Source organism: Rhododendron vialii, chromosome 2a (assembly GCF_030253575.1).
Source record: "Rhododendron vialii isolate Sample 1 chromosome 2a, ASM3025357v1".
Taxonomy (NCBI): Eukaryota; Viridiplantae; Streptophyta; class Magnoliopsida; order Ericales; family Ericaceae; genus Rhododendron; species Rhododendron vialii.
In genome coordinates this window covers 35,257,107-35,324,829 of record NC_080558.1, presented here as the reverse complement: position 1 = coordinate 35,324,829, position 67,723 = coordinate 35,257,107, and the positions used below count along the sequence as shown (strand labels likewise).

Sequence of the window (67,723 nt, the reverse complement as noted above, 5' to 3'; positions counted from 1 at the left end):
ATTGTTCGGTGTTTGGGGTGAACACATCGGTTGTTCCCTGTAAAACATAAGTGACCTTTATCTATATGTGTCTTATCTATCTTAAGCCTTATTAGGGGCCACGTGTATTACTAATTTTTGACTAATGATTTAGAAAACAGCTGGATATAGCTATGTTCCACTTCATGCGAAATATTTCCACACTAAACACACATACAATAGTTTCAATATATATGGTGATGTCATCCAGGATATTTAATTTTGAGAGCGACATATGTCTAGTAGTGGCTTAAATTATTTTTCAATGTCATGATTTGGCTGATTTTATCGTTTCTATAATTATGATGGTATTGAAAATATCTTTAATTTTGTTGTTGAATTAAATAAGTGGTTCATGCACATCATTGACGAATGTATAATTTTATGTACATATTGGAAAAATAAAAAGGGTCTTAATAGTGGCAATCCGAACACAACACGATTTTAAGCAGGTCGGGTTAATGTCAAGGTACTCAACACGCTTATGTTAACAGGTGTTTTGACACGAATTCGAAAAGACACGAAATCCAAAATGACACTACACAAACAAGACACGATGCCCTCCCCTACCAGAAACCTCGTAAAGGCCCAAGGTGGTAAGATAAAAAAAAAATATCTTCTTCTGCCAGCTCTTGAAATTTAAACCGGTGAAATACTCCAAATTTTTCACGTGATTAATCAAAATCAAAGGAACTGACGTGGGGAACGATGCATTCATTGGCATCGTAACGGGATTTGGAACACCTTGTCCATTGGGTTTTTTTTAATTTTATAATCACATTCCTTTTATAAAGCACAAATAACTCTAAGGGGCATACCCCTGAAATAACAAAACTCCTACGGCACCTGAAGCAAAATCTCATAGAACCACTAGAGAAAATAAAGGAACAATACCAAAAACACCAAAAGGACTTCCTATTTTTTTTTACTGATTCTGCCTTTACAAAACAGGAAGAGCAAAAATCCTATTTGAGAGGCCCCAACTGCAACACAACTCCATTTTCCTTTGGGATTGTTTGACACTCGTCCTCGAGTGCACTAAGTCTCGAATAGAAGTTACAATCTTGAGTATAACCTGATAAAGAGGAGAAAACTTGTGCTGAAAAATCCGTTGATTACGTTCTATCCACAAGTTTTAGACACAAGCAGCTAGAACACTCTTCAAAAGTCAGCACTTAAAACCAGACTCTAGCATTCTGAATATACCAAGCAATCATATCAGGTAAGGAAGTCCATTGGGGTTCTTGTTGCCCCATTCAGATTTTTAGAAAAACAGTATGCTGGGCGGGCGGTACGGCATTGACAACTTCGGCTTCAACCGGAATGCTTTTGGGTTTAACAGCCCAGTTCGAACTGCTCAACTCGAGACCAAGGGGAGACCAATCCTCAACAAGCCCAAGTTGAAGGCCGATTGTCTAAAGCTTTAATGTTTTGTTTGGATTGGAACTTGAATTTTTTTTTGAAAAATAATAGGGGTAATAAGTTAAGAGAGATAGAGAGAAAAATATTGAAAGTAGGAAGAATTTAGAGAGAATTTTTAAAAAAATTCTTTTTAAGTTGCAAAGAGAACAAAACAGTACGTGTGATAGATGGGTCAGAGCCCACATATCCTAAGTTCTCCCCATTGGGAAATTTGGATACCCCGTACGGCCCTAAATTGTTATACAAAATTGAGAATAATATACCCACCAAACTTTCTTTTCTCAAGCAATGTCCCGCTGCGCTGATGTATGAAGGGTGACCAAAAAAAAAACACATAATCCACTTTGAAAGTAGCCCATGTTTCACTCAATTTGTAAAAATTTGGTTCAATCTTTTCATGCTTAGTCCAAGTAAACATAGATAACCTTACAACTTACAAACATCTTCACTCACAGCCTACGCATTTTGCAACCGTCACAAAACTTTCTACACATTCTACTCTCATTGCATAACAGAACCTTAAACAGCATACAACATACAACATACGCATTCTCTTCAACGTTAATGATCAGAAGATATTTAGATTCTACTGCTCACAAATCAGTCCTATGAGAGTTCAACAATCTTTGGTTGCTTTTTTGGTATCCCGTTTCTGGAAGGATTGGTAGAATCGAGGAATCGACCTTTTAGTTTTCGTAGGTGAGCAAGGCAAGTGGTCACCATCACCACCATCGTCATCATCGGTGTCATCATCAGTGCTCTCATCATCACTACTATCATCACTGCTACTGAGAGTTGACAAAGAAATCACTGGTTGATAACCCCGAATTGCAGACTCGGCAGCAGCAAGAGCCTCAGGTGTATGGAGATCGGCAATGCCCAACATCAAATCCTAAATCCGATTAATACAACACAAAGCCGAGTTATATTTGCTGCCACTTAGTAAACAAAGGAGAAAATTTTCAATTACCATTTCAATGTACTCAGATTCGTTCCCGGTAAGTACTTCAATATCGTAGTTGTTAGCATTGTCCTGCATTTCCATGAAGTGCACGTTCTATTAGAATGAAAGAAAGAATTGGTAAATTTTCAAGAGGCAATTTGGGTAAGTTAACAATAGTGATATGCATGCCTTTGCCTCGACCTCTAGCCTTTTATTTGCTTCCGAAAAGACTCCTAGAAAGTCCTTTGCTTTTCCAAGAACTGTCACAAAGACCATAGATGAAGAGTCGGTTTTTAAACAATATTCATCTTGTCTAGCTGTAAATATATTGCATCACAGTAGAAGCCATTGTGCACACTTTCAGAGTTCTTATCACTTAGTGATTGGTAGTCTTTACATCTACTAGGAATCACTATTCTCTTTTTCACATGACTAGTAGTCTAAACACCTACTAACCGTCACGTGTTTCAGTATTTTTACTTCACATGACTAGTAGTCTAAACACCTACTAACCGTCGTGTGTTTTTCTCGTGGTCAGTTGTCATACCCAAGTAGGATGTAGGAACCACATCTTTATTTTCATCTCATCAAGCAAACATGCTTCTTTTGGTTCTAATGACGTAATATTCAGCAAATGAAGATCTGCAGAAAGTGGTAAAACTGTGAGAAAGTTAATTTTCAGATTAGCTAGCTCAGCTGCATTCTACCATATTTGGAGGAAAAGAAACAGGAGAACCTTTCAAAATAAGAGCTTGGAGGCGGTAGGTGTGATAGGAAAGGTGATCTAAGACACCAGAGCCTGCATGCATGTCTGCCGGGAGGAATGCTGCTGGTTTAGATGATAACCGGTTATTGGATAGAGAATGGGAGGTTTCTCATAGGATTTCTATCCCTTAAGTGTCTGTTTTTCGTTGTCTGGGTGATTAGCTCAATGTAGCTGCTCTAGTGGCTTAGTTTCTAGTTGGGTGAGGTCTCCCACTTGTTGCTTCTGGGGTTGTTTTTTGTTCCTTTGTGGGATGGCTTTGTTTTGTTTGTTGGTCGGCTCTGTTGAGCTTGCTGTATCTGTCTGTATTTCAGGGGCATACCCTACATGGCTACATCCTCTCTCTTGTGGTTCGTTTGGTTCTTAATGAATAAATTTACCCGGAAAACAAAAAAAGAAGATATGCAGAAACCAACATAGAAATTGCTAGGCGAAACAAAGAGATATGGATTGAGATTTTTACTAGGCGAGAGCTTCTCTCTCTAGGCGATTTGGGCGAGATTTTTTCCTCACAAATTCTTCTTCGTTGATTCTCCTCTGTTGCTTCTCCTTCACAAATTCTTCGTTCTCCCTGGTCCCCGATGGCTGGGGTACTGGTGGGGAATTTTCCTGATTTGCTTGAGTCTAACCCTCTGTCTTGTGCTAGGGTTCTGGCGTCTTCACCTTCTAGGGTTCGATCACAAGGTTCTACCATCGATTTGCTGGAAAAGGCTTCAGTTCCAATGGACTCCTCGGATGGATCTGCTTTTAGGCAGATTAAGGAACTGAATGCGGAATTGATCAATCTCAAACGGCTTTTGGAAGAGAAGGATAAGGTTCTACAACAAGCTGGTGTTTCTCCAAAAGGTATTTCTGATCCTTCTTCCTTTGTTGTTCCTCCATTTCATGGAAAGATAAGGTGGTTGCGGGTGAGACTGTTGTTCCTCGTATGGCTTTGCAATATTTTGCCCCTTCGGTAGTGAATGAGAAACTTGTTGTGAATCCTCCAGAGGAGGTTGTGCTTTTAGGCTCTGAGAAGTGGAAGGATTGTGTAGTAGGGTATTTCATTGATCGTAAGCTGCCTTTTCGAGCTGTTAAGTCAATTGCTGAGAAGATTTGGGCTAAATTTGGACTTATTGATGTTTTATCCAATGACGAGGGTTTCTTTTTCTTCCAATTTGATAAGGTTGGGGCTTATAGGGCATTAATTGAAGCTGGTCCGTGTCACTTTGGGGATAGGTTGTTGGTTCTTAAGCAATGGCATCCCCATATGTGTCTTGAGAAGGAGCAACTTCAAAATCCCAATCTGGGCTCAGTTTTATAATGTTCTGTTGGATTTATGGACTGCTACGGGTTTGAGCTATGTGGCTAGTGCGGTAGGTAAGCCTCTCTATGCAGATCGTACGACAGAGACATGCCAGAGGCTTAACTATGCTAAAATTTGTGTTGAAATTGACGTACATTCTGAGTTACCTGATAGTTTTGATATTGTTTTAGCTAATGGGGACAGGTTCTCTATTAAGGTCTGGTATCCTTGGAGGCCTTTGAAATGTGACAAGTGCAAAGTCTTTGGCCATAGAACTTGTCAAGATGTTTCTTCTGATGTTCCTAAGCTTGGTACTAAACAACAGGTTTGGGTGGTTAAAGAAGGTCAGAATCCTATTCAGAATGGTGAGCAGGTGCAGGTTGCTTCTACCCCCTCTGGAGTAGTTATTGAAGCTGTTTTGGAGCCAATTGATTCTGTTATTTCTCAGGAAGATCATGTGTTAGCCTCTGGTCAACTTGTCGGGAGTTCTGGGGTATGTTTGGATAATTTCACATGCCAGGGTCTGCTCAAAGGGTTATTTGCGTAGGCAACACCTCCGATCCTAATAAGTTTGCAGTGTTACAGCTCCCTTCAGATGAAGTCCTAGCTGAAGGGGTGGCTCTTCTTCCTTCTGAAGCTGAATTTCATGACGGTTTGATCCAAGGTGTGGAGTTTGTTATTATTCCTCCCGCTAAATAGAGCAGGGGTAGGAATAAGGGTGGAGGGCGTAAGTGAGTTCTTTTCTTTAATGATTAAAGTAGGTTCTTGGAATATAAGAGGATTGAATGATCCTCTGAAACAAAAAGAAGTCAAATCTGTCATCTTAGCTAATAAGTTTAGTCTGTTTGGTGTGGTTGAAACTAAAGTTAGATATGAAAACATCCAGTCCACCATGGCTGTTTGCTTTCCTCATAGTTGGAAAGCTGTTCATAATTACACTACTGGCCCTGTTGCAAGGATTTTTTTGGGTTGGGATAGTGCTGTGTTTTCTGTTTCTCTTGTTTTTACTTCTGATCAGCTTATAGTCGTAGAGGTGGATTTTATTCAAGACGAGGAATTTTCTGCTGTCTGTGGTCTATGGTCATAATAGAATTGGGGATAGAAGATCTCTTTGGGAGGATATGAGGTATGTTTATCAGTTGGATATTTCTAAACCCTGGATTCAGTTGGGAGACTTTAATGTGGTTAGGGCTTCTACTGAACGGCTCATTGGTTTTGATAATTCTGCAACTGCTGACTTTAACGATTGTTTACTCCATATTGCTCAGGACGACATGCCCTCCAAAGGTTTTTGGTTTACCTGGACTAATAAGCGGAGAGGGGATGGTAGCAATAAGAGTAAACTAGATAGAGTGCTCGCTAACCTTGCTTGGATGGATATGTTCCCTAATACTGAAACTTGTTTTCTTGCTCCTGGGGTTTCAAACCATTGCCTTATCTCTGTGGCTATGGTTTCTCCCAATGGCAGAAGGAAGCCTTTTAAAATTTTCAACTTCTGGTTACAACATCCTGATTTCGGTCAGATTCTGAATAATTCTTGGTGTGATCCTGTGGAAGGGGGGCCTATGTTTGCTCTCTCCTCTAAGCTCAGAAGATTAAAGAGTGTTTTGAGACAGCTGAACCTGAAGTGTTACTCTAACATCAGTAAAAAGGTTCTGGAAGTTAAGGCTGAGTTATGTACTGTGCAGGAAAGATTGTTTGCCTCCCCTACTGATGACATCTTATGCACATAGGAAAAAGAATTAGTTTCCAAGTATATGGAGTTAAGATATGCAGAAGAGTCTTTTGTTAAGCAATGTTCCAGGGTCAAATGGTTAGCTTTAGGAGATAACAATACTAGATTTTTCCACCAAAAAGTTTGTGCTCACAGAGCCAGGAACACCATCTTGAGTTTACAAAATGGTGAAGGCCTACTACTAGAAGATCCTGTGGCTATTAGATCTGAAATTTTGGGTTACTATGAATGGTTGCTTGGTACCCCTTTTAGCAATAGAGTTGATGCTAAGCTCCAGCTTCAACATGCTATCCCTTCTAAAGTTTCTGATCCTCAAAAAGCAGTGTTGATTGCTCCTGTTTCTGAGGCTGAGATCAAGAAGGCTTTGTGGTCTATTAATGGGGATAAGTCCCTAGGCCCGGATGGTTATAACTCCCTCTTTTTTCAGAAGAACTGGCAAGTGGTGGGTGCTGATTTGATTACAGCTGTTCAGTCTTTTTTTGTGACTGGTATCATGCCCCAAGCTTGGAATGCTACAGCCATTTCTCTTATTCCTAAGGTCAATTCTCCTACCTCTATTAAAGATTATAGGCCTATTTCTTGCTGTAATGTAGTGTATAAATGCATTACCAAGGTGTTGGCTAACAGATTACAACCTCTCCTTCCTAGTATTATCAATCAATCTCAGTCTGCTTTCGTCAAGAACAGATTTATAGTTGATAATATCCTGCTAATGCAAGAACTGGTTAGGGGTTATCATAGAGATGTTGGTGAGCCGAGAAGTGCTATTAAGATTGATTTGATGAAGGTTTACGATTCAGTGGACTGGTCTTTCCTCTTTGACATTATGCAGCTAATGGGCTTTCCTTTTGCATTCATTAAATGGGTCAAAAGTTGTGTTTGTTCAGCTAGATATTCTGTTGTCATCAATGGGTCTTTGGAAGGTTATTTTCAGGGCAAGAGAGGTTTGAGACAAGGTGATCCTCTGTCTCCCTATCTTTTCCTCTTTGTTATGGAGGCATTTACAGCTTTTCTTTGTTCTAGAGTGGATATGGGTCCTTTCAGTTTTCATCCTAAATGCAGAAGTATAGGCCTGACTCACTTGGTGTTTGCTGATGATCTGTTCATCCTGTGTGGTGCCTCTCAGGACTCTTTTAGTCTTATTAATCAATTGTTGACAGATTTTCATTCTTTTTCTGGTCTCAAACCTAACATGCAAAAGAGCTCTATTTTTTATGCTGGGGTTTCTGAGACTGTTAAGCTTACTTTTAGTAATTTTGCCCATTCCAAAAGCTCATCTCCCTGTAAAGTACCTTGGTGTTCCTGTTATATCTACTTGTTTAAAGGCTGCTGACTGTTTGATTCTTAAGGAGAAAATTTTGAAATGGATTCAGGGTTGGTCAAATAGGCCGGTTTCATATGGAGGTAGAGCATAGCTGATTCAGTCAGTGCTCTTTTCTGTGCAAGTCTACTGGAGCTCCATCTTTGTTATTCCTAGCAAAACCATCAAAGAAATTGAGAGTACTTTGATGGCTTTCCTTTGGTCAGGTTCAGAGATGAAATCCTCTGCTACTAAAGTCCAATGGAACCATGTTTGCAGCCCTAAGGAGGAGGGTGGTCTTGGTTTTAGGAGGATAAAGGAATGGAATAAAGCCACAATACTTCGACACCTTTGGGCCATTTGTAATAAAGCTGACACTCTCTGGGTTAAATGGATTCATACTTATATTATAAAAGGACAATGTTTTTGGTCCATGGACATCCCAAGTGATGCCTCTTGGACAATGAGAAAGGTGTTGAACCTCCGGAGCTTGGTCAATCCCTCATTAAATACCAATTATTACAGCTATCACGTTGAACGATAGATAAACCCAAACAATTGATACATAACCTGCACCAGTCAACAATATCTGAATCTGTGTAAAGCAAAACAAGCATGTACTGAAACCATGAGTAATCGAGTATTGCCAATGTTCTAAGGGAGCCTTCCCCTTTACCATTCCATTCTCAAACTCGGATACAAACTACTTTCAGGCAATGAACTACTGAAGCTCAAAACTTTTCCTAAGAGCATCAAACTCCAAGATTACAAACTTCTTGTCTCTTCAGCGTACAATCTAATGTTGTAACTGTATACCCTGATCATGGAACTTAAATGTTTGTCAACTCAGAGATAAATTGAACAGTAATGCTTATTACAAAAGGCACACAATAAGACTTCAGATGCCAATTCTTGCGGAAGACCTAGAATTCGCAACTTCAATGCATGAAAGGAATATGGTTTGTGTTAACTTTCTTCATCGACCAGAACGGTAGAGTCATTGCCAACACCGACGTCAATCAAGGTTGCCATATCATCATCAAGCACTGATGGTAATGGGGAACCCTGCAATTGCCAAAAAAACTCATTACCTCTCTAGTATTAGTTATTGCTCCTGTTAAGTTTATCTAGATTGGCCCAGTAAAGCATTCTCGTAACCACATTAATATTTGAACTCTTCGTTTGTAAGTAATGCTTAGCAAGTATTTACTCGGCTGGGTTAGTTCAAGAACTAGAAAATTTGTCAAATAAGCTATCCGACAGCATAGTGAAACCTTAGTGTCACAAAGCGGAGCAGATATGCGGAGCAGGGCTGCAGGAGTGGGGATTGGGTTCCAGCAAGCGAAAGGTTATCGAAGAATTATAAGGTTGAGAGCTTCTATAAAAGCCTATATGTGCATATACATATACATGCATTTAAAGGGTGTGAACCGTAGTATGAATTTACGTCGCATTTTGACTTTCCCAAACTACCGCTTTAACTGCCAAGAAAAGGAAAAAAACTGTAACCCTAATTTTCTTCTGCTCCCTTTTATATTCTTACATCCTAGATTTCATTAGAGATTAAATCTCGATTGAATCATCTTTCCCTCTTTTGCATAACACGATTTGCACATGCGATGCGTGTGCCTGGGTGTCGAGCATATATAAGCAAGGTTGTCAAGTTGTGAACAAATCGAGAATGAAATGGCCTTTTTCCAAATTGTGAATAGACTCGAATCATGAATCACTCCTCCAATTCATTCACATACAAAATTACATTTATGGATTGGGTGACGAAAATTTAGTATAAATGAAAAACCATTAAATCAATAAAAAGCTTGTTTAAATTAAAGAACTGATAATCATGTACCTTGCTCCTATTGCAACTTGCAAGAGATGAAGATTCGTGAATCCTACTTATTGTCTTTGTTGTGAAGAAGAGTTAAAAGCACGAAACAAATCCTTTGATGGTGTTTAGGGAGGTTGTATACCTACTTTTTCTTCGCTGTTTCAATTCACTCTCAAAATAAAATCTCTCCTTCTATATACTTGACAAGAGAGAAACTCATTTTTGAGACTTAAGGGTTTTTTGATAACCCAATTCAGCAATTAAAACTGAATGTATGAAGTGATATGTAATTATGTAGGTTTGATGACACTATTTCACATAAATTGAATTTTTAAGAGCCTCTTAGAAGTGAAGGCTAAAAAACTCATAGAAATTACCTAGCCTGTTACTTAATTCTGCCAAATTTATCAATAATTGTATACCACCCATGTCCTCCACCTCCCTCGCCATCACCTTCCACCACCGCTATGACTACTGCCACCACCACTTCATCGGTGTCGCGGCTGTCGCCACTACCACCAGTGTCACCACCACCACCACTTCACCGCCGTCACCACTATCACCACCGCTGCAATAACTACTACTACTACTACTGCCGATAAATAAATAAACTAACTACTACTAATACCACCACTACATCAACTACCACAACCACCACTCTGCCATCGCTACGTGACGACCACCACCACCACTCCACTATTTCCCCTACCCTACCACTACACCATCACAACTGCATTGCCACCATCTTGCCTTTGACAATTTTTTGACAATGAATAAATACATCTTGCCAAAAAAAAATGGTGCAATGCCTTATTGGTGGAATGCCAAAATGACTTGAGCCACTGCCCTTTTTTTTGGCAATGACTAATGGAATTTTGCCCCCCCAAAAAAAAATGGCATTATTGGTGCAATGCCGTTTTTTGCAAAAATTCCCTATGTATCCATTTTTCAACTAACATTCTCTATCTTCCATTTTCCATCTACCATTCATTGTTCTCCATTCGACACTATCATCTTTTCACATCTATCATTCTCCACTAACCACTCCTCATCTTCGTCTTTATAAATAAAGAACAAAAAAATTGATAATGTACAACACACATTTCTTTTCTTCTCAATACACTATCATTATGCTCTTCTGGTCCACATTGAACAAGTTTAAATTATCTATTCTCGTTGAAGAAATTTCCAAATCTTCAACGGAAGAAAACATGATACAACGATGGTCAAATAATGGCACTAGATATCACAACAAGATGCAACAAAATGACCAACAAACTAAGCACAATCGTTCCACTAGTGGACAGCAGACGACACTACCATCAAAATAGAGTTTGTAGCAACAAGCAATTAACCAAGGATTACTTTGCTGGCCCCCTATTTCCATTGCCAAAAGTTTTGATCCATCTTGTGCAACTACCAAAAAATGGCTGAAAATGACAAAAACTGGTGTCGTAATGGCCCTCCATTTGTGCTGCCAAAATGAAACAGTTCGTGAGATGGTAGGTGTAAAACCTATAGAGAAGTTGAGAGAAAATAGGCTAAGGTGGTTTGGGCATGTCTACCGTAAACCTGGAGATGCAGTAGTTAAGAGAGCGGATATGATAACTTTGGGTAGTAACGCTATAGGGAGAGGAAAACCTAAATTGACATTAGATGCTGTCGTGCGCAAAGATATAAGTCTAATAGGTTTGAGTGAACAAGTGGCCCTTGATAGAGCTCAATGGAGAAAAAGTATTCATGTAGCCGACCCCAATTGATTGGGACTCAAGGCTCGGTTTGGTTTGGTTATTTGTGGCTTCAGCCATTTCCTCCCAAAAATGGCAGCAAGAATAGCTTAGCCATTGGTGCCACATAACCCAACAACCAATTCCTTCCCTCCCTCTTTGTTCCCGAAAAAACCAGGTGCATGTGTGTGAGAGAGAAAGAGTACTTGTTGATCTGAGCATTGGAAGTACCGCAGAGTACCCAATCTTTGCGGTTGCCAGAGCCACTATGCCGGGGAGGAGAAACTAGAGAGAGAGAGAGAGAGAGATTTGGGGTTTCAGATTCTGCTCGATTAAGGGCTATGGAACCCCATTTTTTTTGTCTCCTATGCTGGTGATCTTAGATCTAGTCATGGAGAGAGACACAGAGAGAGAGAGAGAGAGAGAGAGAGAGAGAGAGAGAGAGAGAGAGAGAGAGTGGTGAATATTGGGTAGGAATGGGTAGGAAAATGATTTTACAATGAATTGTAATTGGATCCAAAGGTAGGAAATTGGCTTTGGTGTGTATTGACAATTGGCCCAACGGTAGAAATTCGCATTACCAATTTGCAATGGCAGGAATTTTTCAACAGCAAGAATGTCCTAGCTTAAGACTCCATCTCCTATAAATTGCACACTTGATTGGCACACTACCGATTTATTTCACTTTCAAAACTTCTGGCAAAATCATACAAGGGGAAAAACTCACTTCTGATTTAGACTTTTGTCAAAAAAATTGCAAGGATTAACCTTGCGTCAAGATATTGAGAAACAAAGGGCGATTCATTGGAAACCTCTACGAAAGACGTCGGCTGGCCAAGTGGCATTGTCAGCAAAGTATCATTGATTAATTGCTAGTTGCCGGCAACTCTATTTTGATGGTAGTATCGTTAGCCACTAGTGGAACTAACGTGATTAGTTTGATGGTCATTTTGTTGCATGGTATTGTCCACTGCCATCATTTGTATTGTACCATCGTTGTCTTTTCTTCATGATGAAGATGAAGATTTGAAAATTCTTCCGCGAGAATAGATTTTTGAACCTGTCCATCGTAGACAAGAAGAGGATAATGACAATGTGTTGAGAAGATAAGAAATGTGTGTTATACATAAAGAATATTTTTGTTCTTTAGTTACCCATATGAAGATGAGGAATGGTTAGTTTTTGATGGAGAATAGTAGATGTGAATGGAGATTGGTAGATGGTAGCGTACAATGGAGAATAAGGACGGTATATGGGGAATGGAAGTTAATGTTAGTTGATAGAAATTAGTTGAAAAAGGGACGCAAGGAATTTTACAAAAAAATATGACAATACACCATTGCACCAACAATGCCATTTTTTTTGGCAAAATACAACTATTCATTGCCAAAAGAAACCATTGAACTTTCTATTACTTGTAAGAAATGGGGGCCCTAATTTTGGGCTGGTGGGCCTATGCCTAGGGCCAAATCTGCATCTTCGATGATTATTGCGGGTTGGGTGGAGGCACCCACCATTGGTTCTTAGTAGCAATAGTTGAATGCCCGAAGGCAATAACTTAGCCGTATGTGTTATACGGTCTTGGGTAGTAGTCAAATCCAAAAGCTAGCTATTGAAGTGAGGGTGCCCTCACGCTTGTATACTTTATATTACTTTGGTACAAAGCAATGTGGGACTTTGCTTCGCACCCTCTCTCACACGCAGCGTGCTCACTTGGCAGCACCTGTCGCGTGCAGGCCAGAGGCACACACCCTACCCCCCTCTCGTACTTAACTCTGACACTATGTTACACAGTACTGGATATAACTCAACCCCAAAAGCTAACTTTTGAAGTGAGGGTGCCTTTACGCTTATATGCTTCATATTACTTTGGTAACTGGTATACACGATGTTAAAGCATCCAACTCAAAAAACTAATTGGCAATGAGTAGAGAGGCTGCCCCAGGCTCATACAATACTTTTGGAGGTTATATTAACAAATATAAGACAAGCTCCAACACTCCCCCGCATGTAAGATGCCGATGCCTTGCACATGGACAGGTAAACAAAGTATCCATAACAAAAGGATCACAATGAAAGAAGGTTCACCACAAACAACGGGACAATCAATCAAGAGAGTCTTGTCCAAAAACCTACCTCTAATATTTAAAGCATTCAACTCAAAACCAATTGGCAATGAGTGGAGAGACAGCCCAACCTCATATACTAGTTTTAGAGGTTATATACTTAACCAATGTGGGAGAAGCTCTAACACACGATGACTGGATTTATTTGATTTTGTTGGAAAACTCATTGCTATTTCAGGAATTCATCAATTGGGTTTGGGTGGGCTTTTTCAAGCATTGGCTCAATATCCTCCTTAAAACTAGGACTAATAAATTCAGGTATTCTACATAATTGTAAGAAGTTACATATATGTCTTATAATTTATTCTATAAATTTAATCATATATATGAACGCTCCTATAAGCGCTCCCAACTTAGACTTTTTTACAAGCTCTCCCAACTTAGACGCTCCCGCTTCGTTCAATTAAGGTTGCTGCATTTATCCTCTTGTTCAATAGCGGTTCTTTTGGTTCTTATATGCTTGAGAGGGTCTAACATAGTTGGGAATGCGCTCCTTTCTCAATGGGATCAAGGTCCACGAGAGCTTTGTTTTGGGGAGCGTGAGACCGAGGTTTTGTGATAGATTTCTCACCTTGAAAGAGGATCCTGCAACTAAGATCCAACCACGAAATGGCATCCAGATAATCAGAGTGGTCACTAGAGTTCACACTATCTAATATCACACTCACCTTATCAGAAGTTTGATATGTAGTAACCACTTGACAGGCACAATGAGGTGCATAACTAAAAATCAGAACAGTGGCAGGCATAAAATACAGACCTCTTCTTCAAGAAACAATACTGGCTTTACAGATTTTAGCTTGAAAAAGCTCTCACAGAGAATCTTTAGCTTGCCAACCTAAAAGAAAATAAACATTTATATGCATCGCACTGTTAGGTAAAAGTCAGATACCCTAATAAAAATATGTAAACGACAAAATTACCGTGGTCGGTGCTGGCAGCTTTTTCGTCAATGGGGGCTTTTCACCCATTGATGCCCCAACACATTTCAGAGTGATAGCTGCCAAGAGAAGACGTAAGAAAATCTTAGGAAATTCACGACCACCGGTCTATACAACAGCAAATTATTATGAAGTTAGCTTCATACAAATAAGCCCTGAAGCCATCTTCTGGGGGCCGGCTGCTCCAGTGGAAGGCTTTTCATCCTCAATACCATGAAATTCTTTGAGCTCGAGAAACCTGCAATAGGCCCATGCTATCAAGATAATAGGTATTCAATATCCTCTCCTTGCTAGCAAGTTGAGATTTGTTAACTAGCAGAGTTATCAAGAATGGCTACTCCAATTCTAATGGAACCTCAGACCAACTAATGATCAGGCTTAAGTTGCAAGTTTCCGAGAGCTTCAATATTCATTCCAACCTTAATAAGTGACCATGCACGCTACATCTTTTCTACCTGAAATCATTAGCAAGATGCAGGAAAACCAAATGATTACATTTAGCAACTATACTAAGCAGGCTACTAATAAGATGCCAGTATGTTAACACTTTTATAGGTCATGGCACGGATCAGATCTCAGACCCCAGTTGCAATTCATGGTACAAGTAGAAATGGAATGAAAAAAGGTAAGTTGAAATCCCCTAGTTTGAAGCTATTTTTTTCTCTTAGTTTGAAACCATCTATTTTTTTTCAAACATTAGGCACTCTTCCTTGATATAAAATTATACTCCCTCCGTCTCTTTTTTATAGTCTAGTATTCCATTGTGGGTTGTCCCTTAATAATAAGTGTCCATTTAAAAAAGTAAGTGGGTAATAAGTGTCCATTTGAAAAAGTAAGTGGGCAAAGTTTGATAAATTTTACCTTTTGACTAGATTCCTTTTTGAAAAGTAAGTGGGAAAAAGAGTAATGATGATGTCTCATACAGGGCAATTGTGGAAAGTTAGTATGTTTGAAGTGTAATGATGATGTCTATATAAAAAGTTTGATTTATGAAGTTGGACACTTAAAAAGGGACGGAGGGAGTAATTGAATATCGTAAAATTGGGCCCATTTTTTCTTTCTTCTTTGATTGAACACCGAATCTGGTGAAAATTGATTTTTGCCTTTTGTTCTTTGATCCTTCTTCTTTTTTGACCTTTTCCAGTTAGACAATTCAGCATTATGGTGAAAGAGCATCCACAATGCAATAATCAAAACAAGGTTGCTAAAGTTAGCAATGTTTTGCTCAAACAAGCGTTCACATTGGCAACCTCTTAGCAACATACAAATTTTGACCTTTGGATAACGAAAACTATCAACCTTTTACTAATAACCAAATTTAATGGTCCCCACATTTTCTCAATCAAGTACAACCATCATGGAAAGTGAAACTCACTCTCCACTTTGGCAAGTGGTTGTGCATTTAATAATATTGATCACTTTATGAATTTTAACAAATGCTCCCTACTTTCACTCATTTTACTAGAATACCATTCAATGTAGACCATTAGATTGAGAATAAAAAACTAACCGTTAGATTTGACTTTTTGCCAACTTTTGACTATGGGTAAAAAATAAACAATGTGGGACTTGACATTACTAACTTTAACAACCTCTAAATAGATAATCAAAATCTGATGTGGCAAGTTTTAATTATTCACTTTCGAAAATTACATTGAGGATATGCTCTTAGAGCCACATTAACTTTTCTTTTACTGGAAAAAGCACAAATTATATCTTTTAACCCTATCATGGGCCATAATAAAAAAGACTGATTACTAACATTATCTTCCTCAACAATTAAGTGAACAACTCTTACCGATTAGCTAAATGGTGGCTTCACTCACTTGTGGTTGTTTTACGTTTTTTTTTTAGTTTTCTTCATGGCTCCAAGCTTCTCGTGGTTCTCGCTCCTGACTCCGATTCCTAGCTGCTTCTAATTTCTCTTGGTTTTTTCAAACTCAAGTTGGTAGACCTACTTGAGGGGGGATGTTAGCATAATATTAGGATAAATTTTGTTACCGTGTAATCTAGATTTTATTATGCTTCCTGTTTATTCTGGGCAATTATTCATGTTCCCTAGTTAGTCTTGATTTCTTAGTTACCAAGTCTTGTAGCCTATATAAAGGCATGTTAGTTATGTTTAGGTGTGAAGTCATTGGGTGGCCAGTATCTGGAGAATATCCCAAATCTAGTGCAAAAGGGCAAGCCATTCAGATGGCCGATGAGAAAGAGCGCCTATACAAACTTCTCTCTTGAGCGTCTTCGCAACGTGATTCTTTAGGCCAACAGCTGATTCTAGAATTTTTAGGAGCGCGAGATCGCAATTTAAGTAAATAGCTAACACCTTGGCCTTCACAGGCTTCTGATCTTTAAAGTTAGCTTTGAAGGTCCAAGTTGGCCAATCACCAACATGAGTTCCATCGGTTTGATGCAGAGATAGCGAACCGCGGCAGCATGCCCGCAAGTATATGAGGCAATTGTCATGAAGAAGGTAGCCCCTACTCCTGTACGACCCCCTAACAACAACTCCTCATGCACTAACATGGACCCCAAGAAGAGGGTTCCACTTGTAACCCACTCCAATAGTTCAATGATGTTTGACCCAATTTTTGTTGAGTCGGTGATAATAGATTCAAACACTCACAGACCGCCTTAGTAGTTACATTTCTGGAAAGCATCACTAATTGGAGTTGGGGAGAACGACCTAGGAGCTGCAAAGAAAATAGACCTGGGAGCATTTTCTGGGAGAATCTTGGACATTGGTGAGTTGACTATGCCACCCATAACGAGATCCATTTCACTCTGTCTCTCATCTTTTCACCGACAGCTCCAATGGATCTTGTTATGGGTGGCATAGTCAACTCACCAATGTCCAAGATTCTCCCAAAGAATGTCCGGAGCCATTCTCCTAGGTCCATTTTCTCTGCAGCTCGTACGTCGTTCTCCCCAGCTCTAGTGGTGGTGCTCTCCAGAAATGTAACTACTCGAGGCAGTCTGTTAGTGCTGAATCTATTATCACTGGCTCAACATAAATTGGGTCAAACATCACTGAAATATTGGAGAGGGTCGCATGTGGAACCCTCTTCTCGAGGTCCATGTTGGTGCATGAGGAGTTGCTGTTAGGGTCGTAAACGAACTACCTTCTTCATAACGATGGCCTCATATTGACTTGTGGGCATGCTATCGTGGTTCGTTATCTTCGCATCAAAGCCGATGGAACTCATGTTGATGATTGGCCAACTTGTACCTTCAAAGCTAAATTGCGATCTCGCGCTCCTAAAAATTCCAGAATCAGCTGTTCACCCGAAGAATCACGTTGCAAAGATGCTCAAGAGAGAAGTCTGTTTAGGTGAGCCGCTCTTTCTCATCGATCATCCGAATGGCTTGCCCTTTTGCACTAGATTTGGGATATTCTCCGGATACCGGCTTTGTTGCCTTTCCTTTGGAGCCTGAGGAACTTGATGATGGCCACCCAGTGACTTAACACCTGAACAATGTTGTTATGGAGAAGAGAGAAAGTGTACAGGGTGTCAATTAACCCTAATGCACATAATCTTTTGTTATATTAAATGATAACAGTTACAAGGCTTAGCTAACCAAAGTAGAACGATCAGGAGACAAGGGAGCAGGGCTAGTATCAAAGATAGAAGACTGATGAAGACGGCTAAATATTTCACTCAGAGGAGGCAACTCCCCCCCCCCCCCGGGCAGCTGACGACAAATAGAATCGAAAGACTTAGGCAAACCCAGCAAGAAGCGAGCCACATTCAAATTTTCATGCTGGCGATGCATAACTTGAATATCAGTAGAAAGGGGTTGACAAATGTTAAGCTCCTCACAAACACCACTGAACTTAGTGTAATATTCTTCCAAAGTAAAATCACCAAGACCAAGAGAGAAATATGTTTGATAAAGGTCAAAAGTTGATATAACTCCTTAGCCCGTTGCCAAACCTGTTGAGCAGTATCGCAAACATAAATGTGTCAGCAATCGCGGGATCCATATTATTCCACGAACGAAGATGAATATGTGCATCCTCAACCACCCAACTCACATGAGTGGACTCAGTTGGCTTTGGAGGATCATCTATTAGATAAGTACACTGTTTGGAACCCATAAAATATGTCTCCACAGATTTAGCCCAACTAACATAATTCTTTCCATTCAAATGAATCGCAGTAATTGACATCATTTCAGGAGAGAGGAGACCAAAGGTTAGAAAAGCTAGCAGCAACAGCAGAACAAGAACTAGATGCAAAAGTAGACCCCATCACAAGAAATCACAACCAACACGGACAATCAACAATCCGCCAGAGCAACCAAGAGAAACAACCAAACTAACCAAAAAATAATCAACCTGTCATTGCTAGAACCAACAGCTATATGGTAAATCAGTAAATCAGTCAAACGGATCAAAAGGAGACATCACCAACCCAGATTGCGAACAGAACCAACAACCAACAGAACCAGCTTACGCGAATGAAACCATAGAAAACCAGATACCAGAAAAGAACCATACCACACATCAACAGATCGAGAAATACAGCAAAGCCGGACGATCGAGAAACACAGCAAACATGAACAAGATTCTCAAGTTGAGGGTCGACTACAGCAGTCGACCTATGTCAGATCGCAAAAGAGGATTAGATGAGCATGGGTGAGCTAGGTTAGGGTTTTCGAGTGTTGTTGGTACCTGGGTTAGGGATTTCGAGGGCTGTCAGCGACTGTAAGAGGGTGTTCTAGGGTCATCAGCGTCTGTACATGGGTTTTGAGGATCGTCGGTGTCTAGAGTGGTGATTGCAAGGGTTGTCGGGGTTCAAATGGGTTTCGAGTACTGGATAGGGGAGCAAGGGTCAATTTAGGGACAAATTAGTGGTCGATTAGGGGTTTTAGGGTCAATTAGGGGTCGATTTGGAGATTTCAAACCATATTAGGGTTCTAGAAGTGAGGGCGATGAGGGATGACGATGCTGGTCGGCAATAGCGACGGCGAAAGTGGTGGTGATGGGTGGTGGCTACGGTGGTGATGGGAGGATTAGGGTTAGGTTAAGGGAGGCTATGATACCATGTTGTCAGGGAGAAGAGAGAAAGTGTATAGGGTATTAATTAATCCTAACACACATAATCCTTATTTATATTAAACGAGATAACCGTTACAAGACTTAGCTAACCAATGTGGGACAGCAACAAAGACTAATAATATTCTAACAGGGGCCATTAAATGTTTAATCCGATTATGTATTACCTAGTAAAAGCCTCGTGCTATAAATTTTGGGCTATGCAGTTAGATTCAATCACTCCATTGTAAAAGTCTAATTTGAAATTTGAGGAATTCTCACTTTGACCCCTGTACTTTCAGCAAAAATCACTCGGACCCCTTCAACTTCAAAAACCAATATTTGCACCTCCTCAACTTCGGATTAAAGCAAATGGAGTGGAGTGTAATTGGTGCCTCCCTTATACTCCCATGCACACGAGCAAGGTTCGATTCCCGTAAGCACCCATCCCCCTCCCCCTCCCCAAGTCCCCTAGGATAGATTAGGCTTAACGAATGGCAAAAAAATAAAAAATAAAAAACTTAGGATTAAATTGTAAGACACTTATGGAGTTAACAAATTTAGTACAAAGTCAAGACTACCCATTCAAATCTACTAAATTTAACACCTAGGGCAAAACTTACCGGGGGTGAAGCAGAGTTATCTCTTCTGGATGGTCATGCAATTTTGACATGACTAAGCGCACATACCTGCAAAAAGATCCAGTCAAGCACCATCTACAGTCAATTGACAAAATTTGTATCTGTTTAGGTGGTTAAGCTTCAGTTTTGAGACATTGGCTGGCATCTTCTCTCCCAAAATAGAATTATCATTGAAGGTTCAAAAATTTAAAAACCAGTTTCTGGTTTCTGAAATAAAATTATCCCACTAAACTAGTGTCTCAAATTTTAGTGACCTCAAACACCCAAAGGATTCATGTAGCACACACATATAGAGAGGACTAGGCCAGTAAAGCACTGATGCCGATTAGTCTCGTTTGACTTGGAGATCACAAAAGTCGGAAATCATGCACCTAAACTGCTAGAACAGCTATCGCTATAGATCATTCAATGGTGAAGCACATAATTTAAATTAGTGTTAGCAACATCTTTCGGCCTACGGTATTCTCATCCTAGCTATTCTTACTCCTACAAGCTCTGAACTTTGCTGGAAGGTTGTCAATGGCAATGACATGTTTTTGACCTCTTTTGAAACCATAAATTGTGCAAGCCATCCATGAAGGATGAGGCCATGATGACTACTTCAGAAGATGCAGAACAGATGGAGTATGACCACTCTGTGTATGTCCACACGACACTCTGTATAGAAGTCCACTAGAATGGGAACAAGAACTCTTGAAAACCTCCTTAAACTAAAACACCCCGCACAACATGGTAATCACTCAGTCTGATACCAACATTACACTGAAGCATCAAATTTCAAAATTCCTAGCCTTTCATTAGGAGATCCTATTTTACATTACCAGAAGTCATTCGAAAAATGGTGTTCCAAAAGGCCATCAGAGTATTAAAAGATTCAGAGGTGATTTATGGTGGGATTTTAGGTCCCCACCTCATGCAACGGAAGCGCCTAATAGAGTAATGGACACACCAAAAAAAATAGAAATGAAATGGGACAGATATTTAACGTGGTTCAGCCCCAAGCCTACATTCACGGCCCAATGAGAATTTCCCTATATTGAAAGACTTAACAATGAGAAAAAGAAATACCCAACCCCAAGCCCTTGGTCAAAATGTTATGTTTTTCTCTCCTTTACATTCTCAATATTTCTCTCTACCCTCTTTTTGAGAACTCTCTGTTCCGTGAGAGCTTCCCTTGCTCTACCTTGATCCAATAGCCCCTTGTCTATTTTGTAGGAGAGTCATTATACTACAATGAGTATGAACAGAATCTTGCACTGTCAATATTGGCAGCCAACTTGTTAGCTTTGATTGCAATGCAACTTATCAAGAATCTCATTTGGATGGCTGTCACTGATTAGAGACTTGATGGCCTTTTCACACAACCACTATTTTTATCCCACATGGGATGATTACTTCACAATTTGATCTTGCTTCTAATAACCTATACGCATTATGATATAGAGAAAGTCATCAAATAATGTTTCCAAGCCCTAGCAACAATATCTTGTCCAGTCTGCCAAAGTCCTACACCAAAGCGAAAGTGACATCCTTTGGTTAAACCTAAGATCTTGAGAAGATAAAATTAACCTACAAAGAGCCAAGAAATAATATTTTCGGATGGAAGGATGCATATAGGGTAGTATATTCTCATGCATAGATGCACATAAGAAAGACCAAAAAAAAAAAGGCGGTCTCTGGAAATCAAAATCAAGGCACTTCCCACCATGAATAAAACTGTTTAATACACCTACAAGATACAAGTGCCAGCATCAAAGCATGTAAAGAAAGTCCAGTTTGGAATTGAACTAGCATAGATGCTTAGAAAAGAAAACATACCGAATCTCAGAGTCCTTCCGCTCTCGACGACTAACCTGAAATTTTTTAAAAGACAAGGGTGCATCAGGTTTCAGACATCTTCAGAAAGCAACAAATGTGGGCGTACAACATCTAGCATTTACCTCACTCCCATTCAACATGTCGACTTGCGCTAAACGAGCAATTAAAACAAATCTTGGCAGACCACCTTTGCCTGGATCAGCAATTTGATTCTCAGAAAGCCTTATATCCTGCTTGTAACAAAAGAACGAGTAACTACAGAGACCCCAAGGAGATAAAAAGGTTGTCAATTTTAAATATAGGATCCAGATAACAGCCATGCGAGTCTAGCATCAGTAAAACTATATGATCACTTAGCAAAAAAAAAAACAAGTAATACTAATTGTTCGTTCTTAATTACGCTAGTGCAATCTCTGCTCAAGGGATTGAACTGTCTACGAACAGTACTTTAGATGTTAATACAACTTGCTATGACATGCCTTAGTTCATAAATTTTAAGAAGACTATTCCTATTACACCAATCCTAAATAGATTTCAGTCAAATCGGATCACTGACTATAAGTTTAAGAACAAGTCAACAAGACTCATCTTGCAAAACCTTACCTTCAAGTTCGGAAAAGAATTTAGCGAGTCAACAGAAGCCAGGTCCTCAATGTTATTACCCCCTGGTTGAGGATAAAACCAAGCCATTAGGACACCCAAAATCATCAAGTGCGACAATCATTAAAAAAAATCTGATATTTACCAAGAAGAAGGCAGCGCAAATTCTGGAAAGGTCTACAGCTAGTCTCAACTGATTCGCAACCGAGTTGGTCATGTACTGTATCATATTCAGGATACCATAGGCGGTTTATACTGTTCTTGTTCAAATGAAGCTGCTCCAAACTACATGAAAAAACTTAGTCATAGCCCATATACTACTGGGAAAATACGCCGCAAGAAAAACTAATCAGAGGGACTTCCTTTTTAGATACCTTTTCAGCTGAGAGAGCTTCAAGATTTCATTCCAATCAGAAATACAATTATCCTCCAAATTCAGAAGGCGTAGAGAATCAAATCCTTTGACAATGTCAGAAGATGGAGGCTGGCAAGAGAAGATGGAAAAAGGAACAATTTAACAACCTTGATAGTAATGTATGCATCCAGTCCAGTTCTTCAAAAATACAATGTCCGTTGTCCGTCCCAATTTTCAATTCATTAATATTGTTTAAGGTATAAAACAAGTATAATCTAGGAATACTAAACAGCATAAAATTGGTGTAATGTGCTTTTCTCTAGGATAAGTACAAAATCTCCAAATAGGGAATGATCCATGCAAAACACTTGTATAAGAAGATATCAACAAAAGAAAAGAAGAGACATGAAAAGAAACTTCCAACCAAACACAATGCATCCTTAAAATGGAATCCTAAACTTGTTAATTTCAGGCCCCTCGCCTTCAAAGAACTACTAGTTTTCTTATCCTATACGCAGCAGCAAAAAACACTCATTGGGTCAGCGCTTCCCAATTCCTCATGCACCTGCCCGGCAGCTCCTATGCCAAACTTTGCCCCTTAACTGCATCAGTCAAGCCACCCCAAACATTGGAAGAAAAGGTGTTATGCCTAGCTATGTGAGAATGCAAAAGCAAACGGTATAGCACTTCAGCATCAAATTTCATTTCCCTCGACAAAATTGTATTAGGAAAAATGTAAAAAATTCCTTCTGCTAAAAGAATGAAATGTAGAGTTGAGCAAGTTTTTCCAAATGTCTTTCCACAGAAAGCTCCCTCAACACCACCCCATATTCATCTTTTAAAGAGACATCACCAAGAGTCTCCCATTTCTCGACTCTTTCCAATCAACCATATCATCCAACACCCCATAATCTGACAGTTCTTTTGTTCGCTGTAGTCATAAATAAATCTTGAAGGACAGTCCTAAAGGGGGAATATCCACACTACAACATACCAAACATAATCCTTTGACCATTTTGGTGTTGAATTTGAAGCATCGGCAATAATCCCTCAACCCCTTAATAATACCTTCCCAAAGATTTAGCCCTATGGCCCCCAACCCATTGTCATTGTCACCTATCTGCACTAGAGATCCAACATTTGCTCTTCCATGCCAATATCCAATCTCCAAAGCCATTTTCCAAGAAGAGTTTCCTCAATTTCCCTCCACAACACAAAAATGGAGCAGAAAAAGGCTCGCCAGAGGCTAGGATTGTTCCTTTACATCCACAGAATGATATTTTAACTCCTAAATTGTAAACTTGTGAAGGGAGAGAGAGAGACGTGGAATGGGAACCCAAAATCAATTAGGGTTATTTTTCTCATTACGTTATACTTATACAAATGTAAACATTAATTACACATTAGACCCTTATCTCATAATCTACTTACATAAGAGATTAAATGTAAACTACAACTAATTACATATAAACCCATAACTTAACACTCCCCCTCAAGTTGGTGTAAAGATATCAATCAAGCCCAACTTGAACACGCTGGGGTGGAAACTCTTGCTACCAAGCCCTTTTGTGAATATGTCAGCCAATTGATCTTTAGATCTCACAAAAGGCATACATATCAAACCTGCGCTCAGCTTCTCCTTGATGAAGTGCTTGTCAATCTCTATATGCTTTGTTTTGTCATGTTGAACAGGATTATGAGCAATGTTGATGGCAGCTTTATTGTCACAGTAGAGTTTCATAGGATCATTATCAGTAACTCCCAAATCACGTAACACGGTTTGGAGCCACAAGATCTCACAAACGCCATGAGCCATAGCTCTGTACTCAGCTTTTGAACTAGACCTGGCGACCACTGATTGCTTCTTACTTCGCCATGTAACAAAATTTCCCCCAATGAAAGTACAATAGCCAGAAATAGAGTGTCTATCATCCACAGAACCAGCCCAGTCAGCATCAGTAAATGTCTCCAATCGCAGGTGACCATGATTAGAGAATAGAATTCCCTTTCCTGGAGTTGATTTGAGATACCTCAAGATACGATAAACTGCATCCAAATGCGAAGCACGAGGATCATGCATAAATTGACTAACAACGCTCACTGCATAAGTAACATCTGGTCGAGTGTGAGCTAAGTATATCAGTCGACCCACAAGTCACTGATATCTCTCATTGTCAGTGCACTCCCCCACATTGCCACTAAGATGATGATTTTGCCTCAATAGGAAAATTTGCAGGTCTACAGCCCAACATGCTTGTTTCTTCCAAAAGATCAAATATATACTTCCGTTGGGAGATAAAAATACTTCTATCAGACCTTGCCACTTCCATGCCAAGAAAGTATCTTAGTGATCCCAAATCCTTAATCTCGAATTCTTGAGCCAGACTAGATTTGAGATTAAGAATTTCATTCACATCATTGCCTGTCATTATTATATCATTAACATACACAATAAGGACAACAATCTTACCAGCGTCTCCCTTGATGAACATAGTATGATCTGCATAACTCTGTTTGTATCCAAACCCCAACATAGCCTTGGAAAATCTGCTAAACCATGCTCTAGGTGATTGCTTCAGCCCATATAGGGCTTTCTTCAACCTACACACCTTCCCTTCAGCCTCAGAGGAGGAGAAACCAAGTGGTACGTCCATATACACCTCCTCTTCAAACTCACCATGGATAAATGTATTTTTCACATCAAACTGGTGAAGAGGCCAATTCAAATTGGTAGCACAAGAAAGCAGCGCTCGCACAGTGTTCATCTTTGCCACTGGTGCAAACGTCTCCTCATAGTCAATAACATAGGTTTGAGTAAAACCCTTGGCAACAAGTCTCGCCTTGTATCTCTTAACTGTACCATCAGCATTCTTCTTAACAGTGAAAACCCACTTGCATCCTACTGATTTCTTTCCTCCTGGAAGTGATACTAGCTCCCAAGTGCCATTCTTTTTCAAAGCTGTCATCTCTTCTACCATAGCTCCTTTCCACTTAGGTATTATGAATGCATCATGCCAATTCTGTGGAATACATATAGAAGAAAGAAACGAAACAAAGGCATAGTACGAAGGAGATAAATGATCATAAGAAACAAATTGAGAGATGGGATGTTGAGTACATGACCTAACACCTTTCCGAAGAGTAATAGGAAGATTATCAGACTCAATAAAAGGAGGTTCAATAGGAGAAGATTCATTACCAGATAAGTCAGCTGCGGAATCCGGAACTGGAGCAGGGGATTGTAATTGACAAGGTGGTATTACACATGAGGACTTTCCTTTCTTCTGTCTAATGTAGGTCTTTAAGTTAAACCCTTTCAGCCGTTGTGGTAATTCCTCAATATTGTCACAAATGTCATGAGTTGCTCCTTCAGCAGATATTGATTCCTCTCTAAATTGTTTTATCTCCCCCTCACCATGATTATAAAAAGAGGTAAACATCTCTTCCTCCCTCATCTCTTCCTACCGATGATCCCCCTGAAGAGATGTAGTGGAGGGAGAGTAAAAGGACACTGTTTCCCAAAAAGTAACATCCATAGAGACATAAAACTTTCTGGAGTGAGGATCATAACATTTATAGCCCTTTTTACTAGGAGAGTACCCAATAAAGATACACTTATGGGCTTTAGGACCTAATTTGCCCCCAGAGGGATGAGGGGCATGAACAAAACACACACAACCAAACACCCGTGGTGGGAGAGTGGTGACACGAGAACTGTGAGGAAAACACTCAATAGGAGTTTTGAACCGGAGAACACTAGATGGCATACGGTTGATAAGATAAGTAGCTGTCAAAATCGCCTCTCCCCATAAAAATTTGGGAACATTCATGGTGAATAAAAGAGAGCGAGCTACCTCAGCAAGATGACAATTCTTGCGTTCAGCAACTCCATTTTGTTGTGGAGTGTCAAGACAAGTCGTCTGATAAAGAAAGCCATTTTCTTCTAGAAATGCCCTAAAATTCCTATCTATATACTCAGTCCCATTGTTACTACGGAGAATTTTAATATTCGTATCAAATTAAGTGCGAATCATGGCATAAAAAGACTTAAAACAAGAAAAAATGTCACTTTTTGACTTAAGTAAATACACCCAAGTAACGCAAGAATAACAATCAATAAAAGTGACAAACCACCGAAAACCTTTAAGAGATGTAACAAGGGAAGGACCCTAAACATCAGAATGGATAATTGTAAAAGGAGACGCACTCCCTTTATTAATAGGTGCATAAGATGAATGTTTATGTTTTCCAAGCTCACAAGCTTCACAAAAAAACTGACTTCAAGGACAATGTTTTATTAAATTAGGAAAAAGTTTCTCTAAAATTCCAAATGATCGGATGACCCAATCGACGGTGCCACTGATATAACATAGTAAGAGTTGGACCAGTATCAGCCTGCAGAGCAAGACCACATGACATGGTGGACGAGGTGCAGACTCCAAAAAATAGAGGCCACCATGTGATTTACCACGGCCAATCACCTTCCTCGTATCCAGTTCCTGAAAGACACAATGAGTAGGAAAAAAGGTCACGGAACAATTTGCAGAACGAGTAAGACTACTAACAGACATAAGATTAGTGGCAAAGTTGGGAATATGTAAAACTGAAGAGAGAGAAATAGAAGGAGAATCCCTGAGATAAAAGAGAATGACCCATCTGCTATTCGGACCTTATCCTTACCAGAACAAGTAGAGTAAGAATCAAACACAGAGGAACACCCAGTCATATGATCTGAGGCACCAAAATCGATAATCTAAGGAATAGCAGAAGAGGCAGTAAATGCATTAGCCGGGATACCTGTGTGAGCAAAATAAAATGAAGTAGGAGCTGCTGTGGAAGAGAAAGTTATAGTAGATAGAGAATCAGCCTGAGCCATAAGACGCCTGAGAGTTTGTATTTCCCTTGAGAAAAACCACCAACATGATTAGATGATGCCTGAATCCCAGAACTGAATCCAAAATCAGGCAAGGTGCCAACGGTAGACTGTGAAACATGGGCCTGGGCCCAAGAACGCACCGGACCACGACCATGGCCACCGCGTCCACCCCCGCGCCCACGAGAGGACTTGCCATGTAGCTTCCAACAAAAATCCCTAATATGACCAGTGTTGTGGCAATAATCACACTGGAGTGATGCACGAGCAGGAGGCCCGCCGCTTAGTACCAGATTGGGACTTGCCACCTTGGAAAATAGGCCCACTATCAAAACCAAAATGACCCTAAGGAGTAGCAACCAGGGCAGAACGATCAGAAATAGGAGGGTGCAACATAGCACCCCTCCTACTCTCCTCCTGTTGAACAATAAAATAGGCCTCTCCCAATGATGGAAACGGAACACGACCCAACACCTGCACTCTAATCGGATCAAGCTCCAAATCAAGACTAGCAAGAAAATCATAAACACGCTCTTTCTCCATCCTTTTTAGCCAATTGACAGCATCCACAGCACAAATAGCCTGAAAGCCCTGATAATAATCAAATTCCCCCCAAGCTCCACTCAAGTCAGCAAAATACACAGCAACAGAACGATGATTTTGCTCCAATGTACGGAGCCTCTTTCTCAACTCAAAATACTGTGCATCATTACCTTGCTGAGAATAGGTCTGGGCTGCAGTAGTCCAAATCTGATGTGGAGTATCAAGCAGTAGGAAAGTATGGCGAATATCAGCTCTCATAGAGTTAAACAACCAGGTCATGATTAACGATTTCCGATATTTAAACTTCTTGAGTTCGACCGCCTCAACAGGTGGTGTAACAGGGCCCTCAATGAACTCTGACATCCCTTTGGCCTCAATAGCCAAAGTAAAAGTACGAGACCAAATCAAATGGTTGGTACCATCCAACTTAATATGGCAAATATCCAGAGAAAAATTATTTAAAGTCTCTACACGACTCAACTCATCTTTTGTATCAGCGGAAGCCTTGTTTTTCTCCTCTGACATTTTAAAAGCAGACCAACAATTCCAAATGCACAAGACCAAATCAACTCAGCGATAAACAGCCTCAAGGCAACATAAATTGCAGCAACCAAGTCTAACTCAACTATAGCCAACTATATGAACTGAAATATACCGATCAGAATCCAGAAGATCCAAAAACAAGCCTACACAACCTTAGGCAACACAAAAAACTAACAAACACACCTGTACGGGATCGGAAAGGGCAACAGAAGATGGCACAAAAGGCTGTATAGTTCCCAGCAAGAACAGGTGATGTCGGAAATAGAGCAGAACTCAAGATCTGAGTCTGAAAAAAGGGCCGACGAGTATTGATGTTCAAGAAACACCACTGGATCTTCAGGACGAGGGCTGACAGAGGTCGCCGGGGGCTAACGAATCGCCGGCGAGGGTCGTCGGAGGATGGGTCTGGCGTGAAAGGCACAAACAAGCACTTGTCCGTGACTGGACTTGCTCGAAATTGCTTGAAAGAGGCTGACGATGGTCAGCGAAGGTGCGTGGGGTCTGAATCTGTATGGGTCAACGTCGAGAAGAAAGTAAAAAAAAAGCTTTGCTGGTCGTCGCTTTGTTGACTGTCGAGAAATCCAGAAACGAGGTTATCAATATGGGTTACCCAGGTATATCGTTCTCTGCTCTGATACCATGTAAACTTGTGAAGGGAGAGAGAGAGAGACGTGGAATGTAAACCCAAAATCAATTAGGGTTATTTTTCTCATTACGTTATACTTATACAAATGTAAACATTAATTACACATTAGACCCTTATCTCCTAATCTACTTACATAAGAGATTAAATGTAAACTACAACTAATTACATATAAACCCATAACTTAACATAAATTCCTACTAAAACATCCATACAAGAAGAAACCTCTAAATCTTAAGGCAGTAGATGCCTTAAGGCCATGTTTGGTTGAACAGCATCAATGTCACAATGGAATGGAATGGAACAGAATAAGGTAAGGATGACAATTATTCTTGCTACGTTTTGGTTGTGTGTAGGCATCAGTTCAAGGAATGGAATTCTGATTCCAATTCGTATGTTTTGCCAATAGGTATACTAGGATGATGCCTCAAAGGAATATAATTTGAAGTCCAATGACCAAATTACCCATGCCAAAAAGATTACTCAAACAATATTTTTTGGGCAATATATAGCATGTTTTAGGCTGTCCAGAACAGAATTCAGCACCGGTAATGTTACAGAACAGATTTCACTAGCTTTGAGAGAAACCAAACTGTCCAAAACCACTGCAGAAAGTAAACAAATTTCAGCATCAGTATTGGTTAATAAAACTGATACCATAGACTAACAAACGACAAGCCTATGGAGCAACTTTCGCACCCTTTGGGCCCTCTAAATAAGGTGTGTGGAGAGTCTGTTGTGTTTCTCTTAGGCATGTCTCTGAAGGCTTTAAGTATGTTCTATCATTTCCGATGGGAGATTGAAATGGCCAAGACCAAGGGATAGAGTTACTCAGCAGATTCTAGCAAATACCACTCCTGACTTTCTGCCATATACTGATAGGGATGATGAAGTGATTTGGCTTCCTTCTCCTATAGGCTATAGGCAGTTTTCTACAAGGGCAATATGGCAAGCTCTAAGACAACCTGGAGGGAAAGTGGTCTTCAGTAGTTTGGTTTCATAGGAATGTCCGAAAATGGTCTTTCATCTGCTGGTTATGAAGCTTGGGAAAATTAACAACCAAAGACACAGTTCTGATTCCTGAAATGGGGTTTAGCAGTTCACACATTTTTTGTATTTTGTTTTACACATTCTGCATTAAACCAGCACCTTCTTTAACTGTGGCTTTGTAAAAGGGTATGGAGTAACATGTTGCAGAAATTTATGGATTATAGGAATCCTACTTCTTGGAACTTGGAGCTGAATTGGGATGTCAATTTCTGCAAGCATATGTCTTCTAAACTGATCTGTATAAAGTTGCTTTTGCAGCTTCCTTTATTACATCTGGCTTGAACACGATGCTAGAGTGTTTGCAAGAGCTGTGCTGGATGAGCAGGATGTGATCGCTGCTGTGGAATCAAACGTGAAAGCTAGAGTAAGCTCTTGGAGGTCCATGCCTAATTCTCTGGAGAATAGAAGGTTGTGTGGTCTGTGGAATATTTCACCGGGATTTTAGAGAGGGCCAGGGGGTGATAGCTATAGTAGGGATTGCTTTGATTGTTCCATTTTCTTTTTCAGGAGTGGAGATGTAACTCTTGTTTCCTGTTGTGTCTGATGACTCTGATTGTTTGGACCTGATTAGGGGGGATACCCCAGAGGTTCTGTTTTTTTTTGGTAAGTAAATTTATTTCACCAAAAAAGCGTGAGAAGCTAGAGATATCACGGAGGCATACCCCTAGCAAACCTATACATCAATGAAAACATAACTGCCCCAACACCTCTTAAAATAAACAACAAAGAAAAGCTATCTACAGTTGTTTATCCCAAAAATACAAGAACCAAGAAGCCAATCCTCATACAACTTCCTATTATGGGCTGTGAACCTCACAGTAGACCAAGAACTAAGCTTAGCACAATGGCATCAAACAACTGTAGGTAGCTACAGCTGTTTGCAGAGGTTCTGTATTCTTCGTTTGGTTTGTGTGCTTTGGCAATAAAATGTCATTTTCCAAAAAAAAGTCCCCACCACTCCATGTATAGATGCATCATTACCTGATAGAATAAGCATGATTGAATACACATATATGACAATAACCAATATCTACATAATACTTAGTGCGCAAGTAATAACCACATTAGTTAATATTGAAAATTGGAAGTGAACACTCACGTATTACAATTTCTCCAATCAAAACAAGAAAAACAAAACATTAATGTAGCAGTGCATTTCATACCGTTATCGCACTTAACTTGTTTCCCATCAGATGTAGTTCCTCAATGACTGGTAGTGAACATTTAAGCATTTCAACCTATCATATCAATCAGATAACAAATTAATTTTCAGAATGAAGTTAATAAAATAAAGTGACATAAGAGAATGCAGAAGGTTGAGGAGAACTGGGTGGCTTTTTTGAACATAGGAGAACTTGGTGGTTGTGGAAGTATTGTAGAATAGGCATCGAAATGGCAAGAGACCACTAGAGGTGGCCCGCAGAGAGAGAGAGAGAGAGAGAGAGAGAGAGAGAGAGAGAGAGTCAGAACGACTATGAGGGTGTCCTGCATTCATGTAGTCAAAGCACAAACACAGTTTTTCTAGGTAGAAGAGCGCAAAGGCCATGGAGGCGAGCACATCTGGTCACTTGCCTGAATGAGAAGAAAGGGGACGCTTAGCCCAACCTATAGGCTATGTTACAAGGACTTGGATATGGGCGTCAGCTAAGCAGCAAAACGAGACACGAATACAATGCCACATGGACAACTCTACACAACATCTGCAAAACAAAATACGACAGAATGTGGCAGGGACATATCCATAAACATATGTATTCTTATACATACTAAATACTTTCTTTTTCACACCAAGTTTCCATTCATATTTCATCAAAATAGCGAGAAATCATTTCCCACATATTAGAAACCCTTTGCTAACAAAACGCTCTTCCTCTTCTTTAGAACTTCATTTCATGAACGATATGGTACTTGTTCAGACTCAAAATTAATAGACTGAATAGGTCTAATAAGTAAGTGTGTCATTTGAATATTAAGTAATAATTCTCTAAAAAAGTTGTTTTCCTTTCATGGCCCACTATGTGATCAACAGGTGTGTCCCCTATTACGTTACCAATTGTCCCAAACGTTTAGGTTGCTAGGAAATGGGCCCAACAAATCAAATCAAGCTATTCAACACCCTCCCTCACATGCACCCCGTCTTGCACGTGGAGTTGCAAATATTCATAGATAGAGCAAAACAGAATACAGAAAGGAGAAGCAGAACGCGAGCACGGACCAAAGGCAGATGGAGAGACTTGAACCCAAGACCTCTCCCAACCTAAGCTCTGCTACCATCTCACAACGGCAATAGATTGATCTTCTATTTTGTAATCTATCATCCCCAAGCATCTGAAGAGTGTCGGGTTCTAAAAAAGAGAAAAACTATGGGACTTGCTCAGAGAAGTGTCCGCATATCTCAGGGAGTGTCCATGATTTCCAGCAACACACTACTTTCTTATAAGTCATCATACTTAGGTTTGCACGGTTCTTGTCTAAGTTAGTTCCAACGTCCAGGACATGACTAAATATTCATATATTTTCTATACCATTGTTTGCCTTTACTATAAGATGGTGTTTACAAGATCAACAAAACACTCCATACAAACAAAAGGAGTTACAACTAAATACATCCATTGGGTAAGATTCCAATAACACGTGCCTAACACATAGCTCGTACCATTTGCTTAGCTGGGGGCATGACATGGGTACTTGATCCATTTAAAAGAGTCCACGTACCAGAGTCTAGAGGAAAACCACCACTACTTGTAGAGGCAATGAAATATTCTTGACGTTGCATCATCGTGGTTATTCGCTACAATAGTGGTCGAGCAGATTCTCCAATTGCGCGAAGGCATGGAGTTTATTGTGGGTCTTTTAACAAGGTTTATGATAAGTCATCATGGAGAACTTCCTTTCGATGACCAGTCAAGCCGCAGGTCTCTCGAGGGAGAGTGGGATGAGAGTCACAAGAGACTTTGGTGAATCCTCAACCCTTGCCAGTGCCACCACTGCAAACCTGTAGAGATATCATGCAGACTTCATGGGGTCACTCGAGCACCCCATGACAGCTAGACATACCCAAGGGTGTTCCTCCACCCTAGTCTTTTTGAAGAGCATTCTAGGCCTTACTCTTGTTGACCTAAGCAGGATTACGAGGGTCAGAATACCTTTGGAGAAGTACAGATCATACAATCAATTTTCTCGGGTGAAGAACGCTAAGCCTAGCCAAAGGGATAGAGAGCAAATGTATAATAGGTGGATATTGACACACTTGAATCATCTTGACTAAGAGCAGGAGAATTGGGTGTCTGCTGGGGTTACTCAAAGATTGCCTCCTAGTATCTTGGTTCAATTAATAAGACACCGTGTTCGGTAGCCAACGCCAATATCTCTAGGTTCCAAAAGAATAAAATTCAAGATAGGATAGGACTAAAGCAAGGAGATTGTGATGAAATCAACAAGAAGTGATCAATGGCCTTTTGATCATTTGAAATGTTCTGGTCATAGGGCGTATGGATCGCTCAAGGATAACTATATGGATCCTAGTTGCATAAATTTGTTATTAGGTTTGTTAACAGCATATCTTATTCTATGTATGTATTGTAATCAGGTTCATTCATTCAGATGCTAATTTAATTTATACATCCATTATTAGCATCATTGAAACACATTTAGGTCCATTCTACCAAGACATAGTAGGTAATAAAAGAGGCTTTTGCATAGCTTACCATAAATATCGATGTACTCTTGTTATTTTAATTATCGTGTCGATTATTAAATTTGAATTAACAAAACTGCAGTCATCGTGTCTGGGCCTCGATGCTATGGTCTTTGCAGAAATTGCCTAACCTTGAGAGGGAGAAGTACTACTTGCTCTCTGTTCTTCTCTTTCTTCTTCTTTGCTCATAACCCAAGTATTATCCTTGTTCCCTCACCAAACCCACCACGATTCCTACAATAGAATGCGATACCTAAAGATTCCTAAATTTGTCCTACATCGAATTATATGGCTACATCATGGCCAAGCGACGAGGCAGATGGACCATGTACCTACAGGCTACAAAGAACAATATGATGGCTCACCTGTATCCATTTTATGCCTGTATTGTTGAGAACTAAAACCCGGATATTCCTTAGTTGAGGCAACCCCAATATATCATGAGCCATTAAATTGTTGGTCAGATTGAGAGCTACAAGAGCTTGTAACCCTTCACATATGGCTCCAACATCCTGCAAAAGAATAAGGCAGAGAAGAGAAAGTCATTACTAAGCTTCAAGCAGCAGCCATTGCCTAGCAAAAAACTTTGCAAATGACAATAACACGAATTCATCCATCTCAAACCCAACCATGTTGGCCGGCACATGTTTTTCGAGCTCAAATAGGAAAAGAAAAAAGAAATTTGATCGTCATGATATGTCTCATCAAAACTCAGGTAGGACACAATCTGATGTTAAAAATTAAAGAAGAAATAGCTTGTAGCCTGATGGGAGTAGAGAGAGAGAAGAACTAATTATTTACAATGTTTTCTTTGTTAGAGGAAACAAGCACCCCAACAACAAAGAAAACATTGCAAATAATTAGTTCTTAGGAGACAATCATTTTGTTTGGTTCACAACTCAACTCATCTCATTTTCCTTTCTACACGTTTCTCAATACCTTTTTCTCTCTATCTCTCTCTACTCATTACCGCTCATTACATCAAAAATAACTTTCAAAAATGCAAACCAAACAAGGTGAATATTTCCTCGATTGAAAGATGTATGCCAGTTTTGAGCATATTTTAAGTAACCCGTGAAGAAAATATAACATGCAAAATCAACTATTTCCACCAAACAGGCACCCCACTTTTTTACAACTACAAGAGCTCCGAATTTCATAATGGAATTTGCAGAGTACGCGCCAAAGGCGATTTGAAACTTGTATTAAGTTAATGAACTGCAATAGGGACTTATTTAAGCACATCCAAATATGAGTACTAAGCTAGCAACACAACGTGATTTTTTTGCCGCAAAGAAACATACCTTCCAATCTGAAAGCAGATTTCCAGTCAAGTCAAGCTCCTTTAAATCTGCAGTATAAGGAATAAATATTTTACAATAGCAATGCTGCAGACATATAACCACTAAAGAAATGTGCAAAGGAGACATGAGGTCTATTTGGTTAATCCACAATGGCATACCATGCGAGAAGAACATAGCACTAGATTTATGGGTATTTATGGAAACAAAAACATACTGTACTTGTCTTAAACGTACTAGAGACAGTGATAGTTACAGAAACATAGAGGACAGAGTCTCAAATCCCAATCAGTATCTCAAACACCTCATCCTGAGCTAGCTGTAGGCCCATAGCTGTGTCTTGATTATTAACGCACATCCCACAAAAAGTCAAGAACGAGACATCCAAAAATCAAGAAGCCTTTCTCTGTCAAACCACAATGGACCATAATAATGCTTAGGGTTAGTTGGATTTTATAGAGTATAATGCAGCTAGACAGTTTTTAAGTGTTTGTTATCTAATTCCCATAACTACGAGTACTTTTCTAATTTATCCAATTATTGGTTGGCGTCAAAGTTTCGTTACTTCTTACCTATGGAATGAGTCTCTATTGGAATGGAAAAGGACTAGAGTAATCTGCTCATCAATTGGCTGCAAGAATTTAAGATTGTGTTCGTGTGATCATTCACCACTTCCAAGGTTGAAGTCTCCCCTACCATCTCCTTTGCTTCTCTTTCCTCTTTTACTAAAGGTAGTACAAGTCCTGTCTACACCCATCGAACAGCCCCTTCTTTTTCTTTTTTTTTGGTCAAAAGGAAATTCAAACAGCCCCTTCTTCAGCCAGTAAAACCTAGCCAATTGAAATATACTCTGCAAGAAAACGTATGGTGGTTGATTTGCAATTTTATTTTAGCCATAGGGCTATTTTAGTGACTTTACACTTTAGGGACAAAACAAAAGCCTTTCAATTGAGAAAGGCCAAGCTGTGGGAAACTCTAAGTTGGTTGGAGGCTCCATGTATTGCAAATATTATCTTTTGTCAGAATTTGGGTTGTGCGACATTAATTGGGATGAAATAGAATTGTGGACAAGCTTCATTCATATGAACCTTGGCTTGACTACTGTCGCATGCTATTCACATAAAAGAAAAGAAAAGTGATCAGTGCTAACTTACCAAGGAGAACAAAACATGTCAAAGAAAATAGGATGACCACGAATAATAACATTATCCAATACAAAATCACTTTTGCTTCCATGACATTATCAAACTGTGCTCATAATAGATAGATACCAACCAAACTGAGCCTTGTGTCCCAATCAATTGGGATCGGCCACTTGAATCCTATTTTTCCATTGAGCTCTGTCCAGAGCTACCTGTTCATTTAAGTTTAAGATAGATAGAAATATATATATATATATATATATATTTACCTGAAGATTTCTATATATATATATATATATATATAGAGAGAGAGAGAGAGAGAGAGAGAGAGAGAGAGAGAGAGAAACTATTCATAAAGAGAATATAGAATTTCACTACATACCAAATAAATATCCTCAAGAGTCAACAAACAGTAGAAATAAGTAGAGTGAAATAGGCAACTAACTTACTTGGGATAGTTGCACTGATTTGGCATGGGGGTCCAGATGAGCCAACTCCTAAGTAAAATAGGGATGCACTTGCCAACTCTTCAAAGCGGCTTAGCTTGTCCTGAATTTTATCTTTACCCAAAAGCTCAACAGACACCCGTCTATTGCTTGCAGAGAACACATACATTTCATCTGCGATTGCACGCTGCTATTAACACTTCACAATTCATGTCCAAGCCCAGCAAAACATACACAGCTGGAGAGGAAGACTGTAGCAACGCAAGACAGAAGAAAAGATCACTAAAACTAGCTCGGTTCAATTATTTACTATCACTCTAGAGCGGCCAGATGAGCCTTGAGGTAAGGACCCGGACTCTTTTGCAAACATTGAAGTTACTGAACCTTGGACGCTATTTTTGTCATTAAACACAGTTGTGTCTAAAGCCGGCCACATAAATAGATCAAACACGCACGGATGTTTACAAAAACAATACGTATGTGAAAGTATAGTTCTCTTATTCTTGTATGTATATTTAGCATTAAGGGAAGTATAGTCTTTTTGTTATATTAGCGGTTGATCAACAGTATTAGGGGTGCCTATATAACCCATGCCTAGTCTTGCAACAATTCATCTTTTAGTAACACAAGTTAGCTTTTGTTTCTCTCACAACATTCTAACATGGTATCTGAGCTCAAGACCTCAGGTTGTGAAAAGTCTAGGGTTCAAGTCTCTATATTTGCATTTGTTCTCAATTTGTAGTATGTTTCTCACCTTTTCATTCTATTGGAATATGTATGCATATTTGAATCTCCATATATAAGACGGACTGGGCTTCTTTTGTTAGGTCCATTTCCTGAGTTCTAACAGATTAAACGCACTAGGCTTCTTTTACTGAGTGAAAACAATGCAAACATTGGCTTTTCTGATTAAGCCCAATCCGAACACAAAGCCAAGGGATGACATTGCAGTTATTGAGAAGTTGCAACTTTGCAAAGAGACTACTTTAACTTCTCTCAGTGCCGTCAATGCACAGTGACTTCAGGTGTAGAGGTTGAACGGAACCAGATGCATGACATATACAAAGCGCATACAAAAAGAATAATAACAATTGTTTTAAGCGGCTCATATTGGTCGCAAAGTATTAAACCAAACCTCTTTCTCCTACAAGTCAATTTGCCCAGTAAATCTTCTATCTCTACCTATCTCTACATGCCAAAAGAACAAGACAATTCAAAGCATCAACCTATTCTAGAACCCAAAAAAGGAGACCTTGGTCCCCCGAATCTTTCTCGCAATGTTCGTTAGAAGACATGAAATACCAAGTGAATCAACACAAATTCAAAGAGAAAGAAACACAAACTAGTCCAGGACATGAGTGGCTGTATCCTTTCGTATGTTCGAGTCACGAACTAAATAGTAAATAACTGCTAACATTCCATGTCTGGCAAAATAATGCTACAGTAGTCCGGGACACTTGATTTGACGATTGTGCAACTTAATTTCAGTGTGCCTATAGGTCCAACTCCTATAAAAGCAATGTTGATACCTTGATTGATAGATTGAGTAGGGATAAATTCTTCTAGCATACTACCGGCTCCATTCTTTCTAACTTTTTTGTCTGAAACTTTTTTTGGTAAAGGTTACTTTCCGTATCTTTTTGTTTAGTTTTTTGGATAATTTTTGGGTTAATCATTTGTCTCGACGAGATGAATGTATAATAAAGTGCACCGATGTTGAAAAAAGTGCATATAAGACACTTTTGAAAAAAAGATAACAGTTTCGTATTTTTTTTCGCCTTTAGTAAACTTTTTTTGCTTTTGGTCCTAATTTTTAGACTCCTTTCATCTCATCGATAAACCAAAAATATATATCGCAAATCTAATAAAATTCAGAAAAACGAGCAATACACGCAATACGAAGAAGACGGAAAAGTTAAGGAGGATGGAGCCTGCAATTTAGAAAAAGAAAGAGACCAAGAGAGAGAGAGAGAAACATTTCAATGGATACCCTCTTCTTCTTGGGTTGAAATGGACTTGTATCTGATCTCCAAAGCCTTTAACAACGTAATCCCAGCACTCAAGTTGTGAGGCCGAACAAAGGAACCTGATTTCTCAGATTCAGCGTGGAAGTAGCGAACCCCGTTGAGGGAGCCGTCGTGCTTGCCGCCGTTGGCATTGTCCCAGTCGACGCCGACCCACTTCCCCGAGTAGCCTTCCACTGGCCCCACGTACTTCACCGTCCCGAGCCTACGGGAGTCGCCAGCCGAGTGGACTCGCTGGCCGATTCTGAACTCAGGCGGGTCTGACATATCTGCCAGAAATCAGCCGAGCCTTGCGTTGTAGGGGAGTGTATTATGGTTAACTGAGACTGTCAGGATACCCAGATACAGGGATCTTGTAGCGAGCAAGGCACGAGATCTGCATCCCTGCAACGACGGCGTTGTTTCGGGTGAAGGCTCTGTTTGGAAATTGTGAAAATCTTACAAAAAGTAGAGGGGGTTTATAAATGCAACTGCGAATCTACTACATACGATCCGTTTTTAAATAAGAAATATTTGGACAAAAATGCCCTCAATAGAATTGACAAAAATACTCTTAAATCTACTAAATATAACCACAACCATACAATCACACCATTACAACACAACTCTCCAATTCCATCCGATCTTCCTCCCTCCCACTATAGCTGAAACTTCAAAAAATTAGGAGCTCCCACTTTGACCTCCCACCATTAACCCAATCCGCCTTCTAAATCTCATCTCCCAACTCTCAATGAAAATCTCAATTTCTTCCTCTCCCTCCATTGCTAAAGAAGAAGTATTTTGACCCAACAAATGAAAGCAATATGCATTTCGAACTTGGTCTTTGGGATTAGATTCATTTGCAACCAACATGGTGGTTGACAAGGAAAAGGTAGCCACGAATGTTGTAACTTTAGAGCCAAAACCGCAGCAAGAGAAAAACTCTTCCAATTTTTGTTTCTCTGTCCAAACATTATCAGATTCTAGAGCTTGATTATATTCAAAAATTTCAAACTCTAGAATCCAAAATTTTTAGAAAATATCATATTCTAGAATCCGAAATTTATAGTGAATATAAAATTGTAGAATCCGAAAAATATATCATATATCGTACATAAAAATCAAAACTAATATACATCCCAGAGGTTTTAATTGGTTCAGATATATAAGTATGAAACTAGTAAACAGTTTCAAATTCTAGTAATCGAATGTTGGTCAGTGTAGTGTTTGATTGTTTGTGGATATAATACATGGAGAAAATTCATATTGTAATGCCTGAAATTTATGTAATGTTTCGACTTCTATAATCCGAAATTTTTGTAACATTTCGAGTTTTGGAATTCGAAAATTTTGTATTATTTTGAGTTCTTGTGTTCGAAATATTTATGAAATTTCAGATTCTAGAATTGATGGTGGGTCTATCGTGGTGCTGTTATTCCCGATTCCTTCCACCTGGTGTTGTTCGGATTATAGAAGTTGAAACATTACATAAATTTCAGGTATTACAATATGAATTTTCGCCATGTATCATATCCATAAAAAATTAAACACTACATTGACCAACATTCGATTACAAGAATCTGAATCTATTTACTAATTTCGTACTTATATATCTAAACCATTTAAAACCTTTGGGATGTATATTAGTTCGTATTTTTATTTACGACATATGATATATTTTTCAGATTCTACAATTTGATATTCACTATAAATTTCGGATTCTAGAATATGATATTTTCTAAAAATTTTAGATTCTAGAGTTTGAAATTTTTGAATATAATCAAGCTCTAGAATCTGATAATGTCGGGACAGAGAAACAAAAATTGGAAGAGTTTTTCTCTTGCTGCGGTTTTGGCTCCAAAGCTACAACATCTGTGGCTACCTTTTCCTTGTCAACCACCATGTTGGTTGCAAATGAATCTAATCCCAAAGACCAAGTTCGAAATGCATATTGCTTTCATTTGTTGGGTCAAAATACTTCTTCTCTAGCAATGGAGGTGGTGGTCTACAGAGCGGCGGTGTTGTGGTGTGGTGGTGGCGATTGGGTTGGGGAGGGGGTGTTCGAACAATAGGTAGGGAGGGAGGATAACGGGGAGAAGGGGAATGGTGGTGGGGTTTTGAGTTTCAAAATTAGGGAGGTCTGAGTAAAGAACGGGAAAAGAGAGAAGGGGAATGGAGGGAGGGTGGGTTGTGGTAGGAGTAGAAAGGGTAATTTTGGAAGATCATGGGTATTTTGTGGTTGTGTGTAATAAATTCTAATAAGATTTGTGGTTTTAGTTAGTAAAAGGCTACATGCAGTAAATTCGCAGTTGTATTTATAAACTCCCAAAGGAAAAGAAAAGAGAAGGGAAAAAAAATAGTAGAAAGAAAATGCGAAAGAATGTGGATTATTTTCGTGTTAAGTGTTTTTTCTTTTTATCCCCTGAACTATACAACTTTTCTGTACTTCGTCCCTAAATTATAAATTTGGCAATTTCATCCCCTCAACTTCTACTCTCTTACCTATGTGATCCAATACACAACAGAACTCATCATTTGGACGGAAAAGTACCTCTTGTGCTTATCACGTGAGATCCCAACCCATAAGACAGGGGCAAAATAGACATTTCAGGTAGACCAACATATCACGCCACCTGCTACGTCATTTTCCACACTCCTCTCTCTCACTACGCGCTACTTCTCAGTTCTCTCTCTCATCTGGTGTGCTCCGATCATGAGTTAGGGTTTGATCTGGAGCGAAAATCAAAGAGAAGGGGCGCAAAATCCTCGATTGATTCACTAGGAAGGCAAGCATAGGAGTGCAGGATGGATGAGTTGAGCCGTTGAGGCAAGGCTAAGGTGTTTTCCCCAACTGTACATAAGTACGAAGAACAAATTTTATTTATTTATTTTTTTTCCGATTGTGCATAGCAGTGTGGGGGTTTAAGTTTGTTTGTAACTAATGATTTTCCCACTCCAATACTCATCTTCCCATGGTGCAACCCAACTGTACTGCAACTTAAGTTTCTGGGGGTTTAAGTTTCTTTGCTTTTTGGGAAAAAATCGACTAGCATGTACAAAAATAGGTTTGTATTGTTAATTAATTGCATGTGCAAAAATAGGTTTGTGTGGAGTTTTGTTTCTGATAGTGAATAGCAGTGTGGGGGTTTTGTTTCTCATGCATCAATTTTAGAGAGAGATAGAGGGAGGGAGAATTAAAAAAATGTAGGCACTAAGCTCAATGGAAATGACTGGCGTTACAAAGAAGCCATGGAAGAGAGAGACAGAGAGAGAGAGAGAGACAGAGAGAGAGAGAGAGAGATACAAAGAAGCCATGGAAGAGAGAGACAGAGAGAGAGAGAGAGAGACAGAGAGAGAGAGAGAGAGAGAGGGGGGGGAGGGACTGGTTTACTCTGTTTTTTTGTGTTTGTGCAGGTAACCCATATATAATGGGTGTCTATTGGACTTTTGGAGGAAAACACATGTAGTTGGCCCCAATGGGTTGTGAGACATGGAATGTCTATTTTGCCCCTGTCCTATGGGTTGGGATCTCACGTGATAAGCATAAGAGGTGTTTTTTCGTCCAAATGCTGAGTTCTGTTATGTATTGGATCACATAGGTAACTGAGTGGAAGTTGAGAGGATGAAATCACCAAATTGATAGTTTAGAGACGAAGTAGAGAAAAGTTGCATAGTTTAGGGGATAAAAAGAAAAAAAAAACTCTTTTCGTGTTTGGTTGAAAAAAATCTTCACTCCTTACTCGAATTTGAGTAAAAATCACCCAAAATATTACTTCACTCTTTACTCAAATTCATACTCCCCAAATTTGGTTTGAACTAAATTCTTACTTAAATTTTGAAGGCCATTTTCTCCCCCTAAAATTTACAACTATGTCATTAATTAAACCTTTACTCAAATTTATGCCAAGATTTGTATTTGCCCATTGGATTGCACTATACCAAATTAAGTTTTTCCCTAAATTTTTACTCAACTTTAGATAATAATAAAAATTGAGTAAAAAGTGAAAATGCTCTAAAAGGAAACTATGAGGAAAATGAATTTCTCTTATTTGGCTTGAGGAGGAAAACATGAAGAAAAGCAAAAATTTAACCGCCTTCTTCCTCTAGGGCTCGATTGGATGGTGTTATCATTGGGTGTATTCCACAATACACCTGGATGAGGGGTTGATGGGATTGATTTTGCTGGGTTTGGCATCCCTATTTCCACCTATATTAGATCATCCCCTTCTTCGCGTATACAGGCCAATCGGTGGAAGAGGTGTTAAACGATTGCTACCTCTGGAGCGAGCAATAGCTAATCCGGCGTACTACAGGTGCAATTTTGACCTATTAGCCCTCCCTAATCCCCCTCTCTTCATCTCCTTTTTGCTTTACAAAAAGGCAAAAACCCTGGGTTCTGTGGTGCAATTTTTGTGCGATCTGTTGCACGATTCTGAAATGATTTACCCCTGGTCTTGATTTCAATTTACACTAGCATCTGGTGCGATCTATTATTTGTGATTTTTGATTATGGTTTTGATTTCGAATTCGATTTATGGTTAGGGTTTCGATTTGAGTTCGATTTATTGCTTATGGACTGAATTATGGTTTCATTTTAGTTGATTTGAGTTTGATTTGTTGGTAATCTTCTGTTAAACCCAAAAAAGAGCAACTATAAACCCATAAAAGAGCAACGGTAACCTAGAAAACAACATGCAAACCAAAAAACAGAAGATTAATGTCATTTTTTTGGTTAAGGTTTCCCAATATATGGTTAGAGTTTTGATATTATGCTTGTGGATTGTATTTGTAAAAGAAATGGTGAAATTGTCCCCAAGAAATTATCTTGGATACAATATTAATTCGATAGATTGTTAGAAATGGACAAAAAATAGTTAACATAGTTGAATGCGGAGTAAATTTGTTACATATTATTAACGTATTTTAATGCGGAGTAATTTTCTAACATACTAGTAGTTGAAGACTTGAAATTTAATTGTTTTAGGGTTGATAGGATAGCAAGATTAAACAGAACCCAAATAAGAAGAAGAAAGGAAGAGGCAATACGTCATGGTTTTATACACCTTTATTACTTCTGCATTGGCTATGTTTCACCGTTACTTCTTCATCACCTCCACAACACGACGTCCCTGTCCACACTTGTCTCCAAATCTAAGCTTTTACCAGACCCAAGTAGATAGGATCAATAGGCTTGTGAGGGGTAATAAAGTTGATTGTCACGATCAGTTGAGGGTGAATAAGCATACATTATTGAGGTTGTGCTTTTTAGTCTGAGGTATTGGATTAGGGGACTCACGCTACGTATGTCTTGAGGAGAGGGTTGTCATTTTCTTGTGGATCATTGCACACCATACAAAACAGAGGCGTAAGAAATTTGAGTTTTGGAGATCAAGTGAAACAGTAAGTAGGCATTTCATTGCGATGCTCCAAGCCATCTTGCGGCTTTATAATATGCTCCTAGAAAAGCCCGAGTCTATTCCTCCTAACTACCATGACAGTAGATGAAGTTGGTTTCAGGTACACTCAAGTTCAATTAATGTTATTTCTTCCATTTTCTATCATAAACTCTCCCATAAGTACTCACTCCACTTGTTTCATAAATTTTTCTAGAACTGTCTTGGGACTTTAGATGGGACATATGCGCCAGTGAATCCCCCAGCAGCTGGCAAGCCATGGTATAGGTCAAGCAAGGGTGAGATCTCTACTAATGTATTAGGTGTTTGTACTTGAGATCTAAAAATTTTCTATGTTTCGTCTGGATGGGAAGGGTTGGCCATAAACTCTAGAATTCTTCACAATGCCATTGCAAGACCCAATGGCTTGAAAGTTTCCCATGGTACATTTCAAATACTAAGTTCATGTTTCCTTTGAGTCCATTACATTTTTTGTAGTTAATGTCGTAACTTCCAATGGTGACAGGACATGACTACCTTGTGGATGTTGGTTACACAAATGGGGATGGTTTTCTAGCACCGTAACGTGGCCAACGGTATCACATTAACATTTGGAGGCAAGGTGGCGTTCCGGCTACCAAAGAGGAGTACTCAACATGAAGCACTCCCAAGTTAGGAATGTCATTAAGAGAAGCTTTGGTTTTCTTAAGATGCGGTTTGCAATCTTGAAGTGTGCCTCCTATTACCCCATAAGAACTCAATGTCGTATTGTCACAGATTGTTGCCTTCTCCATAACCTCATTAAGAAAGAGATGTTCAATGATCTTATTGAGCCCGAGTATATGCAATGGGTACAAGACAACCTATATAATGTGGAGGTTGATGACAACATTGGACATCCTCTTTTTACATCCCGCTTTTCTAGTTAATCGAATCATTATTCAATGTAAGATCTCGTTCATGATAATATTAGACATCCTCTTTTTATATACCTTGTGCTACTTCAATGCAATTGTAGCAATGACTACCGAAGAACTTGAACCCAAACTTACTGAAATCGAAGGTCCTTCCAAAAAGCCCCTTAAGTCGTGGAGGCAAGTGGAAGAGGATGCTCTGATCAAGATTATAGTCAATGAGTATTATGCAAAGTGGGCCAGCAAAAATAGGTTCAGACCCGGGTACTTCACACTGTGAGGCTGAGTTGGCGAAGGTATTGCCAAATGCTAATATTAAGGCCAACCTCCATATCGACTCAAAAGTAAGGTATTGAAAATAAACGTACCATAAGATAATTGACATAACAAGTCTTAGTGGGATGAGTTGGGACCATACCAACAAACGCATTGTGGTCGATGAACCATCAGTGTGGGAAGAGTACGAAAAAGTAACTTTCAATGTTTTAATTGAAAGTTAATGCATGAGATTTCGTACTAATAACTTCCAATGTTTGTGGCCCACCTTCGTAAGGCCAAATACATGAACATGAAGTCATTCCCAAGGTTTGATGATTGGGTTGTCCTATTTGAAAAGGATAGGGTAACAGGGGAGGGTGCGGAGGATTCGACGCAAATGGCTATGCCAGATGTGGTTGCACCGAAGGATGTTTGCATGCCCTACTTCGGTGAAGACTTTGATGGTTCTTTCTCAATTGAAATCCCTATACCCCCACTCCCACCCCTACTCCCACATGTCCGACTCCCATACCTCCAAACTCCACACCGCATAGGTCACCCCCAACATCCACTCCCCGGCTGACCCCGGCCCCGACCAATGTTGCACCTAAGAAGGGGAGGAAGAAGACAAGAATGGGTGAGGAGGATGAATCCATTCATGCAAGCATGAACAATTTTATGAAGGATACCTCAAGCCATATAAGGAAAATGACGAACTTAATAGGGTATGACAATGACCTATCCAAATGCCGCCAGAACCTTCAAACCAAGCTAGCAAAGCTTAATATTACAATGACACAAAAATTCAAGTTAAGCGTTGTTCTTTGCCAAGAGGAACAAAGGGTAGACAACTTCTATGAGTGTAAAAAGGAGGAGAGGCAAGAATATGTTGAGGCCATTCTCAATGGTGAGGTCTATGGACCGATTTGAAGTGGGCGGGAGTGGGAATATTGGTACCTATTTTTTGAAGTGGCCGATATTGGACGTGATAAATTTGGTGGAATTTTGTTGTGTAACTAAGTACTTTTATGACTAATGGCACCAATTTTTTGTATAACTAAGAAGTTTGTGATGTTTGAGCTCTAAGAACTATGGGGTAATGTTTGTGTAACTAAGAAGTATTGGCCAATATTTATGTAACTAACAACTATGGAGTAATGTTGTAAGTAAGAACTTTGTAATGGTTGATGATGACATTGTCATGTATTCATACTTTTGTTCACACCACTTTATGGCAAATATGGTTAAGTAATTGCAATTATGTTCAATGATAGGTTATGGGTGATTTGGTACCCCTAATAGGGCGATGATGAAATAATTACAATGTTAATGAAGGTAGTGCATTGGTGGGGTAACTATTGTTGCAGCTATGAGTATCCTCGTGTTTATCCTAATACTTTTCTGAGCCCACTATGATGGTCATATGGACTAAAGTGCATGTGTGTGTGTGTGTATGTGTCTTGGACTTTTGGCTGTAAGCAAATTGTAGTTTTCGACTTGATATTATGTGCAGCTTTACTGTAGTTTGAATGAATGGACTGCTGCTATATTTGTGTGTATTTAAGTGCAGCCTACTACTCCAAACTACAGTTTTAGTGCAATGTGGGCAACCTACTATATTTGGTTCAGTTTTAATGTAGTATGTGTTGCTAATGTGTGTCCAAACTATATTTTTTCTTTAGAATGTGTTGTTGTGTTCCCTCAATCTATGTGTGGTTAAGTTACACAGGTTTTGCTGCCCACTAGACAGCATACTAAATTGCATAAACAACACGTCAAACATCAAGTTTCACAAGTTTTGGTGTTTGGTGGTATGGAAAAGTATGAACATGTCTGTTAACTTATTTGTGGGCAATGATGAATCAATTCAATTCATAATTAAGGTGGATATCTTGGTGGGGTATCATTAGTTGCAACTAGGGGTGTGCAAAAAACCGTGGCCCGATGGACCCGACCCGACCCGAAGGGTTTCGGGCGGGGCCGAACATGTGGTTCGGTCGGGTACGGGTACATTTTTTTGAAAAAAATCAGTTTTCGGTTCGGGGCTCGGGGTGCTGTTTTTCTTACCCGACCCGACCTAACCAAAGCCGACCAATTCATATAGATTACTTCGGTTTTGGTCGGACACGACCCGACCAAAAACATCGGGCACGCGGACGGTTATTCCCACTCGTTCGGGTTCGGGTTCGGGGCCAAAAAAATCAATACCCGACATATCGGGTTGGGATTGGGTTCGGGGCCGAACCTGACCCGTCCGACCCGTGCACACCCCTAGTTGCAACCACGAGTGCCCTTCTGATTCCCAAAATATATTTTCTGAGCCCAATCATGTTTTCATTACTACCTTAATGCCATGCCTATGTTTGGTTTAGCATGTTGTTTTCTAGGTTTGTGTAGATTTGGGGCTAAAGTGATAGAATTGATTGTGAAAATGTGGAAAATGTGATATATTTGTGGGTTAGTATATATAGGAGGGTGAGAGAGTAGAGAATCATTTTCTCCTCTCATCTCCCTCACTCCTCTTTCTCTCTCTCTCTCTCTCTCTCTCTCTCTCTCTCTCTCTCCTCTCGACTCTCTCACTCTTTCTCAAATTTCCACCTAAATAACTCAAAACTCATACCAGTCAACCTTCGATCTGCATTTTACTCGAGGTTTTGAGCTTGATCTTCGTTGGTTAGAGCTCGGACTGGTGTATTCCGATCAAAGAGAGGTTTTCGAAAAGCTAGGACTCGTATCTTTCGTGGGTTTCGTTCTCAAGACTCAAGGTAGGGATTCTACCTCTTAATATATGTAAAAGAAGTGTTCTCTTGCCTTGAATCAAGCCTATGGTTGTTGTAGTTGTTGCTGTTGCTGTTGAACCCTTGAAATCTGCAGAAAAATCTGTTGGAACTGATTTGGTATCGATACCATTTTGTATGGTATCGACACCCTCGCGTCTAGAGTGTTTTTTAGCACTCTGGTATCGATACCATTTTGCTTGGTATCGATACCAGTTGCTTAGGGATAGTTTTGCGGCACTTGTTTTAAACTTCATCGTTTTGACCCCCAATCAATTCTAACTCGTTCTAAGCATCTCCAAATCACCTCATAACATGATTAAACGTACTCGTTGAGTTCGTGGAGTATCTTTGCATCTCTTGCCCTTGTTCGGTAGAGTTTGACGTTGATAACTACATGAACCACAGTTGATTTGAAATGACACATTATGAGAGTATGAGACACTTGAACATTTATTAACACAACGAGAACATTCAGGGCCCATCGACGAGTGGGTGCCTGGCATGGGGTATTAGGATCCCTTAATTGGCTCAACAGGAGCAAAAGCTTGCATTGGTTATATTCAGGACCTACTGATGGGTATGGTATCTGGCAGGGGGTATTGGGATCCCTTAATTGGCCTGGCAGGAGTTTCAGCTCATGAAACTTACGACAAGAGACGTTAGACACATGAAAAAATGGAAATGGTTCTAGTTTGAGTTGTATGACATTCGTTAAGTTGATGAATCGAGATTATTGAGCCAAGATTGTTGATTATCCTATAGTCATTGTTCTTGTACCTACCTTGAGATCATTCTAGCATTTCATTTGCATATAATATTTGTGTAGAATGACCTACTGGGCTAGTGTAGCTCAAACCTATTATCATTTTTAGGTACTAACCCGGGACATTTGCTTGCATGCTTGGAGTGCTTGGATGTGGAAAATACCTTTTGAAAGCTAACATAGAGGAGTTACTTGGCCATCTTTGTAAATCTCTTTTGGAAGATATATTTGTAACTTCATTTTATATTTCTTTTGACTTAAGAATATTGTAAAACCCTTAACTCTTGAATACTCGGTACTTACGTTAATTCAGACCTTCGAGCCAATGATGTAATCTTTTGAAAACTCCTGGATGTGGAGGTACAATTATGAATGTGGAAATGTTAAACTCTTTTGGGGTTTCGTATGGTTATTATGAGATTTTATTTATGGAATTCATTTATAATTATGTTGAAAATCGATGGCGTGATAGTTTGCAAGCTATTTTCTGCAGTTTTGATGTTGTTTTTTGGGTTTGCATGTTATTCTCTTGGTTTAGAAGGCTGTTTTCTGGGTCTACATGTTTTCTGCAATTTAGAAGGTTGTTTTATGGGTTTGACTGTGATGATATTTAATCTGAGCATAAGGACACGTTGCTTTGACATATATTGGTGGATATGGTCTGGCTCTAATAATCTATGCAGGTGTGCTGCTGCTGGTGGTGTTCAAACTACCGAGTGTGTGTAGCAGCAACTGTGTGCAAGTCTGTATGTCTTCATTTGATAGAAATATTATACCTTCGGTTTATATTGCGTCCAATCAAGCTCTTAGCATTCTATTTATATTTGTAATACTTTTTTGACCCCATTATGATGGTTATATGGAAAGGGATTGGAATGTGTATGTGTGCAACATCCAATCGAGGCCTTATTACATTCTAGTAGTGTAACGCTCCGAATTTTGGGTACGTTAAATAGACAATTTTATTGAAACTTCAAAATAGAGTCTAGCCCATTATTACATCACAACTTCCATAAGAGTACTTTCATTAGAAAATGGAGGGAAACTAGGATTCCTAACTATAGCTCCGCCTGCTCATCCATTCTAGCCAGCTCTTCAGCTCTAAAAGCTTCCAAGGTGTAGAGTTCACCCTATTCATCTATAAGGTCTGACACATTATACCAGCGTCGCCACCAATATAATATGTCAGGGTCACCAAAGGTAATATCGTGAGCTACAAAAGCTCAATAGAATAATCCATACCCACTAACCCTTAACTTACAAGTAGAAGTTCATAGTTAACGATTTCCACATAGTACTTGCATATCTAACAAACAGTTAACAATGACACATCCACATTCAATATCCAAACTAACGTTAGTGTTCATGATTTTTTTGAGTTTCTCCTATGCGACCTCTCGTAGACCGTGTCACCATTTTTATACCAAATCAACATTTTCAAAATCGTTTTTAACACACCAAACCTCGGTTCCGCTGTTCCGGTCTCCCGAGCATCCTCATTATGGTTCCGCTGCATGGGGTTCCCATTGGCACACAAAAATATTGAATTTGGCATTGACTCCTCTCCACGGATAACCAATCCACAATTCAAAACCCTCGGTTTCGCCGCTCCGGGTTCCCGAGAATCCCACAATGGTTCCGCCGCTCCGGGTTCCCATGTGGGTTTCCAAAAGTCATTAAACCAATTGCGTTGGCTCCTCTCCGCGGATAACCAAACCATAATTCATCCCTCGGTTCTGCCGCTCCGAGTTCTCGAGTATACCACAATGGCTCTGCCGCTCCTAGTTCCCATTGGGTTTACGAAAATAGTTTACACACGCGCTCCTCACAATGGGTTACCAAGTTCGGTCACATTGCAGTTTCCAAAAATATTTCTCTTTTGCAAATCACATCATTTCATTAACCACACCTTAGGTGTCATGTTTCTACTTTCTCGATTTTTGTGTCTCGTTTTCATGCAACGACTCCGCGGTAAGACTTTTCACATACGTAATCATAAATCATTCATTGTAATCTTGAAACTAAACTAGCAAGATCATCCAACTCTATATTACTAATCAAGCTCAAATAGCCACTTAAAGCATAACGCCACATGTACGGATGCCTTTGGAGTGAAAATCACTTATGCTTTATCACATAACAAGTAATACAAACAATTCATGTATACATGCTCATAATCATCCTAAAGATCAAAATACGAATACTTTCAATCAAACGATAAATTTCTATCTTCCAAAATCTGTTATTTCCTCATTTGTGGGAAGTTCAAAACAACATATGTTTATTGGAGTAAAAGCTAGTTATTCCACATGTTCATATTTTCATTAGCAAAAATAAGATTAACTAACATGCATTTCAAACGTACAAGTAATATACTACTTCTAGTTATACTTAGAGAAGTAAGTAAGGATAATCTACGTATACTTTAGAGATAATGAGGACGGAAAAATCTACCGTTCTTTTTGGCGGTAGGGCGGCTACGGAAAAGTAAGTATGTCGGCTAACGAACGGAGTGACTTCGAAAAGTAAGCTTATGGTAGTTTCGAAAGAGAAAGGTTTGTCTCGAAACTAGTTCTTAACTAAAACTACTAAATTTTTTTTGGATTGAAAGGATGGTAGAGTGGTGGTTTGGTGGCGGCCTAGGTTGAGTTTTTTGAAAAACTTCAAGAAAAACTCAAAAACACTAAGAACAAGAAGAACAAAGAACAAATGCAAGGATTTTAGAGAGAGAAGTTGAAGGATGAAAGGTGTGAGTTGAATGGTAAGTGAGGGGTGCTATTTATAGCAAAAATCTTGGCCTCCATTGGCAAGACGAACTTCTATTATCTAAGGGATAAATTTTTCCCTAACTATTATTGTCCAATGGGTAAAGGGGCAATTATGATAGGTATGGCCTTGTCTTGTCCTAGAAGGGGTTGCTTGCAAGAAAGAACAAAATAAAAGGCTAGGATTGTGTTTAAAGTAGACTAGAAATGGGTTGTCATGTAGTCATTAGGCTTGAGTGTGAAGTTGGCTAAGAGATAGCTTGTGGGAGTGACCAAACACATGCACACACTCACTCTCTCTCTCTCTCTCTCTCTCTCTCTCTCTCTCTCTCTCTCTCTCTTTTGTACTATGTATGTAGGTATGTATATATATACCTAGAGAAAATCTAGGAAAAGAGTGAGGGTTATGGGCTTTCAAGTGACAACTCAATGAAAAGAAAATAGGTTTACTTCTTTTGGAAGCAATATGATAGGATTTGGTTTTGACTTGTCTAGTCAAATCTAGGTGTACTTCCTGGATTTTTTTGGCAAGACTTATTTCTATTATCCAAAGGATAAAATTTTCTCTAGTAATTATTACCCAAAGGTTAAAGAGGAAATAATGTGAAGAAATATTCTTGGAAGAAATATCCTTTTGAAAGTGACATTTCAAGTGAGAGAAAGAGTAAAGCTAGGTTTGCTTCTATTGGAAGCAAAATGATGGCTTCCTTTGGTCCATGCTTTGTCTTGTCAAATCTATCTATTCATTGGCAATTTCCAATGTTTATTATTCAAGGGATAAAAATTTCCCTAACAATTATTATCCAATGGGTAAAGGAATAATAATAATAAGTAAGGCTTGAAAAGACTAGACATGAAGTGTAATAGTTACCTCCCTAGGTCTAAAAGGTTCAACTAGGGTTGGAGGGGTTCATAAGGCTCAAGGAGGGTTGAAAGGGCTCATCTAGGGTTAGGAAAAAGTAACTAGGTGAATTGGTAGTTAGGTTTCTCCAACTAATTGGTTAAAAGCTAACTATACTTGCCATGCAGGATTTCTAGCTAAGAAATATAATTTTAAAGATTTTATTTCATTTACTAGGAAAATATAAAAGTGCTTCTACAAGGGTACTTGTCTTTAGAAAATGACTAGATCGTCTGGTGCGAAGAGATTTAATTTTAAAAGTCTCAAATCTAATTACGACGGAATTTTAGAAATTAAAAAGAGATTTTAAAAGCAATCCAAGTAATTAAAATAAAATTTAAATATTTAACAAAATTTTTATTTACCGAAAATCAGAGTCGTTACAAGTAGTTTTAATTGGCAATGATGATAAAATTTTAAAAACAAACTTACGGGACAACATTAGATGGTCAATTGGCAACTAATGTTGCCGCCTTAGCGCCTTAAAAAATAGATGATATATTTTTATCTGAGCCAAAACTGCATTCAACTGTTTTCAGCTGTTATTGGACTGCTCTGTGTGTATGTGTTGTGTGCTACTACTGTTATTGCTATTTGAACAACTGTGTGTGTGTGCGCGCGTGTTGAATTCAGTCCAGTTTGTGGAACTTTCCTAAAACTGCAGATTTTACTTCCACTAAAACTGCAGGTTTTACTTCCCATTTAGTTCCAGTTTCGTACTTTTTATGATTGCAGTTTTTTGTAAAAGTTTGAATGTAGTTTTCGTGTAGGTTATGAATAAGTTCTATTGTTGGCTATGATATTAACTAATATGAGCCAAAGGCCCAAAAGTCACAAAAAAAAAAAAAAAACAAAGTTAGGACCATTTTTCAGCTATGTTGGCTAATTTATGTGAGTCATATTGTGGCATATGTTGTCCACCTCTTAATCTTGGCTTCAATATGGTATTCCTCAATAGGAGTGTCAGGAAATTCCACGGCCATGAGACCGTGTAGATAATTTAAGCAATCAGGAAGAAATGTTCCACCTCAGCATTCCACATCGTCGATTGTATAATGTCTGTAAGGGCCCAAAGCAACAAAGTCTCCTCCGCCTCACTCCAAATTTTTCGAGCCATAGAACAAATAAGAAAATTTATAAAATTTAACCTTTTTTTTAAGGAATAATTTGGACTTAGAATGAATGAAGAATGGAGCAATGCCTCCTATTTATAAGAAAATTGGAAACTAAACATTCAACAAATAAAATTAGATAGGCCAACAATTCAACAAAAGAAATGCTTACTAACCATTCATAAAAGAAAAAAATGGTATGCCAACCATTCAAAAAAAAAAAAAAAAACTCCAATCATTCAAAAGAAGAAAATGGATACTCATCATTCAACAAAGAAAATAAGCTATAAAATAAATTAAAATAAACTTAACATTTTTAAATTTCATAATTAAAAAATTAACAAAAATATAATAAAGCCCTTAAAAAATAATATTTTAATATTTTAATTAGTTATTATATTAGTTAACTAAATTATTATCAATTATTTGTGAACAAAATTAATCAAGTTGGAGGCCAAGTAATTATATAGTTAATCTAATGAATAATCTAATTTAGCACTACACAAGGGCAAAATAGTCAATTAACAACCTTTTACATCATACGTTATTCCTTATACACCCAATTTATCCTCAATCCAAACCAAGTATAATTTTATCCCCCCCTCTCTAATATCTCATCAAAACCATCTACTTTTAATCCCCCTTTTTCCATAAGTGTCACGTCAATGTGGGCACTCTCTTCTTAACTAATATCCCCTACTATTTTATCCCCCATCCATAAATAATACACCAAAAACTCATACCGCATCCAATTGAAGCCCCTATCTTTTTCTTCAGCCGTTTCCTGTTTCAAGAGTTTTCCTCAATAGTTTCTTTTTTATTCTATTCTCCCTGTCCCTTAAGCAGGAACCAAACAACCATTGAAGAAAATTATTATTTTTCCTTTACTTTCCCTCATTTTCCCTACGTTCCAAATAGAGGGAAATGGTTTATTTTATTTTATTATGGACTAAAAATAAACATTGTAGGACTTTACATTGTCAATTTTAGCAACTTCTTAAAAGGATAACCAAAAGATGACGTAAGAAGTCTTGATTATCGAATTTTGGTTATGCTTTTGGATATACCCTTAAGACATTAAAACGTCCCCATTTGCGGGTGGAATAACTCAACTTTTAGCGGCTCGCTTTGCGGGGTGATAAGGAAGAATGGTGGATATGTTATAAGCAAAGATCAGTTAAGAATGAGAAATTAAGTAAGACAATTGAAATTGATAGATAATAGTAGGTGGATAAATATTAATGTGAGAGGTTACTTGCCCCTATAATGATAATATGAAAGGGATTTTTAGAAGTTGAGAGGCAGCTTGTAATTTATCCCACCCAATAAGCTAATGATGGTGAGGGGTGGGTGCGTTGGTTTTGCAGGAGTCTTATCTTATCTATTGGATTAATAGTTTGGGTGCAAAGGAAAGACCAAACACCTGGATAAGAGTGTACCAGAATTAGTTTATCCCCAAAGCCCTTATCCCCTTTCTTCTCTTCCTATCAAACAGGTCGTTACTCCTTTAGGTATGGTGGGCACTTGTAGAAAAGAAGAGTCTTTCCCTATTGATTGGCTTGAGAGGAAAATAGAGAGAATATAGAAAATCAAGTGTCGACCACAAGTAAAAGTTCTAATATACACTTATCACACTTGCATTCTTAATTATTTTCTCCTCTTTTTTTCTCTTCCATAAGTTCCAAAGTTCCCTCTCCTTTCCATTTCCATTTCCCTTTTCCTTTCTCTTTTCCCTACGATCAAGTCCTTCCTTACATAATCCTTCAGTAGAGTCCTCTACTCTTGCTCGTGATCCTCACTTTGTGTTGCACTCTCAATAATATTACTAGGAAGGAAAGTTTTGAAAAACGTTTTTATACTCGTGCATGCGCATTATATGACTTAGATCTAGTCACACCCTTCCTTCTCTCTCCCCTCCACGGCCTGCACATTAAATCAAGGAAATCAGAACCTTCACGAGGACACCAATGTATAATGGAAAATGAAAATTGCCCAAATTAGGGAAGCAATCATATAGATAGGCGATTAGGCTATCCACAATGGCATAATCAAAAGTAATAGGTTTCTAAAGTTAACAATGTTGTGCAAAATATTGCTCACAGTGGTATAATCGAACTTATCAATCTCCTTAGAGATAATCAAATTTTGGGTTTTGAATAACCAAAACTAGCAACCTTTCGCCAAAAAACAAATTTAGCAAACCCCACATATTCTCAATTATTACATCCATCATTACACAAAAACCTTCTCTCTTTCTTTTTCAACAATGTTTTAAAGAAAATATTTTACTAAAAACTATTTTTTTCAAAAATAACTAGTTTTTACTCAAAAATTATTTTCTTAACTATTTTTCAAAAAGAGTTTTTATAAATAAAAAAGGCTATTGTTTAACAAAAAAACAGGTCTCTGCAGTTTTCTTATATAAAAATTATTTTTTAAAAAAATGTAGTTACGCAATAACTATTTAAAAAAAAAACTATTTTTTTTCAAAAAATATTTAAAAACTATTTGATATTTCTAATAAATAGTTTTTATTAGTTTCAAAAATATTTTTATAAAAAATATTTTCTATGTAATTTAAAAAGGTGATGGGGCAAGTTTTAGCTATCCAATTTTGATTATGTTATTGTGGACCGCTATATTCCTAACCTTGGCAATTTCTTAAATGGATAATCAAAAGTTAATATGACAACTTTTGATTATTCATTTGATTATGCCATTGTGGATAGCCTTATTAGTAGGTACTAGTATTAATCAATACTTCATACAAATCTGTTGAACCCCCAACAGCCTCTAATCTCCCAATCCTAAACTTCTAGAATTGTTTATTTTTCTTATTTTTAAAATTTCAGAGAGAGAGAGAGAGAGAGAGAGAGAGAGAGAGAGAGAGAGGAGTTGAGTTTTCTTAATTTTCATATTTTGTAATTAATGTGAGTAGATTTTATTCACGCATCAACATTTTTATCTCCGTGCATAGAACTAAAACAACACTAGTTAAATGTATGTGGATGTGGGGTTGTGCTCATGTAAAGATAGTTCGACCTAGTGGGAGATGCTAAATTTCACAAAAAAAGAAAAAAGACAACAGGTCATTATTGAGTATTTACCATCAACACACAAGTTGCTGCCTTTTATCCCACCAAGTAAAAACACAATTAAGGGAGAAAACAATCCTAATAAAGCAGAAGTTTAATTTTCCTATAATAAGTCCTGCCTCAGGAAGTGAATGTTTTTTCTTTCCTCTTAATTACATTACAAAACAAGCATGATGCATTAACTTCATCTATTTTCCCGCAAAGTACAACTATTTTCATACATATGAATCATATGATGCAGACGGCACATCATGCAGCGGATGGCCTTTTCTGTTCCTTTCGATAATCCTTCGTGCAAGCGAGACTTGTTTGCCAACCACAAATATAAAGGCCTTTCCCTTTCCTCCCGCTCCTCTGGCAGTTCTTCCAACACGGCGCACATACTCACTGGGATCACGGGGAAAATCAAAGAGCACAACATGATCAACACCGCCATCAAAGTCGATTCCCCTTGATGCTCTGCAACAAAAACAAGTATCGACTTATTAGAGGATGCGAAATAACAACTAAGTTTATACCCACAACACCAAGCATAGCTCAAGATCCATAATACAAAGTAACAAACGGGATTGAACTTTGAAGAAAGGAACATTTACCTATCCGTGCAAACTAAAAACAGAGATTGGTCTTCCGGTTGGGAGCTGCAGAACTCCTCCATATTTGCTAACCGTGATTCTTGTGCCAAAGCAGCATGAAATGGAAAGACTCTCGTACGGGTCCCTTTTCTATCAAGTCGGTTCAACACATTCTCAACCTTTCTGCAGGTCTCAATCTGCACTAAGCAAATGCCAACACAAATTCAGAGCGGTAATTACAAAAGATGAAAGAGATGTACTAAAGACATTCTCAGTATACTCTCTGCACAATTACCTTGTTACAGAAGATTATCGTTTTTGTCACTGCACTTCCCTCAACAAGTCGCACAAGAGCAGATTTCTTATTGGAGAATGCTGTCTCTGGAGTCTTTTCTGCTCCATCATCTCCACTGCAATCTACAAGAACCTGATAAAAAAGAACTGTTCATAAACTCAACCACATCCAAGGTTTTCTTACCTTCATTCTTTCCAATGTCTTTCGGGAAACAATAATATTTCCAAATGCATCACCTTATTGGACCACATCATCACCCGATTCTAACTGTTGGAAGGCAACTCCCGCATACAGATGTCAAGTACCAAACAAAAAAGCGTTATCTTTATGGGCAAAATGCAATTTACTTCCTGTTAGGTTGCCTCTTTGGCACATCGCCTCCCTATCATTTGAAAATGACCAATTTACTTCGTGGTTTTGGACATTTTTGCAACTCTAACTCCATTAAGAGTGAATGTCAAATTGCTTTAATGCTCTTGTATGTTTCTTTTCTTTCTTTCTTTCTTTCTTTTCTTTTTTTTCCCCTTTTTTTGATTTCTGCGGTGCACAAGGAGGGGGCTGCTTTTTTTTTCTTTTTTTTTTATGTTTTTTTCCTCAACAACAAAAGTCTACCGAGCCTAGAAGACCATGTCAGCGTACACCCTCCTTTTAAAAGTCGACAACTTAAGCAAAAAAAGAATTTTGTCCCACCTATATTCATCAATCTTAGCTGGTTTTTCAGTGAACATTTCATCTGGAATTTTCCCGTTCCATATGGAATAAAGCTCTTCATTCAGCAAACTGTCCTAATTGCCTTCCTCTAATGGAAGATCATTGTGAAGTTTCTTCTCAAAGAGGTTGGGAGGTCAACCCAGTCTGTCCCTTGTGTAATAGAAGCACAGAGAACTCCAGTCATCGTTTGTGCAGCCAGGCATAGGTGGTCTTAGGCCGCCATCTTCATCCTCCTTGATCTCAGTGGTTAGGCTAACGGCAGGAAATCTTTCAAAATCTCATCTCTTTCTCTGTGGTTAGGCTAACAGCAGGGAATCCTTCCAAATCTCAGAGTAACCAAGAAATCATGTTCTTTAAACTTAAAGCAATCATTTTTTCTTTGGAACCTTTGATTATTAGGAGCAAGGTCATCATCACAGATTTCTTTGAGAGACATGAAATAGATTGAGAAAAAGAAACGCAAGACAAAAAGAAAGAAAACAAGGGAAAGATAATCACATTTGCAAACTAACCTCCACAAGTTCAGAGCTGGTGCGGTGCATACCAGGTCCCATGATTACTTCGCAGTCAGGAAAAACCTCAACTAGCTTGTTGTATATGACCGTTGGTAAAGTGGCAGTGACAAAGAGATATTGAGTGGAAACAGGTGCACTGCTGATTAAACTTTGCAATGCTGGCTCATAGTCCTCGTTAGTAAAAAGTATATCTACCTCATCCAGCACAGCACTGTTATACGAGGTTTAATCAATCTTGGCAACAAAGATTCCCAGAGATCATGTCTATTACTGAAACTTAAAAGTTGAAGAGCTGTAGTCGAGAGTGGAGTAATTGAGGGCATCATTCTGTGCATCATAATAGGGAATTTGGAAACCAAAACATGATCCTCAGGAAAATCATGATCATGAAGTTAAATTCTAGTTCTCCTTCCATTCCATAAATATTGCCGACTACACAAAACGAGAACTGAAGGAAAAAGATTTTGGTCAAAAGAAATTCCAACTTTATCCGCCAGTAAAAAGAACTCATCGATATCCAGAAACTTTCACAAAAAAGTGAATTTATTTTTGACCAAATTAATTCTTTTCAATTTCTTCTTTTTGCATAGTGGACAATCTTTACAAATGGAGGTAGTATATACCACAAGAAAACTGGCATGCCCTAATGTATTTCCCAAAAACCTCAAGGGAGGTCAGTACAATATACCGCAAGAAAACTGGCAGGTTAATGCAGTCCATATGATGCTCAAGGAAAAGGACCAAAAGGTATTTCAAAGATGCGAGTAATTATAAAAGTTGGCTCACATTCAAGACTAAAATCCAAATGGAAGTTGAACAATCTGATTTGGAGTCTTTTTTTTTTTTAATCATGTTTATGTTTTGGTGTTGTCGTTTTTAGATTTGAACACTTTTAGCAGTCAGTTCTGTTTTTTTTTGTTTCAGTAATTGCTGAGATTGGTCATAGTCTAAGAATCCTACTACACATTGCTTTAGGCAGACAGATCTTAATTTGTAATATACAGGTTCTAAGAAGTCAAATAATTATAGTAGATTGACTAGCTCCCTTTTTAGAAATCCGTCTTAGTTGGTTTAGGAAGGCTCCAACATTATATATAGCCATGTAAGGTTTCTAAATTATTGGAGTTGAATGCTGAGAGAAATTTCAGAGCTTCCAAGCTTTTTGTGAATTGTGTGATGCAATTCCAGCCTTGGATGTGTCACCTTGGGAATCTAGGCATGATGCCGAGGGGTGATTTCAAGAATGTTTTTTTCCCTATCACGAGTTTCTGCTTAAAATCAGCATATTTGCTGTTCTGAATAACTGTTTACAATATCAGAAGAGCCCCATAACAGTCCCCAAAAGCCTGGTTTCTCGTCTTAAGAAACTATACCTTATTGTGCACCTTTTGAAAAAACTAAAAACATACACTTGTCCAACATCATAGGTCTCATCTATAAAAACAAAAGCGGTCATGCTTGCAAATGAATTTGTTGCCTCATGCTTGATAACCCCCATAATGCATGCGACCCAATTTGAGCATGTTGTTAAGACCTATACAAGAAAGCAAGTACATGTACAAATTCAAGAAAAAATAGTTACCATCTAAGGTTTGTCAACTGCAATATGCCTTCTTTGGTAAGGAACAAAAGACGACCAGGTGTAGCTATTAGTACATCTAAGTTCTGTAGGAGACTTTCCAGTTGAGTTTTCTGTCGAAAACCACCGGTGGCAACCACAGAGCGAAAAGGAACCCCTGACCTTGAAATGGCTCTGCAATTCCTCAACACCTGCAAAAGTTGCATTCAAGTCTAAAAGAACATGCCAAAAAGGAATAGAGACAGAGAATCAACAACGGGAGAAGCCACAAAGATCCTATTCTGGTGGCAGCAGCAGGTGTAAATTGCTAACAATGATTCTCATGTGGCTTTCATACCAAACCAAGCCAAACTGAGCCTTAAGTCTCAATCAAGTGGGGTCGGCTACATGAATCCGTTTTTTCTATTGAGCTCTGTAAAGGGCATAGTGTTCCGTGATGTACAAAAAACATAGATTGTTTCGCACTTCCACCTCTAATGTCAATTTTGGTCTACCCCTCCACTTAGTGTTACCCTCTAGCGTAACCACATCACTCCTAAACTTGCCTTCTCTGTATCTTCAAAGACATAAGCACACATCCCGGAAAAGCCCAAAAACAGAAGCAGAAGAGGAAATACTGGTAGATGGTGTAATAGTTAATGTCACATCTATTCTTCAGAACCTACTAGACGCTATCACAGATTTGATGCATCCAGAGACAGTCAAATATGAGTGAGGAGTGGAATTCAATTGGTAAATGCCTCAGAAATAATAAGGAAGACACAAGATAACTATCATAGCAACTATACCATGATAGAATCATGCCAATGTAGCTCCTAAATAAATATCCAAAAACAAAAAGAAATGAGATAACATTATGTCCACACCTGACAAGCCAACTCGGCAGTTGGTACCAATATGACAACTCGAGGGCTTTTAGGTAAAGATTTGCTAAGCCCTTGAAGCTCTTCATGCCTGAGACGTTGAATTACTGGAACAAGATACGCCAAAGTTTTTCCAGAACCACTTTGATCCGCTATAATGCAGCACTTTCCCCCAGTAACAGGTGCAAATGCCAAGGCCTGAAGTTGTTAAAGATGGTTCATATAATCATTGTTTTCAAAGAAAATCAAGTGAAGATATGAGTTTTACACCATAAAGTTTCATTTTGAAGTTATTCCCTCTACCAATAAACTCATCGTGAGATTACATGTGGAAGAGGATGGCTGGTTCATCCGAGTGAGATGGAACCCAGAGGAGGGAGGGGGAAGATATTCACTCATCCTGCTGAAGAGAGGGGCGCAGTGGAGTAACGAAGCTCAAAATACAGAGAGCATAGGAATCACAAGTCTGAAGACCTATCGTGTAAGACGGTTCCACCATCAATTTACTGGTCAATCATGCCACCACAACAAGCATTCCCTCAAAACGTGTGGACACATGATCAACCAACTAGGATCCTCTTTTGAGTTGTAAGATTTGCATCTAGCCCTGCATCTAGTTTCAGTGGACTGTATACGCTGGTCGCAGCACTAGGGAATGACGTAGGACTATTGCCATCATACAATCGATATGTGAAAAAAGAACTAAGCCCCTTCACTAATAAGAAATCTACTAGTGATGTCACTTCTTAACATTTTTGGTGTACTTGGAAGAAAAAAAAATGAAGGGAAAATGAAGGTTTCTACTGGTTGTGGTCCTAAAGAACCATTGGGGAACAAAATAATGTTCAGTCTTTATTGCGTGTGAATTCACTTAGGCAAGTTAGATTTCAAGATTCGCAAACACTGTCCAAATAACATACCTCCCAAGGGGCCAATGTCTGTCAATATACATTCGGTTAACAAAATGATAAGCAAACCGCTCTATGCCTCGACAAGTAATAAAAAAATATTGGTGGTAACAGTGGTGATAATTATCCATAAAACACTGTGGTAACGTACCTGAATACATGAAGGGCGTATGATGGACTGATTCCGAAGAGATTCGATGATTGTATCATCACATCTCAAATCTCTAAAGGACTTTTTGCTGAAAAAACCACTATCAGAAGGCAAGTTCCCCCATTCTTTTACTTTGTCCCTGGCATTAAATTGGATGTTACGAGCGGACCCTCCATCACCCCACCGTCTTAAGGATGAAAGAGAACCTCTTGAAACTGAAGCATCCTGGCGTTTGGAGGGAAGTTTAACGCCAGACATAATAGCCACCTCTGATTCGGACATGTCTCCTTTTGTCCATTTATGCCTAGTATTTTTAGTTTCTGGGGATTGGGAGCCTCTCGAAACACATCTACATCTCAGAAGGTCCAATCTCTTTTTACCCTCCGCAAATTCCGGTTCGGACTGTGAACTACTAAGTAAACTAAGAGGTTCATCTTCTACAATTACGTCATAGTAGTCGCAGCAATCTTGCTTCTTTCTGGAAAATTTTCGCCCCAAGAGCCTCACTCTCTGAGATTTCAATCTCCCAAAATTTACTGATGATACACTATTACATGCTGACAGAAAATCAGTACACATAACTGCTGGCAATGTATACATGCCTGCACAAGCCAAAAACAAAAAAAACAAAACACCAAATGACCAATGGAATGGTATTATGGAGTAGAACCTCGAATCAAATAACTGACATGAGCAAGAAAAGAACCGCGAACAAAGAATCTGAGAGAAGATTACAAGATTGTTAAAGAAAAACACAAACCGAATGATACAAACTAATGAAATTTCAGAAAATATATACAGCTTGGGAATGATGGAAACCTGGGAGAAGAAGGGTAGTCGGGGAAGAATCAAGAGGCAAGCATGTGAACCCTAACGATGACATTACTGAAACTTTGGCTTTGGTAGTGTAGCGGTGTAGCCTGTACAAGGCCTGCTGAGTGCTGCTATGGAGTATCCTTGTCCATCTTCGTTTCCATTTGCAGTTCCAGTTTTCTTTTCCGGTAAATTTGCCTTATCTTCCCGGAGGTTTCTGACAACAACACAAGCCTCTTCAAGATTTCTCAAAATTGCACTAGCCTCCCAAATTAGCAGGGCTGTCGATTTTTAACCAGACCCATGTACCCATCTATATCCGCCCGCTTATAACCCATCCAAATCTGCCCATATTCTACTAGGGCTTCCTGACCGGTCCTAAGTTAGGAACTTTGGGTTTCTATTGGGGAAAAAAACAGATATGGTTCCCGTAGTTAAGTGTTTGTGTCAACTTGGTTCCTGTAGTTGTAATTGGCTCGATTTACACTATGTACTTTCTATTTTGTTCCAATTTGGTCCAATTGCTAACCGCCGTTCGTCATTTTAACAGCAAAATCAAATAGCCTCCTTTTTGGGGTTAAAACAGTAATTCTCTCATTCTCCTGTTACCCTAATTTGTTTCCCGCTGGATTTGGACTTCTCATTTTGAAGCGGACGATTTTGGAGGCAGAAGAACATCCAACACCTTGGCTAACTTCAAGAGATAGAAGAACCAGATATGGCTTGCTGCAGATTTGACGGAAACAGGCCAGAATATGGTGAGTTTTTCGACTAATAGACAATGGAAAAATGTTATGCTCAAATACTTTGTTTTTCAATGGAAACATGGCAGAATATGGTGAGTTTTTGGACTAATAAACAATGGAAAAATGTTCTGATCAAAAACTTTGTTTTGCTTTTATGGCACAAAATTTCAGTGGTTCTATTTTATTATGTCCACGTCTTTAGTAACTATCAATATTATATGCATAGAATATGTATATAATGGTCAATATCACGTCTTGACTTTTGGGTCAATATCATTTTGTGACTTTTGGATCTATATCATGTTGTGACTTTTGAACATGGTTCTATTTGCATTTTCAGTACTATGCAGAAAAATAAAGCATCTCAGTATTTGTCCACAAGTTGAACAAGTAGACAATACCAGTGGTTATGTTGCCTCATGGTTAATCACGAAAAATGCTGAATTGGTGAGCAATTTTTTTCAAAAAACTATAATCAAATTTCTTCTAAGGTGCCTCCTTATCAATGGAGAATGGAAGAATGAGCTATGTTTTAATTCAGAGGTATATTATGGCAAAAGGGAAATGAAAGAATTACTGTTTCAACACCAAAAAAGGAGGCCGTGTGATTTTTCTGTTAAAAAGACTAATGGCGAACTAACGGAAGTTAGTAATTGGACCAAGTTGGAACAAAATGGAAAGCACAGAGTGTAAATCGAGCCAATTACAACTATAGGGACCAAGTTGACACAAACACTTAACTACAAAGACCATTTGAGTTTTTTTCCCTTTCTATTGGTTTCAAATTGGGGAATTTTAGGCCGGCCCCAAAAAGTAAGTTTGGACTTAATTTAGTCCTGACAAAAATATTTCTTCTTTATTTCAATCATTTTTCTTGACTTTTCATGTATTTTTACTATTTTGCTCATTCTTATTAACTTTTTGCATACATGTTCATTTTTAGTAAAATTTATATTTTTAGAATCAACTCTTGACCCATCTTATTTCGGACAAAAATACCCTTGACTATGTGAACTATGAAAACTGCCAATTCTCATAGCTAGTTAACATAATATTTCAGACAAAAATATCCCCGCCCGTTCACATAGCCCGAGTTAACATATTATTTTGGACAAAAATACCCCTGAACTATGGCTATGAAAAGTGAGGCTATGAGAGCTATATTTTTAGAATCAATTCCTGAATCATATTATTTCGGACAAAAATACCCTTGGCTATGTGAACTGGCTATGAGAACTGTCAAGTCTCATAGTAAGTTCTATGAGAACTGCTCAATTCTCATAGAAAACTAGCTATATGAACTGAGCTATGAGAATTGACTATGTGAACTGCCAATTCTCATAGTCAGTTCAATGAAAACTGTCAGTTTTCATCGTCAGTTCTATGAGAAGTGACTGTTCTCATAGAGAACTAGTTTTGTGAACTGGTTATGAGAATTGGACTATGTGAACTGAAAAATATACAGTTCACATAATCTTACCACACACTAAAATACACAATTCTCATAAAAAATATATAGTTCTCATAGAAAAATACACGATTCTCATAGGAAAAAAAATGAAATAGTCCAATACACAGTTCTCAAAGAAAAATACACAATTCTCATAGAAAAATACATAGCTCTCATAGACAATTCTCATAAAAAAATACACAGTTCTCATAAATAGTTCTCATGAACAATACACAATTCTCATAGAAAAATACACACAAACAAAAATTGAACTAATAAATAATAATAATCAAACATAAATCCATCCATATCACATCTCACATAGTTCCTGATAAAAAAAGAAAAAGAAATCCAAACCTGAAATTTAACTTTCAAGATTTACATAGTTCCTGGTATAAAAAAAAAAGATTTACATATAGTTCAAAACCTGAACTTTAAGGAATCTATAAATCTCAGCATCATGTCTCTGTAATTCACGATCGATCTCATCTCACTACTATACGACCGAGAAAAGGTGAGTCATTTGACGAAGCCAATTGACCATTGTCAAGTGATAAAGTTAAACTAGTGGACACCGATCGTGCTTGATTGAAAGAAATCCACCGATAATATCTGCGAATTGTTCTCCATGAAATCCTACACTTTCAATCTCTCTTTGCTCGATTCCAAACCGTAGTTCCATGGCAATCTCTTTTTACATAGGCGACGACAGTGAACTGTGTTATAGGGATCGACGGCGGCCTCGTCTCATCGGAGTACTCCTTGGAGGTGTAGCTAGTGTTCGATGTAAGTTGATCTGTATTAAAACCAACGGAGGCGGGAGAATCAAGCGTTGACGGCGGAAGATTTCCATGGTATGTCGATTTAGCGACGGCGATAGTGGCACTGCCTTCAAAGCACCTTTACTGTTCGCTGAATCGCCATCGTGGCTGAAGAAGTAGAATCCACGCCTTGGTGGCGATAGTGGCTGGTGAATTGAAGAAGAGAGAGAGAGAGGAGACGGCGGTCGTGGTCGGCTCTGCTCCATCGGTGGAGGGAGAGCGAGAGAGAGGAGTTGGTGTGTCGGTGACTATGGTTTAGAGAGAGAGAGAGAGGAGGGGTTTCAGTTTATTTGGAAAAATATCGGTTTTATTTCGTTTGTCAACATTTGGGGCAAAAAGGTCAATCATGCAACATAACCGAGCCATCTAGCTTTGGTAAAATATATTAGGGTTGGGATCAAACAAAACCTAAAAAGGAGGACCGGCCTCTAATTTTCTATTTCATATTTGATTGCAAATTGCGAAACTCTTTGTTGTACGTCAACCAATGTTGAGATTTCGAACATGACTTTCTGGCCTTTGCTTTTACACACCGTAATTTGTTGGAATTCGTAAATTGGCTTGTAAATCAACCCGACGCAGCCTTTTCTTTCTGGGTTTTTTGTTTTTTAAAAGAAGATTTAATAAAATTTTCAAAGCAAAACCCTACTCACAAACAGAATGAATCAGTTAGATATTACGGAAATTTTCAAAGTGAAACTCTACTTGTAAAACAGGATGAATCGGTTAGACTTTAGGGAAATTTTCAAAAACTTGGAATGAAGTCGGTTACTTTTCCTTGAAATCAAAAGTCCAATACCAAGAGGAATTTACATGACATACAAAAAGTTCAGATTTTTTTGATCTTTGTCTGATTATATTTTTGGGGTGGGAGGCCTTCGGATTTGACCTATTTTGACATTTAGTACCACGTGGCCTTAAGGGCCCGATTGGATACGGGAAAAGAATTGGGGATATTATTTATGAAGGAGGGTGATGCAAATCATGTAAATATGTACATATTAGGGGTATTTGTTAAGGTTCTTTAGTGAGAGGCATTTATATAATTTCTGTGATTGAAATTCTTTTTGGTCTAACTGGTCCTTTAATGAGTTTTTGGAAGTTTTGGGATATTTTTAAAATAAATGTAATATTTTGGAGTATGAGAAGTATACTTTGTCTTTTGGGGGTTAAAGTGCAGATTTTAGTTGGCTTCGTACAGTTTCATAGAGAAGCCTCTTGATTTTCTATAAAAAGGGGGTAAAAGAAACCAACGTAGGGCTCAAAGCTCAAAGAATTGGAGGCTTGGGTCTCAAGGATTTGATCCCTCAGTGCTTATTCCCTCTTCACTGTTGTATGCCCAAAGAGGCTAGCTAAAGCTGTTGTTTTCTTTCTGTTCGTACTTGAATAGTGTTCAGATTTAGGTACTTCTCTTGGATACGTAGTAGGAGCTCACTTTGGTGGGTTAAACTTGTTCCTATTTGCTGTATTTTCAGTAGAAGACAATGTTTTTTGGTCCTAGCTCTTTCTATCTTCTTCTAGCATCTATATA

General features: G+C 38.7%; 4 protein-coding genes across 7 annotated transcripts; all 4 read right to left on the bottom strand.

The window, feature by feature from the left end:
* Nucleotides 1–1,810: 1,810 nt before the first annotated feature.
* Nucleotides 1,811–3,419, bottom strand: LOC131316169 (uncharacterized). Its single transcript, XM_058345449.1, has 3 exons — nt 2,585–3,419; nt 2,411–2,473; nt 1,811–2,332 (listed from the first exon to the last, which is right to left on the bottom strand). The coding sequence occupies exons 1-3, from the start codon at nt 2,657–2,659 to the stop codon at nt 2,057–2,059; spliced, it is 414 nt and encodes a 137-aa protein (XP_058201432.1). The 5' UTR covers nt 2,660–3,419; the 3' UTR covers nt 1,811–2,056.
* Nucleotides 3,420–8,011: 4,592 nt separating this feature from the next.
* On the bottom strand, nt 8,012–39,253 carry LOC131316167 (tubulin-folding cofactor E). Of its 4 annotated transcripts, none has more exons than XM_058345445.1 (16): nt 39,173–39,188; nt 38,772–39,133; nt 36,785–36,955; nt 35,197–35,243; nt 34,258–34,404; nt 31,359–31,433; nt 22,563–22,672; nt 22,334–22,473; nt 22,192–22,253; nt 21,711–21,818; nt 21,589–21,623; nt 19,753–19,818; nt 14,238–14,329; nt 14,074–14,150; nt 13,911–13,988; nt 8,012–8,531 (listed from the first exon to the last, which is right to left on the bottom strand). In XM_058345445.1, exons 2-16 carry the CDS (start codon nt 39,070–39,072, stop codon nt 8,433–8,435), a joined length of 1,608 nt encoding a protein of 535 aa, XP_058201428.1. In that variant the 5' UTR covers nt 39,073–39,133; nt 39,173–39,188; the 3' UTR covers nt 8,012–8,432. The 4 variants fall into 4 exon arrangements, with proteins under 4 accessions (XP_058201428.1, XP_058201426.1, XP_058201430.1 ...); XM_058345444.1 differs by having other exon boundaries at nt 8,369–8,388; nt 8,421–8,531; nt 38,772–39,244; XM_058345443.1 differs by having other exon boundaries at nt 38,772–39,253.
* On the bottom strand, nt 26,135–29,198 carry LOC131316168 (uncharacterized). The gene is made up of 2 exons (XM_058345448.1): nt 27,341–29,198; nt 26,135–27,042 (listed from the first exon to the last, which is right to left on the bottom strand). Exon 1 carries the CDS (start codon nt 28,482–28,484, stop codon nt 27,762–27,764), a length of 723 nt encoding a protein of 240 aa, XP_058201431.1. The 5' UTR covers nt 28,485–29,198; the 3' UTR covers nt 26,135–27,042; nt 27,341–27,761.
* Nucleotides 39,254–56,765: 17,512 nt separating the features above from the next.
* LOC131316166 (DEAD-box ATP-dependent RNA helicase 50) lies at nt 56,766–63,397 on the bottom strand. The gene is made up of 8 exons (XM_058345442.1): nt 63,182–63,397; nt 62,363–62,964; nt 61,307–61,501; nt 60,444–60,631; nt 58,859–59,072; nt 57,636–57,767; nt 57,362–57,537; nt 56,766–57,224 (listed from the first exon to the last, which is right to left on the bottom strand). The coding sequence occupies exons 1-8, from the start codon at nt 63,243–63,245 to the stop codon at nt 56,981–56,983; spliced, it is 1,815 nt and encodes a 604-aa protein (XP_058201425.1). The 5' UTR covers nt 63,246–63,397; the 3' UTR covers nt 56,766–56,980.
* Between the last annotated feature and the right edge of the window lie 4,326 nt (nt 63,398–67,723).

Coding starts and splice junctions, on each gene's coding strand:
- LOC131316166 (XM_058345442.1), bottom strand. CDS start 63,245: ATGTCATCGTTAGGGTTCACATGCTTGCCTCTTGATTCTTCCCCGACT. Junction 61,502..62,362: donor TACGCCCTTCATGTATTCAG/GTACGTTACCAC, acceptor TAACAACTTCAG/GCCTTGGCATTTGCACCTGT. Junction 59,073..60,443: donor CAGTTGACAAACCTTAGATG/GTAACTATTTTT, acceptor CTCGTATAACAG/TGCTGTGCTGGATGAGGTAG.
- LOC131316168 (XM_058345448.1), bottom strand. CDS start 28,484: ATGTCAGAGGAGAAAAACAAGGCTTCCGCTGATACAAAAGATGAGTTG.
- LOC131316169 (XM_058345449.1), bottom strand. CDS start 2,659: ATGGTCTTTGTGACAGTTCTTGGAAAAGCAAAGGACTTTCTAGGAGTC. Junction 2,474..2,584: donor AAGCAAATAAAAGGCTAGAG/GTCGAGGCAAAG, acceptor ATGGAAATGCAG/GACAATGCTAACAACTACGA. Junction 2,333..2,410: donor AATCTGAGTACATTGAAATG/GTAATTGAAAAT, acceptor AATCGGATTTAG/GATTTGATGTTGGGCATTGC.
- LOC131316167 (XM_058345443.1), bottom strand. CDS start 39,072: ATGTCAGACCCGCCTGAGTTCAGAATCGGCCAGCGAGTCCACTCGGCT. Junction 22,474..22,562: donor AAGCTCTCTCAGCTGAAAAG/GTATCTAAAAAG, acceptor TTTTTCATGTAG/TTTGGAGCAGCTTCATTTGA. Junction 8,532..13,910: donor TATTGTTTCTTGAAGAAGAG/GTCTGTATTTTA, acceptor TGGCAATTGCAG/GGTTCCCCATTACCATCAGT.